Source organism: Hyla sarda, chromosome 1, assembly GCF_029499605.1.
Source record: "Hyla sarda isolate aHylSar1 chromosome 1, aHylSar1.hap1, whole genome shotgun sequence".
Lineage (NCBI taxonomy): Eukaryota > Metazoa > Chordata > Amphibia > Anura > Hylidae > Hyla > Hyla sarda.
The window spans coordinates 602,088,324-602,160,412 of record NC_079189.1 but is presented as its reverse complement, the minus strand read 5'-3'; the positions used below and the strand labels follow the sequence as shown (position 1 = coordinate 602,160,412).

Here is a 72,089-nt window from a genome sequence, read left to right as displayed (position 1 = left end):
GAGCCGGAGCGGTCCTTCTTCAAAAAAACACTAAGGGAAAAAATGTCACTTGCGTTTTTTTTCTCTAAAACTTTTTCTCCTCCTGAAAGGAACTACGCTATTGGAGACCGTGAATTGCTGGCCATTAAGTTGGCACTAGAGGAGTGGAGACATCTCCTGGAAGGATCCCTTCACCCTATCACCATCTACACTGACCACAAAAATCTGTCCTACTGTTACGCCGAGCGCTCCGGGTCCCCGCTCCTCCCCGGAGCGCTCACGGCGTTCTCCTGTTCGCAGCGCCCCGGTCAGACCCGCTGACCGGGTGCGCTGCGATAATGTCCCCAGCCGGGATGCGATTCGCGATGCGGGACGCGCCCGCTCGCGGTGCGCATCCCGAGCCGCGTACCAGACTCGTTCCCCGTCTGTGCTGTCCCGGCGCGCGCGGCCCCGCTCCCTAGGGCGTGCGCGCGCCGGGTCTTTGCGATTCAAAGGGCCGGTGCGCCACTGATTGGCGCATGGGTTTTAATTAGTGTCTTCACCTGTGCACTTCCCTATAATACCTCACTTCCCCTGCACTTCCTTGCCGGATCTTGTTGCCATTTTGCCAGTGAAAGCGTTCCTTGTGTGTTTCTAGCCTGTGTTCCAGACCTCTTGCCGTCGCCCCTAACTACGATCCTTTCTGCCTGCCCTGACCTTCTGCTACGTCCAACCCTGCTCTTGTCTAATCCCTTGTACCGCGCCTATCTCAGCAGTCAGAGAGGTTGAGCCGTTGCCGGTGGATACGACCTGGTTGCCACCGCGGCTGCAAGTCCATCCTGCTTTGCGGCGGGCTCTGGTGAAAACCAGTAGCACCTTAGAACCGGTCCAACGACAAGGTCCACGCCTGACACAGAGGATCCACCTCCAGCCTGCCGAATCCTGACAGTAGATCCGGCCATGGATCCCGCTGAGGTCCCGCTGCCAGTTGTCGCTGACCTTACCACTGTGGTCGCCCAGCAGTCGCAACAGATAGCGCAACAAGGCAACCAGCTGTCTCAACTGACTGGGATGCTACAGCAGCTTCTACCACAGCTTCAGCAACCATCTCCTCCGCCAGCTCCTGCACCTCCTCCGCAGCGAGAGGCCGCATCCAGCCTCTGTTTATCATTGCCGGACAAGTTTGATGGGGACTCTAAACTTTGCCGTGGTTTTCTCTCGCAATGTTCCCTGCATTTGGAGATGATGTTGGACTAATTTCCAACTGAAAGGTCAAAGGTGGCTTTCGTGGTCAGCCTTCTGTCTGGGAAAGCCCTGTCATGGGCCAGACCGCTCTGGGACCGCAATGATCCTGTCACTGCCTCAGTACACTCTTTCTTCGCGGAGATTCGAAGTGTCTTCGAGGAACCAGCCCGAGCCTCTTCTGCCGAGACTGCCCTGCTGAACCTGGTCCAGGGTAATTCTTCTGTGGGCGAGTACGCCATCCAATTCCGTACTCTCGCCTCCGAATTGTCCTGGAATAACGAGGCCCTCTGCGCGACCTTCAAAAAAGGCCTATCCAGTAACATCAAGATGTGCTGGCCGCACGAGAAATCCCTGCTAACCTGCATGAACTTATTCATCTGGCCACCCGCATTGACATGCGTTTTTCCGAAAGGCGTCAGGAGCTCCGCCAGGATATGGACTTTGTTCGCACGAGGCGGTTTCTCTCCCCGGCTCCTCTCTTCTCTGGTCCGCTGCAATCTGTTCCTGTGCCTTCCGCCGTGGAGGCTATGCAAGCAGACCGGTCTCGCCTGACACCTCAAGAGAGGACACGCCGCCGCATTGAGAACCTATGCCTGTACTGTGCCAGTACCGAACACTTCTTGAAGGATTGTCCTATCCGACCTCCACGTCAGGAAAGACGCACTCCGACTCTAGGTGTGAACTCTGCTTCTCCATGTCTTACTGTGCCTGTGCGGATTTCTTCTTCTACCTTCTTCTTCTCAGCTGTGGCCTTCTTGGATTCTGGATCTGCAGGAAATTTTATTTTGGCCTCTTTCGTTAACAGGTTGAACATCCCAGTGACCAGTCTCGCCAGACCCCTCTACATCGCCTCTGTTAATGGTGAAAGATTGGACTGTACTGTGCGTTACCGCACGGAACCCCTCTTAATGTGCATTGGACCCCATCATGAAAAGATTGAATTTCTTGTCCTCTCTAATTGCACTTCTGAAATTCTTCTTGGACTACCTTGGCTTCAACGCCATTCCCCTACCCTCGATTGGACCACCGGGGAAATCAAGAACTGGGGTAATACTTGCCACAAAAAGTGTCTTATGTCTGCTCCCAGTCCTGTCAGTCAAAACCCTATGGCTCCTCCGATACCTGGTCTCCCCAAGGCCTATCTGGACTATGCTGATGTTTTTTGCAAAAAACAAGCAGAGACTTTGCCTCCTCACAGGCCTTATGACTGTCCTATTGATCTCCTCCCTGGTACTACTCCACCCCGGGGCAGAATCTATCCCCTGTCTGCTCCGGAAACAAGCTATGACGGAGTACATCGAAGAAAATTTAAAAAGGGGATTTATCCGCAAGTCTTCCTCCCCTGCTGGAGCTGGATTCTTGTTTGTCTCCAAAAAAGACGGCTCCTTACGACCATGCATTGATTACCGTGTGTCACGATGCCGGCTGGCAGGTAGTGGACCCTCTGTGCCAGAGAGGGATTGGCGTGGACCGTGCTAGTGGACCGGTTCTAAGCCACTACTGGTTTTCACCAGAGCCCGCCGCAAAGCGGGATGGTCTTGCTGCGGCGGTAGTGACCAGGTCGTATCCACTAGCAACGGCTCACCTCTCTGGCTGCTGAAGATAGGCGCGGTACAAGGGAGTAGGCAGAAGCAAGGTCGGACGTAGCAGAAGGTCGGGGCAGGCAGCAAGGATCGTAGTCAGGGGCAACGGCAGAAGGTCTGGAAACACTGGCAAGGGACACACAAGGAACGCTTTCACTGGCACTAAGGCAACAAGATCCGGCAAGGGAGTGCAAGGGAAGTGAGGTAATATAGGGAGTGCACAGGTGATAACCCTAATTGGAACCACTGCGCCAATCAGCGGCGCAGTGGCCCTTTAAATCGCAGAGACCCGGCGCGCGCGCGCCCTAGGGAGCGGGGCCGCGCGCGCCGGGACAGAACAGACGGGGAGCGAGTCAGGTAGGGGAGCCGGGGTGCGCATCGCGAGCGGGCGCTACCCGCATCGCGAATCGCATCCCGGCTAGCAGCAGGATCGCAGCGCCCCGGGTCAGAGGACGTGACCGGAGCGCTGCAGCGGAGGAGGTGAAGCGAGCGCTCCGGGGAGGAGCGGGAACCCGGAGCGCTCGGCGTAACAGTACCCCCCCCCTTGGGTCTCCCCCTCTTCTTGGAGCCTGAGAACCAGAGGAGCAGACTTTTGTCAAGGATGTTGTCCTCAGGTTCCCAGGATCTCTCTTCAGGACCACAACCCTCCCAGTCTACTAAAAAAAAATTTTTCCCTCTGACCTTTTTGGCAGCCAGAATCTCCTTGACCGAGAAGACGTCCGAGGAGCCGGAAACAGGAGTGGGAGGAACAGATTTGGGAGAAAAACGGTTGAGGATGAGTGGTTTGAGAAGAGAGACGTGAAAGGCATTAGGGATACGAAGAGAAGGAGGAAGAAGAAGTTTATAAGAGACAGGATTAATTTGACACAAAATTTTGAAAGGACCAAGATAGCGTGGTCCCAACTTGTAGCTAGGGACACGGAAGCGGACATATTTAGCGGAGAGCCATACCTTGTCTCCAGGGGAAAAAACGGGGGGAGCTCTTCTTTTCTTATCCGCGAACCTCTTCATGCGTGAAGAAGCCTGTAAGAGAGAATTTTGGGTCTCTCTCCATATAATGGAAAGGTCACGAGAAATTTCATCCACAGCGGGCAGACCAGAGGGCAAGGGGGTAGGGAGGGGGGGAAGAGGGTGACGGCCGTACACCACGAAAAATGGGGATTTGGAGGAAGATTCAGAGACCCTGAAGTTATACGAGAATTCGGCCCATGGAAGGAGATCTGCCCAGTCATCCTGGCGGGAGGAAACAAAATGTCGCAAATAATCACCCAGGATCTGGTTAATTCTTTCTACTTGTCCATTGGACTGGGGATGATATGCAGAGGAAAAATTTAATTTAATCTTGAGTTGTTTACAGAGAGCTCTCCAGAATTTAGACACGAATTGGACCCCTCTATCCGAGACAATCTGCGTAGGCAACCCGTGAAGACGAAAAATGTGTACAAAAAATTGTTTAGCCAACTGAGGCGCAGAAGGAAGACCAGGAAGAGGAATGAAATGTGCCATTTTGGAGAATCGATCAACGACCACCCAAATAACAGTGTTGCCACGGGAAGGGGGTAAATCAGTAATAAAATCCATACCAATCAGTGACCAAGGCTGTTCGGGGACAGGCAGAGGATGAAGAAAACCAGCGGGCTTCTGGCGAGGAGTCTTATCCCGGGCACAGATAGTGCAGGCTCGCACAAAGTCCCCAACATCCGTCTCCAGAGTCGGCCACCAATAGAAGCGGGAGATGAGTTGCACAGATTTCTTGATGCCCGCATGACCTGCGAGATGGGAGGAGTGACCCCATTTGAGAATTCCGAGGCGTTGGCGTGGAGAAACAAAGGTCTTTCCTGGAGGAGTCTGCCTGATGGAGGCAGGAGAAGTGGAGATCAGGCAGTCAGGTGGAATGATGTGTTGCGGAGGGAGATCAACTTCTGAGGCATCCGAGGAACGAGAGAGAGCATCGGCTCTAATGTTCTTATCGGCAGGACGAAAGTGAATCTCAAAATTAAATCGGGCAAAGAACAGAGACCACCGGGCCTGGCGAGGATTCAGCCGTTGGGCCGACTGGAGGTAGGAGAGGTTCTTGTGGTCGGTGTAGATAATAACAGGAAATCTTGATCCCTCCAGCAGATGCCTCCATTCCTCAAGTGCTAATTTAATGGCTAGAAGCTCTCGATCCCCGATGGAGTAGTTCCTCTCCGCTGGAGAGAAGGTCCTAGAGAAAAAACCACAAGTGACAGCATGTCCGGAAGGATTTTTTTGTAGAAGAACAGCTCCAGCTCCTACTGAGGAGGCATCAACCTCCAATAGGAAGGGTTTGGAAGGGTCAGGTCTGGAGAGCACGGGAGCCGAAGAAAAGGCAGACTTGAGTTGTTTAAAGGAGTCTTCTGCTTGAGGAGGCCAGGACTTGGGATCAGCATTTTTTTTGGTTAAGGCCACGATAGGAGCCACAATGGTAGAAAAATGTGGAATGAATTGCCTGTAATAATTGGCGAACCCCAAAAAGCGTTGGATAGCACGGAGTCCGGAGGGGCGTGGCCAATTTAAGACGGCAGAGAGTTTGTCTGGATCCATCTGTAGTCCCTGGCCAGAGACCAAATATCCTAGAAAAGGAAGAGATTGGCATTCAAACAGACATTTCTCAATTTTGGCATAGAGTTGGTTGTCACGAAGTCTCTGAAGAACCATACGGACATGCTGGCGGTGTTCTTCTAGATTGGCAGAAAAAATTAGGATATCGTCCAGATATACCACAACACAGGAGTATAATAGATCACGAAAAATTTCATTGACAAAGTCTTGGAAGACGGCAGGGGCATTGCACAGTCCAAAGGGCATGACCAGATACTCAAAGTGTCCATCTCTGGTGTTAAATGCCGTTTTCCACTCGTCCCCCTCTCTGATGCGGATGAGGTTATAGGCGCCTCTTAAGTCCAATTTAGTGAAGATGTGGGCACCTTGGAGGCGATCAAAGAGTTCAGAGATGAGGGGTAAGGGGTAGCGGTTCTTAACCGTGATTTTATTAAGACCGCGGTAGTCAATGCAAGGACGTAGGGAGCCATCTTTTTTGGAGACAAAGAAAAATCCGGCTCCGGCAGGAGAGGAGGATTTACGGATAAAGCCCTTTTTTAGATTCTCCTGGACGTATTCGGACATGGCAAGAGTCTCTGGGGCAGAGAGAGGATAAATTCTGCCCCGGGGTGGAGTAGTACCCGGGAGGAGGTCGATAGGGCAATCATAAGGCCTGTGAGGAGGTAGAGTCTCAGCTTGTTTTTTGCAGAAAACATCCGCGAAGTCCATATAGGCCTTAGGGAGACCGGTTACTGGAGGAACCACAGAGTTACGGCAAGGGTTACTGGGAACCGGTTTTAGACAGTTCTTGGAACAAGAGGACCCCCAACTCTTGATCTCCCCAGTGGACCAATCCAGGGTTGGGGAATGAAGTTGAAGCCAGGGAAGTCCAAGGAGAATCTCCGAGGTGCAATTGGGGAGGACCAAAAGTTCAATCCTCTCATGATGAGATCCGATGCTCATAAGAAGGGGCTCCGTGCGGAAACGTATGGTACAGTCCAATCTTTCATTATTTACACAATTGATGTAGAGGGGTCTGGCGAGACTGGTCACTGGGATGCTGAACCTGTTGACGAGAGAGGCCAAAATAAAATTTCCTGCAGAACCAGAGTCCAAGAAGGCCACTGTAGAGAAGGAGAAGGCAGAGGCAGACATCCGCACAGGCACAGTAAGACGTGGAGAAGCAGAGTAGACATCAAGGACTGTCTCACCTTTGTGCGGAGTCAGCGTACGTCTTTCCAGGCGGGGAGGACGGATAGGACAATCCCTCAGGAAGTGTTCGGTACTAGCACAGTACAGGCAGAGGTTCTCCATACGGCGTCGTGTCCTCTCTTGAGGTGTCAGGCGAGACCGGTCGACCTGCATAGCCTCCACGGCGGGAGGCACAGGAACAGATTGCAGGGGACCAGAGGAGAGAGGAGCCGAGGAGACGAAACGCCTCGTGCGAACAGAGTCCATATCTTGGCGGAGTTCCTGACGCCTTTCAGAAAAACGCATGTCAATGCGAGTGGCTAGGTGAATAAGTTCATGTAGATTAGCAGGAATTTCTCGTGCGGCCAGAACATCTTTAATGTTGCTGGATAGGCCTTTTTTGAAGGTCGCGCAGAGGGCCTCATTATTCCAGGACAATTCTGAAGCAAGTGTACGGAATTGTACGGCATACTCGCCAACGGAAGAATTACCCTGGACCAGGTTCAACAGGGCAGTCTCAGCAGAAGAGGCTCGGGCAGGTTCCTCAAAGACACTTCGGATTTCCGAGAAGAAGGAGTGTACAGAGGCAGTGACGGGGTCATTGCGGTCCCAGAGCGGTGTGGCCCATGACAGGGCTTTTCCGGACAGAAGACTGACTACGAAAGCCACCTTAGACCTTTCAGTGGGAAACAGGTCCGACATCATCTCCAGATGCAGGGAACATTGGGAAAGGAAGCCACGGCAAAACTTAGAGTCCCCATCAAATTTATCCGGCAAGGATAAGCGTATCCCAGGAGCGGCCACTCGCTGCGGAGGAGGTGCAGGAGCTGGCGGAGGAGATGACTGCTGAAGCTGTGGTAGCAACTGTTGTAGCATAACGGTCAGTTGAGACAGCTGTTGGCCTTGTTGCGCAATCTGTTGTGACTGCTGGGCGACCACCGTGGTGAGGTCAGCGACAACTGGCAGAGGAACTTCAGCGGGATCCATGGCCGGATCTACTGTCACGATGCCGGCTGGCAGGTAGTGGACCCTCTGTGCCAGAGAGGGATTGGCGTGGACCGTGCTAGTGGACCGGTTCTAAGCCACTACTGGTTTTCACCAGAGCCCGCCGCAAAGCGGGATGGTCTTGCTGCGGCGGTAGTGACCAGGTCGTATCCACTAGCAACGGCTCACCTCTCTGGCTGCTGAAGATAGGCGCGGTACAAGGGAGTAGGCAGAAGCAAGGTCGGACGTAGCAGAAGGTCGGGGCAGGCAGCAAGGATCGTAGTCAGGGGCAACGGCAGAAGGTCTGGAAACACTGGCAAGGGACACACAAGGAACGCTTTCACTGGCACTAAGGCAACAAGATCCGGCAAGGGAGTGCAAGGGAAGTGAGGTAATATAGGGAGTGCACAGGTGATAACCCTAATTGGAACCACTGCGCCAATCAGCGGCGCAGTGGCCCTTTAAATCGCAGAGACCCGGCGCGCGCGCGCCCTAGGGAGCGGGGCCGCGCGCGCCGGGACAGAACAGACGGGGAGCGAGTCAGGTAGGGGAGCCGGGGTGCGCATCGCGAGCGGGCGCTACCCGCATCGCGAATCGCATCCCGGCTAGCAGCAGGATCGCAGCGCCCCGGGTCAGAGGACGTGACCGGAGCGCTGCAGCGGAGGAGGTGAAGCGAGCGCTCCGGGGAGGAGCGGGAACCCGGAGCGCTCGGCGTAACACCGTGGACTTAATAAAATCACTATAAAAAACCGCTATCCCCTACCTCTTTATCTCGGAACTCTTTGACCGCCTACGTGGCGCCAACATCTTTACCAAATTGGTTTTAAGAGGTGCATATAATCTCATCCGCATCAGGGAGGGGGACGAGTGGAAGACCGCATTTAACACCAGAGATGGACACTTTGAATATTTGGTTATGCCTTTTGGGCTTTGCAACGCCCCTGCCGTCTTCCAGGACTTTGTAAATGAAATTTTTTGTGATCTTTTATATACCTGTGTTGTGGTCTACCTGGACGATATTTTGATTTTTTCTTCCAACCTAGAAGAACACCGCCGGCATGTCCGCATGGTTCTTCAGAGACTTCGGGACAATCAGTTATATGCCAAAATGGAAAAATGTCTCTTTGAATGTCAATCTCTTCCCTTCCTAGGATATTTAGTCTCTGGCCAGGGACTCCAAATGGACCCGGACAAACTATCAGCCATATTGGATTGGCCACGCCCCTCTGGACTCTGAGCTATCCAACGTTTCTTGGGGTTTGCCAATTACTACAGACAGTTTATTCCACATTTTTCCACTATTGTGGCCCCAATTGTGGCCCTAACCAAGAAAAACGCCAACCCTAAGTCCTGGCCTCCTCAAGCGGAAGAGGCGTTCAACCGTCTCAAAACTGCCTTTTCTTCTGCTCCCGTACTCTCCAGACCTCATCCATCTAAACCCTTCTCACTGGAGGTAGACGCCTCCTCGGTGGGAGCTGGAGCTGTACTCCTACAGAAAAATTCTTCCGGACATGCTGTTACTTGTGGTTTATTTTCTAGGACCTTCTCTCCGGCGGAAAAAAACTACTCCATTGGGGATAGAGAACTACTGGCCATAAAACTGGCTCCCGAGGAATGGAGGCACCTGCTGGAGGGGTCCAAATACCCAGTTATTATATACACTGATCACAAGAATCTCTCTCATCTTCAGTCTGCCCAACGGCTGAACCCTCGCCAGGCTAGGTGGTCGTTGTTCTTTGCCCGTTTTAACCTTGAGATTCATTTTCGCCCCGCTGACAAGAACATTAGGGCTGACGCTCTCTCTCGTTCCTCAGATGCCTCTGAAATGGAAGCCTCCCCGCAACACATTATTCCTCCTTACTGTCTGATGTCCGCTTCTCCAGCTTCCATCAGACAAACTCCTCCAGGAAAGACCTTCGTCCCTCCACGCCAGCGCCTCAGGATTCTCAGGTGGGGACACTCCTCACACCTCGCAGGCCATGCTGGCATCAAAAAATCTGTCCAGCTCATCTCTCGTTTTTATTGGTGGCCTTCCCTGGAAGCAGATGTTGCTGATTTTGTTCGGGCTTGTACAGTCTGTGCCCGGGACAAGACCTCTCGCCAGAAGCCTGCCGGTCTCCTCCATCCTCTGCCTGTTCCTGAGCGACCATGGTCTCAGATTGCTATGGACTTTATTACTGACTTACCTTTATCCCATGGCAACACAGTTATTTGGGTGGTTGTTGATCGTTTTTCTAAGATGGCACATTTTATTCCTCTTCCAGGTCTTCCTTCTGCGCCTCAGTTGGCGAAACAATTTTTTGTGCACATTTTTCACCTTCACGGGCTTCCCACGCATATCGTCTCGGATAAAGGCGTTCAATTTGTGGAGGGCCCTCTGTAATCAGCTTAAAATCAAATTAAACTTCTCGTCTTCTTATCATCCCCAATCCAATGGGCAAGTGGAAATAGTTAATCAGGTTCTTGGTGACTATTTGCAACATTTTGTTTCCTCCTGCCAGGATGACTGGGCCGATCTCCTACCATGGGCCGAATTCTCGTACAATTTCAAAGTCTCTGAGTCTTCCGCTAAATCCCCATTCTTTGTGGTGTACGGCCGTCACCCTCTTCCCCCCCCTCCCCACTCCCATGCCTTCTGGTTTGCCCGCTGTTGATGAGGTGACTCGGGACTTCTCCACCATCTGGAAAGAGACTCAAAAATCTCTCATACAGGCCTCATCCCGGATGAAGAAACATGCCGACAAAAAAAAAAAGAACTCCTCCTGTCTTTTCTCCTGGAGACAAAGTGTATCCGCTTTCGTATCCCCAGTTATAAACTGGGACCACGTTATCTTGGTCCTTTTAAAGTCAAATGCCAAATCAACCCTGTCTCCTACAAACTCCTTCTTCCTCCTTCTCTCCGTATTCCTAATGCTTTTCATGTCTCTCTCCTTAAACCACTCATCCTTAACCGCTTCTCTCCTAAAGTTGTTGCTCCTACTCCTGTCTCCGGGTCCTCTGACATCTTCTCGGTTAAAGAAATTCTGGCATCCAAGACGGTCAGAGGTAAAAAAAAAATTCTTGTAGATTGGGAGAATTGCAGCCCGGAGGAGAGGTCATGGGAACCCGAGGACAACATCCTTGACAAGGACCTTATCCACAAGTTCTCGGGTTCTAAAAAGAGGGGGAGACCCAAGGGGGGTACTGTTACGCCGAGCGCTCCGGGTCCCCGCTCCTCCCCGGAGCGCTCACGGCGTTCTCCTGTTCGCAGCGCCCCGGTCAGACCCGCTGACCGGGTGCGCTGCGATAATGTCCCCAGCCGGGATGCGATTCGCTATGCGGGACGTGCCCGCTCGTGGTGCGGATCCCGACCCGCTCACCAGACTCGTTCCCCGTCTGTGCTGTCCCGGCGGGCGCGGCCCCGCTCCCTAGGGCGCGCGCGCGCCGGGTCTTTGCGATTTAAAGGGCCGGTGCGCCACTGATTGGCGCATGGGTTTTAATTAGTGTCTTCACCTGTGCACTTCCCTATAATACCTCACTTCCCCTGCACTTTCTTGCCGGATCTTGTTGCCATTGTGCCAGTGAAAGCGTTCCTTGTGTGTTCCTAGCCTGTGTTCCAGACCTCTTGCCGTTGCCCCTGACTACGATCCTTGCTGCCTGCCCTGACCTTCTGCTACGTCCGACCTTGCTCTTGTCTAATCCCTTGTACCGCGCCTATCTCAGCAGTCAGAGAGGTTGAGCCGTTGCCGGTGGATACGACCTTGTTGCTACCGCCGCTGCAAGTCCATCCCGCTTTGCGGCGGGCTCTGGTGAAAACCAGTAGCACCTTAGAACCGGTCCACCGACACGGTCCACGCCAATCCCTCTCTGACACAGAGGATCCACCTCCAGCCTGCCGAATCCTGACACCTACCTACAGTAGGCATAGCGCTTAGATCCTCGCCAGGCCCGGTGGTCGTTGTTCTTTGCCCGCTTCAATTTCCAGATCCATTTCCGTCCTGCAGACAAGAATGTCAGGGCAGATGCCCTATCTCGTTCCACCGATGCCACGGAAGCTGAAGCCTCTCCCCAACCCATCATTCCCCTGAGTGTCTGATCTCTGCTGCTCTGGTACCAGTTCCTTCAGGAAAAACTTTTGTCCCCCCACGTCTTCGCCTCCGGACTCTTAAATGGGGTCATTCCTCCCACTTGGCGGGTCACGCTGGAATCAAGAAATTCATTCAGTTAATTGACAGACACTACTGGTGGCCTGCCTTTGAAAAAGATGTGACTGACATCGTACGCTCCTGTACTGTTTGTGCACGTGACAAGACTCCTCGCCAGAGGCCTGAGGGTCTTCTCCTTCCTCTGCAGGTGCCTGAACAACCTTGGTCACACATAGCGATGGACTTCGTCACTGACCTTCCTGTATCCCATGGCAACACTGTCATTTGGGTGGTCGTTGATAGATTCTCCAAAATGGCCCATTTTGTTCCGCTTCCTGGTCTCCCTTCTGCGCCACAGTTGGCGAAGCATTTCTTTTTGCAAATTTTTCGTCTCCACGGACTGCCTACGCATATCGTCTCTGATAGAGGCGTTCAATTCATCTCAAAATTCTGGAGAGCACTCTGCACCCAATTGAAGATTAAATTGAATTTTTCCTCGGCCTACCACCCGCAGTCCAATGGTCAAGAGGAGAGAATAAACCAAATCCTTGGTGACTACCTGCGACATTTTGTCTCCTCCCGCCAAGATGATTGGGTCGACCTGTTACCCTGGGCTGAATTCTCGTACAATTTCAAAAACTCTGAGTCTTCCGCCAAGTCCCCATTTTTTATGGTGTACGGCCGTCACCCGCTTCCCCCCCTCCCCATTCCCACTTCATCTGGAGTTCCTGCCGTGGATGAATTGACCCGGGACTTTTCTTCGATTTGGAAAGAGACTCAAAAGTCGCTTTCACTAGCCTCCTCTCGAATGAAGAAACATGCGGATAAGAAGAGAAGAATTCCTCCTGTCTTTACCCCTGGTGACAAATTGTGGCTCTCTGCCAAATATATTCGGTTTCGTGTCCCTAGCTACAAGCTGGGTTCACGTTACCTCGGGCCATTTAAAGTCAAAAGTCAAATCAACTGTCAAATCAACACAAGCTCCATCTTCCTCCTTCTCTTCGTATTCCTAACTCCTTTCATGCTTCCCTGCTCAAACCTCTCATTCTTAACCGCTTTTCCCCCAAGGTCACCATTCCTCCTCCTGTCACTGGGTCCTCTGACGTCTTCTCGGTAAAAGAAATCCTCGCCTCCAAGGTTGTCAGAGGTAAAAAAAAAATTCTTGTTGACTGGGAGAATTGTGGCGCTGAGGAGAGGTCTTGGGAGCCCGAGGACAATATCCTCGACAAAGAGCTCATCCATAGGTTCCTGGGCTCCAAAAAGAGGGGGAGACCTAAGGAGGGGGGGGGGGGGTACTGTAACGCCGAGCGCTCTGGGTCCTGCGGCTTCCCCGGAGCGCTCGCGGCGTGGCGTTCTGTTAACAGCAGCGCTCCGGTCTCTATCTCTGACCGCAAGCGCTGCTGTGTTCGTGCGGGTGGGGACGCGATCCTTGTGGCGGCTCAGATCCGCTCGCGGATCGCGCCCCGTTCTACTCACCTTCCTCCGGTGTCTGTCTCGTCCCGGCGCGCGCGGCTCCGCTTTCTAAGATTTAAAGGGCCAGCGCACCGCTAATTGGTGCCTGGCCCAATCTGTTCAATCACTTCCCCACACTATATTAACCCACTTCCCCTTCCTGTCCCTGCCGGATCTTGTTGCCTTGTGCCCTGAGAAAGCGTTAGTGTGTTCCCTAGCCTGTGTACCCAGACCTTCTGCTGTTGCCCCTGACTACGAACCTCGCTGCCTGCCCTGACCTTCTGCTACGTCTGACACATACAGCTCAGCTACATGTACATTACACATATACAGCTCTACTGTGTACACATACATCTCAGCTACATGCACATTACACATATACAGCTCTACTGTGTACACATACAGCTCAGCTACATGTACAATACACATATACAGCTCTACTGTGTACACATACAGCTCAGCTACATGTACATTACACATATACAGCTCTACTGTGTACACATACAGCTCAGCTACATGCACATTACACATATACAGCTCTACTGTGTACACATACAGCTCAGCTACATGTACATTACACATATACAGCTCAGCTACATGTACATTACACACAGCTCTACTGTGTACACATACAGCTCAGCTACATGCACATTACACATATACAGCTCAGCTACATGCACATTACACATATACAGCACTACTGTGTACACATACAGCTCAGCTACATGCACATTACACATATACAGCACTACTGTGTACACATACAGCTCAGCTACATGCACATTACACATTTACAGCTTTACTGTGTACACATACAGCTCAGCTACATGTACATTACACATATACAGCTCTACTGTGTACACATACAGCTCAGCTACATGTACATTACACATATACAGCTCTACTGTGTACACATACAGCTCAGCTACATGTACATTACACATATACAGCTCTACTGTGTACACATACAGCTCAGCTACATGTACATTACACATATACAGCTCTACTGTGTACACATACAGATCAGCTACATGTACATTACACATATACAGCTCTACTGTGTACACATACAGCTCAGCTACATGTACATTACACATATACAGCTCTACTGTGTACACATACAGCTCAGCTACATGTACATTACACATATACAGCTCTACTGTGTACACATACAGCTCAGCTACATGTACATTACACATATACAGCTCTACTGTGTACACATACAGCTCAGCTACATGCACATTACACATATACAGCTCTACTGTGTACACATACAGCTCAGCTACATGTACATTACACATATACAGCTCTACTGTGTACACATACAGCTCAGCTACATGTACATTACACATATACAGCTCTACTGTGTACATTACACATATACAGCTCTACTGTGTACACATACAGCTCAGCTACATGTACATTACACATATACAGCTCTACTGTGTACACATACAGCTCAGCTACATGTACATTACACATATACAGCACTACTATATACACATACAGCTCAGCTACATGCACATTACACATATACAGCTCTACTGTGTACACATACAGCTCAGCTACATGCACATTACACATATACAGCTCTACTGTGTACACATACAGCTCAGCTACATGAACATTACACATATACAGCTCTACTGTGTACACATACAGCTCAGCTACATGTACATTACACATATACAGCTCTACTGTGTACACATACAGCTCAGCTACATGTACATTACACATATACAGCACTACTATATACACATACAGCTCAGCTACATGCACATTACACATATACAGCTCTACTGTGTACACATACAGCTCAGCTACATGAACATTACACATATACAGCTCTACTGTGTACACATACAGCTCAGCTACATGTACATTACACATATACAGCTCTACTGTGTACATTACACATATACAGCTCTACTGTGTACACATACAGCTCAGCTACATGTACATTACACATATACAGCTCTACTGTGTACACATACAGCTCAGCTACATGAACATTACACATATACAGCTCTACTATATACACATACAGCTCAGCTACATGCACATTACACATATACAGCTCTACTGTGTACACATACAGCTCAGCTACATGCACATTACACATATACAGCTCTACTGTGTACACATACAGCTCAGCTACATGCACATTACACATATACAGCTCACCTACATGCACATTACACATATACAGCTCTACTGTGTACACATACAGCTCAGCTACATGTACATTACACATATACAGCTCAGCTACATGTACATTACACATATACAGCTCTACTGTGTACACATACAGCTCAGCTACATGTACATTACACATATACAGCTCTACTGTGTACACATACAGCTCAGCTACATGTACATTACACATATACAGCTCTACTGTGTACACATACAGCTCAGCTACATGTACATTACACATATACAGCTCTACTGTGTACATTACACATATACAGCTCTACTGTGTACACATACAGCTCAGCTACATGCACATTACACATATACAGCTCTACTGTGTACACATACAGCTCAGCTACATGTACATTACACATATACAGCTCTACTGTGTACACATACAGCTCAGCTACATGTACATTACACATATACAGCTCTACTGTGTACACATACAGCTCAGCTACATGTACACTACACATATACAGCTCTACTGTGTACACATACAGCTCAGCTACATGTACATTACACATATACAGCTCTACTGTGTACACATACAGCTCAGCTACATGTACATTACACATATACAGCTCTACTGTGTACACATGCAGCTCAGCTACATGCACATTACACATATACAGCTCTACTGTGTACACATACAGCTCAGCTACATGTACATTACACATATACAGCTCTACTGTGTACACATACAGCTCAGCTACATGTACATTACACATATACAGCTCTACTGTGTACACATACAGCTCAGCTACATGCACATTACACATATACAGCTCTACTGTGTACACATACAGCTCAGCTACATGCACATTACACATATACAGCTCTACTGTGTACACATACAGCTCAGCTACATGCACATTACACATATACAGCACTACTGTGTACACATAGAGCTCAGCTACATGCACATTACACATATACAGCTCTACTGTGTACACATACAGCTCAGCTACATGCACATTACACATATACAGCACTACTGTGTACACATACAGCTCAGCTACATGCACATTACACATATACAGCTCTACTGTGTACACATACAGCTCAGCTACATGTACATTACACATATACAGCTCAGCTACATGTACATTACACATATACAGCTCTACTGTGTACACATACAGCTCAGCTACATGCACATTACACACAGCTCTGCTGCAGACATATATAACACACACATACACAGCTCTGCACCACGCACATCACACACACACAGCTCTGCTGCATACACATAACTTCAGCTCATCCAGCAGCGATCACAACCAGCACAGCAGAGTCCTGCATACACTGAGCAGATGAGCCTAGAGCAGCAGCCCCTGATCATGTGACTCCTCCTCCTCTTTCTCCATGTGACTGATCACATGACTGTGACATCATGGCAGGTGGTGTAAGCACAGGGTAAGTACACGGCTCTGTACAGTCTGCGGTGGAGGTATGTAGTGTATATATATATATATGAGGATTGTGATGTCATCAGGAGGAGTCGCAGTTCTCGGTGACGTCATTACGGGGGACATAGAAATTATTGAAGAACTTTTATTTACTTTGTATTTGTGGATGTAAACAGCAGCGATTCCTCCATTGTTACCATTAACCCTTTAATGACTCGGTGTATTTGCATTTGGTTTCCTCCTCGCCCTCTAATGACGCTTTTAGTTTCCCTCTTACAGACCCATATGAGGACTTGTTTTTTGCGCTTGTTTTTTGGCAGCAGAAATTAGTATATATTAGTATATTTAGATCAGTATATATTAGTATATTTTAGTATATTTAGATGAGTGTTTTCCAACCGGGGTGCCTCCAGCTGTTGCAAAACTACCAACTCAAAATAAAAACTACAACAAAAAGACAAAGAAAGTAACAGCATAACTCCAAGGCTTCATCTCTTTAGCATCTGCGGGACAAACATGTTAGACTCTGCATTTTTCCAGTGCCCGCCAGTGCCCTCCTCTACACAAGCTCCCCATCTATAGGCCTCCACACTATAAAAATGCCCCCTTGGTGTTCTGCTCAGTAAAATTGGGCATGTACAGTAGGTAGCCAAGTAGTCAGATATGTAGGTAGGCAACTAGCCAGGTAGTTAGGTAGGCAGTTTGTTTTAGGTATGTAGGTAGGAAGTCAGGTATGTAGCTAGGCAGTTAGGTAATTAGGTAGGCATGTATGCAGATAAGTTAGGTAGCCAGGTATGACAGCAGATGAGTGTTTCCCAACCAGGGTGCCTTCAGCTGTTGCAAAACTATAACTCTCAGCATACTCAAACAGCTTTTGGCAGGCTGGGCATGCAGGGAGTTGTAGTTTTGCAACACCTGGAGGCACCCTGGTTGTGGAACACTGCCTTGGAAGTCTTTTAATGCAATGTTTTTTTCAACCAAGGTGCCTCTAGATGTTGCAAAACTACAACTCCCAGCAGACCCAGTCTGGGCATGCTGAGAGTTGTAGTTTTAGTTCATCTACAGAGGGAAATGGTGGTGGTCAGATACCTTGCTGTGTTCTGCCGAGCCTCTCGAATGTCCACGCCGAGCCTCCCGACTGTCTGCGTTGAGCCTTCAGAATGCCACGATCCACTCCTCGGGCCAGCGTCTTTTGGTGGGCTGCACTCACACGCGCCAGAAGACAGCACCCTCCCACTCCCTTCCCCCGCCACACCTCCCAAGAGACATTGTGGTGGCAAAATAAAATAAAATATCCGGTCCGAAATGAGACCCGGGGCTATTGGCGAGCAGGACACCCGGGGCTATAGCCCCATTAGCCCCCCCCCTAACGATGCCCCTGGATGCACTGCATAGTCCTGTGTTTCTAACACATTTTCAGGACATGACTGCCATATTTTCAGTAGTTTTACCTTATCTGCAGGTCATGGATTAATGCATGGTGACCTGGTTCAGTTATTATTTTTCTGCTCCTCACTATGAGGTCTTTTCTCTTGTAGGTCCGTCGTTGCTTTGAGGTTAGGTTAGAAACTCTACAGTCCCGTCATGTAGGTGGACGAGTGGCTTGTAGCAGTGGTTATAATCCAGGATTGGTCACGACAATTCCCTTTGCGGTCTTTGGGCGGAACTGGACCGATCACTGCTGTGGGCTCTAGGATTGAGCGCGGCCTCTCTCGTTCTCAAGCGATTTTTCTTTTCGGTAGGACTGGTTACGTCTACAGGCACAGCGCACTTTTGTAATGTCCTATTCATATGGCTGTGGGGTTCTTATCTTCGTTATGGTCCATACTTTTTCCTATGGCTTGTCGGGTTTGGCCCCTTTTGACATGCAAGCAGTGTATGACGGGCGTTTATTAGTGGGGGTCCACGTGGTCTAGTGGTGGGAGGAACCGGTTTTCATCAGTTTACCTGACAGGTTAATACGGTGAATGTGCACGTGGTGTTTAGGGAGTATTAGTGGCGTCTTGGCGAGTAAGGGTAATGGCAGGGGGGGGGGGGGGGGGTCCTTAGTTCCACTGATACTTCACTAAGGACTGTTTGTGTAGGCCATGGTCCGTGTGCTAGGTCGGCAGTGAACCCTTGTCTTACCTCAAGTTTATATACTATGCTACTTCCCTATGTATGCTGGGCTTTGCCCTCTTAAGGTGTACCCCGGACGGCAGCCTGGGCACACCTCTAGCTGCAGATTAGGTGAGGTAGGTATATGTTACTCGCACCTTTAGAGGCAGATTAGGTGAGTTAGGGGTATGTTCTGCTCACACTTTCAGTTGTAGCTTAGTTTAGGTAGGTATATGTTCAGCACGCAAAAGGCCTTGGCCATAAATGATATATTTTGCTTGGAGGTTTCCTTTAGAGATGAGCGAATTTACAGTAAATTCGATTCGTCACGAACTTCTCGGCTCGGCAGTTGATGACTTATCCTGCGTAAATTAGTTCAGCTTTCAGGTGCTCCGGTGGGCTGGAAAAGGTGGATACAGTCCTAGGAAAGAGTCTCCTAGGACTGTATCCACCTTTTCCAGCCCACCGGAGCACCGGAAAGCTGAACTAATTTATGCAGGAAAAGCCATCAACTGCCGAGCCGAGAAGTTCGTGACGAATCGAATTTACTGTAAATTCGCTCATCTCTAGTTTTCTTGTTTTCCTTGTATATGTTTCTCAGTTATTTAGTTGAGTATCAACATTATAATATTTGAGTCATTGTCAGTCTATAACAGTAAATGTAGAGAGGCTCTTGTCTAGCTATTCACCAATGAAGACCCGAGCTGCCCAACTGACACCTATACCCACGGGGTCTGAAAAATAGGGAATTAATAAAAAAAACTATGGGGCTCAGGGTCACGGATATTTAACCAATAAACAGATTATTAAAAGTGAATTATACACCATTATATAATATGACCTGCGACCCACAGGGACCTTGTGAGTTGTCTGGGTCACCTCTTAATCAATAAAATACTATTCAGATCATTGGAAATGTAAAAATATATAAAAGATAATAGACTGATATAACATGTGACCGTACACCTAATAGAACTAGTCCAAATATTCCAAATAGAAAGTTCTGTTACTGTCTCTTAGTGCAAAAAGTACTCGTCTGGTATGGTTAACAAGCAGACTTGAGGATAGTACTCCATTAGTATCCTCAGAGGTTATATGCAATGCATGCAGTACGTTCAATTGCAATGTTACTCACCAATCCTAGGATGTTGGATATAGGTAACAAAGTCAATAAGTGCCAAATAGGGCACAATGTGGTACTGGTCACAGATATCAGTATATCATTGGCTGGACACGTTTCAGGACCCCATAGGTCCTTTCCTCAGCAGCTTGATAAAAATGCATGTAGGGGTCTACAGGGTGGGCCATTTATATGGATACACCTTAATAAATTGGGAATGGTTGGTGATATTAACTTCCTGTTTGTGGCACATTAGTATAAGTGAGGGGGGGAAACTTTTCAAGATGGGTGGTGACCATGGCGGCCATTTTGAAGTCGGCCATTTTGAATCCAACTTTTGTTTATTTTCAACAGGAAGAGGGTCATGTGACACATCAAACTTATTGGGAATTTCACAAGAAAAGCAATCATGTGCTTGGTTTTAACGTAACTTTATTCTTTCATGAGTTGTTTACAAGTTTCTGACCACTTATAAAATGTGTTCAATGTGCTGCCCATTGTGTTGGATTGTCAATGCAACCCTCTTCTCTATATACTGCTATATACTACTATATACACCGCAGGAGAAATGCTAGCACAGACTTCCAGTATCCGTATACACTGCTATATCCTACTATATACACCGCAGGAGAAATGCTAGCACAGGCTTCCAGTATCCGTATACACTGCTATATACTACTATATACACCGCAGGAGAAATGCTAGCACAAGCTTCCAGTATCCGTATACACTGCTATATACCACTATATACACCGCAGGAGAAATGCTAGCACAGGCTTTCAGTATCCGTATACACTGCTATATACCACTATATACACCGCAGGAGAAATGCTAGCACAGGCTTCCAGTATCCGTATACACTGCTATATACTACTATATACACCGCAGGAGAAATGCTAGCATAGGCTTCCAGTATCCTTAGTTTCAGATGCTGCACATCTCGTATCTTCACAGCATAGACAATTGCCTTCAGATGACCCCAAAGATAAAAGTCTAAGGGGGTCAGATCGGGAGACCTTGGGGGCCATTCAACTGGCCCATGACGACCAATCCACTTTCCAGGAAACGGTTCATCTAGGAATGCTCGGACCTGACACCCATAATGTGGTGGTCACCATCTTGCTGGAAAAACTCAGGGAACCTGCCAGGTCCGAGCATTCTTAGATGAACAGTTTCCTGGAAAGTGGATTGGTCTTCGTGGGCCAGTTGAATGGCCCCCAAGGTCTCCCGATTTGACCCCCTTAGACTTATCTTTGGGGTCATCTGAAGGCAATTGTCTATGCTGTGAAGATACGAGATGTGCAGCATCTGAACCTACGGATACTGGAAGCCTGTGCTAGCATTTCTCCTGCGGTGTATATAGTAGTATATAGCAGTATATAGAGAAGAGGGTTGCATTGACAATCCAACACAATGGGCAGCTCATTGAACACATTTTATAAGTGGTCAGAAACTTGTAAATAACTCATGAAAGAATAAAGTTACGTTAAAACCAAGCACATCATTGTTTTTCTTGTGAAATTCCCAATAAGTCTGATATGTCACATGACCCTCTTCCTATTGAAAAAACTAAAGTTGGATTCAAAATGGCCAACTTCAAAATGGTCGCCATAATCACCACCCATCTTGAAAAGTTTCCCCCCCTCACATATACTAATGTGCCACAAACAGGAAGTTAATATCACCAACCATTCCCATTTTATTAAGGTGTATCTATATAAATGGCCCACCCTGTAGACCCCTACATGAATTTTTATTAAGCTGCTGAGGAAAGAAACTATGGGGTCCTGAAACGCGTCCAGCCTATGATATACTGATATCTGTGACCACCACCAGTACCCCATTGTGCCCTATTTGGCACTTATTGACTTTGTCAGGCTGGGTTCACACTACGATGTGAACTACGGTTCCCGCATACGGCTGGGAGGAGGGGTGGGCGGGGCTTAATCGCGGAGCCTGCACTCAGCAGTATTCGGGAACCGTAGTTAATGTATGTCTATGAGCCGACCGGAGTGAACCACAGCCGCAGTCAACCACGTTTTTGCCTGCGGTTGGGAAACCGCATACGGCCGAAAACACAGCCGACCGGAGGCTGCGGTTCACTCCGGTCGGCTCATAGACATACATTAACTACGGTTCCCGAATACGACTGAGTGCGGGCGCCGCGATTAAGCCCCGCCCACCCCTCCTCCCAGCCGTATACGGGAACTGTAGTTCACATCGTAGTGTGAACCCAGCCTTACCTATATCCAACATCCTAGGATTGGTGAGCAACATTGCAATTGAACGTACTGCATGCATTGCATATAACCTCTGAGGATACTAATGGAGTACTAACGGATGCTAATGTCCGTGACCCTGAGCCCCATATTTTTTGTATTAATTCTCAGTCTAATTTATATTATTATTCATTTTGACACCTTTCTGCTTATTGATAGTGACGTATACACCATTATTATTATTATTCATATTGTATAGTTAGTACAGTTGAAAAGCCTTAGGTCCATATGTCTGCAGATCTGCCATGCACAAGGCTCAAAACGTTGGTTATTCTGTATTTTTGTGGTATTTTCTGTACTTTCCTAATCTCACTAACCTGCCTGTCTGTGTCCCAATGGATGTAACTAATATAAAGTAACATTCCTTATATAGAGAACAGTGCTGAGGTCTCTCCAGGTTCCTATAAGGTGTCAGGACGTGGCGGTGTATTTCTCCATGGAGGAGTGGGAGTATGTAGAAGGACACAAGGATCAGTACAAGGATCAGGTGATGATGGAGGATCAGCAGCCCCTCACATCAGCAGGTAATAGACATGACTATATACACACGTCCTCTCATTATTTGTATGTAAAGAATGAATTCAGTCTCTGTATGTGTTCCCTACAGTCAGATCCAGTAAGAGAACAGCAGCAGAGAGGTGTCCCCGTCCTCTTCTTCCACAGGATCAGGATCAGGTAGATGGAGATATTCCCTATGATCTGTAGAAGGGCTGTGAAGCTCTTGTGTTCAGTCTTGTTTTATCCTACAGTATTATATGCTTTATACTTGTGGAATGAGAAAGGTGCACAGCTATGGGGCTCAGATAACTCCTCCTGTCATGTCAGTTTTGGCATCATGATAATGAAATGGTTACCATTATGGGGGGATGAATTTAGAGAGCAGAGACACACAGAGACGGTAACGTTCCTGGTCTGCCCCCTAGAAACAGGGGCCCCAAAATTAATTAAATTCTCCTCCATGTCTGCAGCCTGCGTGCTCCTGCCGTTCCCAACACTCACTGCCGCTGGGTTCCCAATGACAAGTCCCGGCTTCTGCCTTCATCCCTCCTTCTGTTTCTTCCTCTGGCCCCTTACCCCTACAGGACGTATGGATATGTCCCAGCACCCGGCATGTTCACGCGCTGAGACATATACATACGTGCTGCTGATCTCCTGCTCTGCAGCGCGCAGCTTAGGAGATCGGCAGCAGGACCCAGCTGTCAATCACAGCCTGGCAGCATTAACCCCATAGAAGCCATAATCAATCCTGATCACGGCATCTGTGGTGTTGACAGGGGGAGGGTGCTCCCCCTGTTCACAAACGGCAGCTCCGCCATACGATCGCGGGTCACCCATTGGTTGCTGTGGCAGCAGGAGGCCAGCTGATGGCCTCCTGTCTGCCAGCTACGGAAGCCTGTGAGGTCCAGCCATAGTCTAGATCGCAGAGACTGTAGTGTGTGCAGCAGATCAGGTTATATTGTGCTGCAGTACAAATGTATTGCAGCATAGTATAACCTGTAAAAAAGTGAAAAATGAAATAATAAAAGGTTCTTCAATAAAAGTATATAAAAAAATTATTAAATAAATGCCCCTTTCCCAATAAAAGCCCTTTATTATCATAAAACAAAACACACAAATCATATACATACTAGGTATTGCCACGTAATGACGTGTTCAATAAAGCTATGATGTGTACTATAAAGCTATAATGTAAATTATTCCGCACGAAAAAGAAAAACAACAAAAAAGCGCAAAATTCACCAATTATGGTACAAAGAAGGATATAAAATGGATCAAAAGGTAGCATGTATCGCCAAAAATGATACAAATAAAAAGTACAGCTTGTCCTGCAAAAAATAAGCCCTCACTCAATGGCGTTGAACCGAAAATAAAAAAGTTACAGCTGTTGGAACATGATAGCACAAAAAAAAAGGGAAAAGAAGAATTTTGGTCAGAAAAGGAAAACGAACATAAAAAGCCATATAAAATTGGTATCACCATAATCGTACTGACCCACAGAATAAATATAACATGATTTTTACCGCACAGTGAACACCAGAAATTTTCCAGTTTTTCACAATATTTTGGAATTACTCACAAATAATGCTGGATGTGTCAACAAAAATGTACCACTTATATAAAGTACAATATGTCACGAAAAAACTAGGGATGTCCCGATACCATTTTTTTAAGACTGAGTACGAGTATCGATACTTTAATTCTAGTACTCGCCGATACCAAGTACGAGTACTTTTATTTTGAAGGGAATCTGACCCCAGGGTGACCCGATCTCTGGCGTTGTGTACCGTATGATATGTGGGTCCTTGTTGTGTACAATGGAGGCGGCTGCTGTAATATGAGCCAAGATTTCTCTCTTCTCCATTGGACAGAACAAGGAATTTACATTGGCGGTGAGAACGATGACCACATGGTGAACAGCGGTAGAAACCGGGTCACCTGACTTATCTACCTTTAAATCCAAGTTAGTGCAGGTGACTCTGCTGTAAGATTGTCTTTAATAGTAGGTAGTATCCCCTTGCAGACATTAGCAGCAGCCCCCCTTGTAGACTGCAGGCCCCCCCTTGTAGACTGCAGGCCCCCCCCCTTGTAGACTGCAGGCCCCCCCTTGTAGACTGCAGACCTCCCCTTGTAGACTGCGGTCCCCCCTTTAGACAGTGGGCCCCACCTTTAGACAGCAGCAGGGCCCCCCTTTAGACAGCAGCAGCCCCCCATAGACAGCAGGTCCCCCTCTTTAGACACCAGCAGGCCCCCTGTAGACATTAGTAGCAGCCCCCCTCCTTGCAGACAGCTCACCTGCGGCTGTCCTCTGTCGGGTGCTGTCATTCCACACGCTGGGCACAGGAGAGGAGGTGGAGTGACGTGTGTGTCACATGTTCCTCCGGCGGAGGATTTGAGAACGGGGCAGCGGAGCGGCAGCAAGTATCAGACATGGTATCGGATACATTAAACGAGTCCCCGATACCATGCAAATGGATAGTATCGTCCCCGATACTGATACTAGTATCGGTATTGGGACATCCATAGAAAAAAAATCTCCTAATCGCTCCGCTCAGAAAAAACTTTCTAAAGTTATTACCATTTAAACACGTCAAATAAAATAAAAAGAGCCTGGTCATTAAGGTAAAAAATGGGTCCATCCTTTAACCCCTTAACGACGAAGGATGTAAATGTACGTCCTGGTGAGGTGGTACTTAACGCACCAGGACGTACATTTACCTCCTAAGCATAACCGCGAGCATCGGAGCGATGCCCGGATCATGCGCGGCAGGTCCCGGCTGTTGATCGCAGCCAGGGACCCGCTGGTTATGGCGGACACCCGCGATCCCGCGGATGTCCGCCATTAACCCCTCAGATGCCGTGATCAATACAGATCACAGCATCTGCAGCATCGCGGTCACTTAAATGGATGATCGGATCGCTCGCAGCGCTGCCGCGGTGATCCGATCATCCAGCACGGCAGACGGAGGTCCCCTCACCTGGCTCCGCTGCCTTCCCGGCGTCTTCTGCTCTGATCTGCCTTCCCGCAGACCAGAGCAGAAGATGACAGATAACCCTGATCAGTGCTGTGTCCTATACATAGCACTGAACAGGATTATCAATCGAATGATTGCTATAAATAGTCCTCTATGGGGACTATTAAAGTGTAAAAAAAAAAAATCCAAAATAGCTGCTTTTTCATAACATTTTATTCCAAAAAAATTTATAAAAAATGTATTAAAAGTTTTATATAAGTAAATATGGTATCAATACGAAGTACAGATCATGGCGCAAAAAATGAGCCCTCATACCGCCGCTTATACGTAAAAATGAAAAAGTTATGGGTCTTCAAAATAGGGGGATTTTAAATGTACTAATTTGGTTAAAAAGTTTGTGATTTTTTTTTTAAGCGCAACAGTAATAGAAAAGTATATTATCATGGGTATCATTTTAATCGTATTGACCCAAAGAATAAAGAACACGTTATTTTTACCTTAAATTGTACAGCGGGAAAACGAAACCTTCCAAAATTAGCAAAATTGCGGTTTTCTTTTTAATTTCCCCACACAAATAGTATTTTTTTGGTTGCGCCATACATTTTATGGTAAAGTGAGTGATGGCATTTAAGCGGACAACTGGTCACGCAAAGAACAAGCCCTCATACTAGTCTGTGGATGAAAATATAAAAGAGTTATGATTTCTTGAAGGCGAGGAGGAAAAATCGAAAACGTAAAAATAAAATTGTCTGTGTCCTTAAGGGGTTAAGGGTTAATGGGCCAGTGCATGTGTTTCTAATATTTCCTTCACTTATCCTAGTTGTCTACCACCACTTTTCTACCTAAACTTGACTCCACTACCTCATTTCCAGCCTACTACTAACACCTCCATGCAGTCCCACCTCTGCCTGATTCCCGGTGTCTGCCACTTGGACCATCTGCCCCACTTGGCAAATGGCTACAGACACCAGGACCACTCACGGAAAATGTCCTGGTGTCTCCTACCAGCAGAGTTCCATCTTGCACATCCTGGAATGGGATAAAGGGTAGGAACCTTAGAGGGTACTTAGACTCGACAAGGTCACTCCCTGAGAGTAGTCCTGGTGCGGGTAGCTGCTTGCCAGGTAGGCCAAATGGTTCCTATAGTGGAGTTCTACCCTACTCTGGTTGGGTAGAACAGCAGGTCCAGATCCATTGAATTTACCTCAAGGCTTGATTTACAATGTAGACTACTGACTACTGATCTGTAATGTCCTCCATGCTACAGCTGCTTTTTAGAGTGTACTATAAAGAGAAGAATAGGATCCTCTTTTCTGTGTGTGCAATGTATGGGAGACATCATAGAGGCTAGGCTGCACTCACCAGCTTAGGGACAACTAAAAATGAAAAATGAAGCCTCTAGAGCAGAAATCTGATGAAAAATGCCATATATGTTATTGTGTATAACGGCCAGAATCAGTGCTACTTGTTATGTACACACACAAGGCAGCTTATCCTGATAAGATACCTAAAATGACAGCTGTGCTTTAATAATCTTTTTTTTTTTTTTTTACCCTAAAACATTCTAAGTGACTTCTTCTGTCTGATGACTTTTACAATATTTCTTCTACAGCTTATAGATCAGGGTAAAGATCAGAACTATTTTAATGCTACGGACATAAAGGAAGAAGAAGAGACATATGTGAGCGGGGATGATCAGTATAAGGAGGACATTCCTACAGGGAAAGATCTGAACTATATTAATGTTACAGACATAAAGGAAGAAGAGGAGGAGACAACTGTGAGGGGTGATGAGCAGTATAGGGAGGACATTCCTACAGGAAAAGATCTGATCTATATTAAAGCTACAGACATAAAGGAAGAAGAAGAAGAGACAGATGTGAGCGGTGATGAGCAGTATAGGGAGGACATTCCTACAGGAAAAGATATGAACTATATCAATACTACAGACATAAAGGAAGAAGAGACAGATGTGAGCGGTGATGAGCAGTATAAGGAGGACATTCCTACAGGAAAAGATCTGATCTATATTAATGCTACAGACATAAAGGAAGAAGAAGAGACAGATGTGAGCGGTGATGAGCAGTATAAGGAGGACATTCCTACAGGGAAAGATATGAACTATATTTATACTACAGACATAAAGGAAGAAGAGACAGATGTGAGCGGTAATGAGCAGTATAAGGAGGGCATTCCTACAGGAAAAGATCTGATCTATATTAATGCTACAGACATAAAGGAAGAAGAAGAGACAGATGTGAGCGGTGATGAGCAGTATAAGGAGGACATTCCTACAGGGAAAGATATGAACTATATTTATACTACAGACATAAAGGAAGAAGAGACAGATGTGAGCGGTAATGAGCAGTATAAGGAGGGCATTCCTACAGGAAAAGATCTGATCTATATTAATGCTACAGACATAAAGGAAGAAGAAGAAGAGACAGATGTGAGCGGTGATGAGCAGTATAAGGAGGACATTCCTACAGGGAGAGATATGAACTATATCAATACTACAGACATAAAGGAAGAAGAGACAGATGTGAGTGGTGATGAGCAGTATAAGGAGGACATTCCTACAGGTAACCCCCAAGGTGAGTAGTAACCACTAAATGTAGGGAAGCAATTTCACAGGGAATTAACAAAAATATCTAAAAATTAGTGTACAGCTGTTCTGTCACTTTTTGTGCTGTATATATTCCCCATTTAGGGTGCGTTCCCACTTGGCATATACGCAGCGTATTTCACGGTGCGCTAAATTTACAGCAGCAGCGGGAAATACGCTCCGTATTCCTCACTCACTATACACACAGAGCTTTACCGGCGGCAGCCCTAGGTGTGCAGTGAGTTTTGGAGGCGGAACCTCGCGTCACAGTCACGCCGGCACACGGCCCCACCTCCTAAACTCACTACACGCATAGGGCTGCGGCCGGAAAGCTCTGTGTGTATAGTGAGCAAGGAATACGCAGCATATTTCCCGCTGCTGCAGTAAATTTTGCGCAGCGTGAAATACGCTGCGTTTACGCCAGGTGGGAATGAACCTAAATATGAATAAAATCTGGATAAAATTGTGACACTGTTATAGGCTATGACACATGCTGTGAGCTTATAATATGGATGTAGAATCATCTTCTGCTGTCAGTCATGATGAGGGAAATGTTTTGTTTTTTTTACAATTTTGGGAATAAGACATATTATCTTCTTTTATATGTTGGTGGATGTATTTGGAAGTCAGCAGGTGGCGCTGTGTTAAATGTGAATGTTTATCCATGTTCCTGGTTCCTCTGGTATTCTTATCCACTTTCCATCAGTCTTCTCTGTATCCTCCATCTTATATCTCATGTACTTGTTGTCTGTTTCTAGTAAACAGGTATTTCTCGCACATTTTTTGAATGCAGAGGCTTATTTCCTCATCATCCTCTGTCACTACTTAGAAGTGAAAAGTATTTTCCCAATTTTTTGAGTAAGGAACTATAAGCTCCTTTTATATGTAGATGAAAAGATAACAGATTTGTTGAAATATAAGCAACAGCCGCAGATTTGTTAAATGTTGTCTGAAGTATATTGAAGTCAATAGGTGGCGCTGTGTTAAGTGTTTGTTGATGTGTACACTGATTTCTTTTGTATAAAGAACCACTTTCTACAGTTATAAGGTTCATCTGCTCTGTGTCCTCCATCTTGAATCTGATGTACATGATGTTCTCTGCATGTCCTAAAGAAGCACTCCGGAAAATTATTTGCTTATACAGTGGTCCCTCAACATAAGATGGCAATCCATTCCAAATGAACCATCTTCTGTTGAAACCATCGTATGTTGAGGGATCCGTGCAATGTAAAGTATAGGATGTAATACTCGCCTGTCCCCACTGGACTGTCACCGCTCCTCACCGTTGCCCTGGATGTCGCCCTCCATCGCTTTCGGCGCGTCCCCGCTGCTCCGGACGTCTCTGCTTCCCGAGGACCCTCGCTCTCTGTTGCTGCCATCACGTCACTACGCACGCCGCTCCTATTGGATGATGGGACGGCATGCGCGGCGACGTGATGACGGCGAAGGAGAGCGCCTGCGATGTAGGGGATCCCGAAGAGGATGCTCCGGAGCCCCGAGGACAGGTAGGAGACCATCACCGGAGCACACGGGGCACCGTAAATGGCTATCCGGTGGCAGCTGAAGCAGTCTGCGCTGCCGGATAGCCGTTTATGCGATGGCCCTGACATAGAAAAGCATTGTATGTTAATGCTGCCTTCAACATGTGATGGCCTCTGAGAGGCCATCGCATGTTGAAATTATCGTGTGTCGGGACCATCGTAGGTCTGGGCGTCACTGTATAGTGCAGTATAGGCTATGGGCCTGTGGAAGGGGAGGGGGGGGGGGCGAAAACGCAAAAATTTAAATTGACCCGGTCGTTACGAAATTTAAGTGGTACTCTGGTGGAAAACTATATATATATATATATATATATATATATATATATATATATATATAGACACATATATACTTCAAGAAAAAAGCTTGAGAAGAAAAAAGCTTGACAAGCTTGAGAAAGGCCTCATGGTGAGGCCGGAAAGTCGCATTATACCTGATGAGTGAATAAAAGACACAATTTTTTTGCATTTTTGGAGTGCTGCTTTTTCTTGAAGTTTATGAAGGAAGGTTTTTGAAGTTTGAACCTGTTGAGGCTGAGCACCCATCTGTGACTATAAGACACTTTTACAGTGCCGGCTTTCCTCACACTCTTCTCTTTTTTATGTATGTAGTTTTCCACCAGAGTACCCCTTTAATTTCATAATGTCCGGGTCAATTCTCATTTTTGCATTTTTGTTCCCCCCCGCCCCCCCCCCTCCCTTCCACAGGCCCATACCATGGCATGTTTTTTGAAAGACCAATTATACTTTGTAATGACACCTATCGTATTACCATAAAATGTACTGCGAAACTGGAAAAAAATTGCGGTAAAAAAAAAAAGGAGAAATAATAATTTCCGATGCTTCCATTTTTACAGGGCAATTTACTTTAATCTTATTGACCCACAAAATAAAAAAAACAGGTCAGCTCGATATATATATATATATATATATATATATATATATATATATATATATATAAATATATATATATATATAAAAAATTCAATTAATTTTTTTATTTATAACTTTTGCAATTTTAAACATCAAGGAAATACACACGGGGCCAAGCACAAGGCCTCCAGCTCACCCCCCTGTTTACAACATCGAAGGATCACGTCAGGACCAATTACACACGAAAAAGAGTCCACACCCGGCCAACACTAAAACAGTAGACACTGGGGTAGACAACAGATAAACACACACTCACACACTCCCGGAGCACTCCTCCATTTCCAATGCCCAGTCACAGACAGCCACTCTATCCCAGAGAACCGATCCTCTCTGGGGGAACCATTGACTCACCTATTAACAGCCAGGGCACCCAAACCCTATGAAATTTCTTGGGGCATTTATGACTAGTATACAGCATCCTATAAAGCAGCACATATTTATTGACCAGATTAACCTCTTAAGGATGTAGGGCGTACCTGTACGCCCTACACCCGGCGTTTAAAACGGGTCGGTCCCAGCTGCTATTCATAGCCAGGACCCTGGGCTAACAGCGCGTGGCACCGATCGTTGTGCCGCGCGCTATTAACCCTTCAGACGTGGCGATCAAAGTTGACCGCCGTGTCTGAAAGTGAAAGTAAGCGCTTCCCGGCAGCTCAGTCGGGCTGATCCAAACAGCTAGGACACAAGCGGAGGTCTCCTTACCTGTCTCCGCGGCATCCGATCGGGGTTTGATTGCTCCAAGCCTGAGCTACAGGCTTGAGCAATCGAGCCCCTATCTCGCTGATCCATGCAAAGCTATATCATGAAAAAATGAATAAAATCAAAAAGTCTGATCAATACAAATGGTACTGATAAAAACTTCAGAACACGGCGCAAAAAATTAGTCCTCATACCGACCCAGACGCGGAAAAATAAAGTTATAGGGGTTAGAAGATGAGAATTTTTTACATATAAATTTTCCTGCATGAAATTATGATTTTTTTCCCAAAGTACGACAATATCCAACCTATATATGTTGGGTATCATTTTAACCGTATAGACCTACAGAATAAAGATAAGGTGTTATTTTTACCGAAAAATGCACTGCGTAGAAACGGAAGCCCCCAAAATTTACAAAATGACATTTTTTCTTCAATTTTGTCGCACAATGAATTTGTTTTCTGTTTCGCCGTGGATTTTTGGGTAAAATGACTGTCACTGCAAAGTAGAATTGGTGGCGCAAAAAATAAGCCATCATATGGAATTTTATGTGCAAAATTGAAAGCGTTATGATTTTTAGAAGATGATGAGGAAAAATTTTAAATGCAAAAACTCTGCATCCTTAAGGGGTTAAACCATCTAGTTATGGGGGAGGGGGGTATCTTTCCAGGCCATTATCAATATTTTTCGAGCACGAAACAATAAAAACCTAATAAGAAGGCGCCTATGGGAGCCTGTGGTCCGATCATGAATAACACCCAATAGACAAGCAACAGGGGAGGACACATAGAAGTCCAGATAATCAGCCATAAATTGCAGCACCTCTCCAGAATGGTTCCACACAAGGGAAACTCCACATTGCATGTAGAAGGGAACCCACATCCACATTGCATCGGAAACAAGCATCCGAAGAGGAGACCCCAATACGAAGCAACTTAACCGGAGTGTAGTATAAACGGAGGATGAGTTGTACCTGAATAAGTTAATCCCTTGCACATACCACCGTAGGGTAAAATGTCTTAGTAACTTCACGCCAATTATCTTCGGTCAAGTCAGGGATATCTGCCACCCATTTCACAAATGCCAACTCAAACAAATCAGGATTCACTGACTGCAACAAAGCATATGCCTGAGTCAAAGGCTTAGTAAGGTCAGTGGTACCCAGAAGCAGCTCCACATTAGAAAAGGCCGGGATAACATCAAGAGAGCCAAATTGCGCCACCACCGCATGTCTCAGCTGGAAGTACCGAAATGGGCACTCTGAGGGAGATGAAAGCAGTCACACATCTCCTAGAAGGAGGGGGAAGGAGGAAAACTCCCCAAACAAATGCATGGCGAACTTGACTCCATGATCACTCCAGAAACCGGCAGCCGCCAACCCCTGTAGGTGCTCATAATGTGGATTCCCCCACAGAGGTGCCCTAGGGGACATTACCGGTATTGGGAAGTGCCCGGAAACCACCGACCACACCTCAGCCACCGTTCTAATAGGAGTCAACAGTCTGGAAGAAGAAGTGTATCTATACAGGACATTTGTTTCATACGAACCCATGAGAGCTTCAGCCAGAGCTGTGGAGATGTTCCCCAGATCCAGGTCGATCCACCAGGAAGCATACACCAATTGAGATGCTAGGAAGTAATTGTGCATATTAGGGGCAGCCAGACCACCCCACTGTTTGGACACTTGGAGCAGTGCCTGACCCAATCGTGGAGGTTTGTCTTGCCAACAGAAGGACCTCAAAATGCCACTCAGCCTCTTAAAGAACTTTTTAGAGGGAATCACCAGAGAAAGATCAGATACAGAACCTTAGGTAAATAAACCATCTTAAAAATGTTAATCCTGCCAGCCAGAGAGAAGGGCCAGGAAGACCAAGCCTGCAATTTATCAGTCACCAATGACAACACCGGGGCCAAATTCATCCGTATATACTCCGTCACACAAGTAGAATCCTCCACTCCCAAATATCGGAACTGAGTAACGCTTGTAGCCCATGGGGAAGAGGCAGTACAGGATCCACCCTCGTAGACAGGGGCATCAAGGAAGACTTTCCCCGGCCTGAAAAAGAACCAAAATCAGCTAAAAGGGAAAACAGGGCCCCCAGGGAATGTTAGCCAAATAAACTAGCGTATCATCCGCATACATGGACACCCTTTCCTCTAAGGAACACCAGCGTACCCCATGAATAAGAGTGGATGCTCGGATGGCCACGGCTAGGGGCTGTACTGCTAGGGCAAACAGAAAGGGAGACAGGATAACCCTGCCTCGTTCCCCTACCCAACCGAAAGCACTGAGTCAGATACAGCCACTGCACAGAATCGAAGGCCTTATAAATGTCTAATCTAACCATGTACCCCCCAGAGGCCTCCCTGTCCACTACAGCTATATTGAGATGTAATTGCTGTACATTAAAGGGGTATTCCAGGAAAAAAAATGTATTTGACTATACTACAGGGGCTGTAAAGTTAGTGTAGTTCATAATATAGTGTCTGTAACTGTGTGTGACGGTTTTCTCACAATTCTTCTGTGGTTTTCACCCCAATATTTATTTTTACCAGCATATAAAATGACTGTTGTCTCAGATTTTTCGCAGGTTGCAATGCGGCTGAGACCTGACTCACTAGTCAGCTGATGACAGGGAACCTGTTTGCTTCAATCGGTGGAGGGATCGCTTGGTGGGAGAGGGATCAATCTGCAACTAATACAACAGCTGTAGGCAACCTGATTGAAAACCACAGGTCTTTTGGATGGATGCAGCTCATTTATGTTTCAATGGGTTGGGTGGCTGGTGTGTGGGAGGGAGGAAAATGGAATTATGGGATTTATAGTCAAAAAAGAAAAATCAAACAGGAAATACCAGTTCACTAAAAGCTAGCCACAGTATTATGGTAATCTCACAACATAGCCATTTAGACCCAAGACAAGCACAGATCCTTCCTAAGAATGTCCATTACTGTCTGCCAGGTACGTACTAAAATCACCTTATGGTGGAGAACCCCATTAATATCGGTAGCTCTCCCCGGCATGCTCAGGCTGTATGACAGCGGCCATAACCTTACGCAGCAGATTAGCCAACACTTTAGCCAGTAATTTAATATCCACATTAAGGAGGGAAATAGGTCTATAGGAATCCGGTAAAGTCGGATCTTTGCCCGGCTTGGGAAGGACCACAATCGGAGCTTCCCTCATGGAGTCAGGGAGTGTCCCAGTCTCCAAAACCGCATTAAAGAGGTTTTGTAAAATAGGAATCAGCCTCTCCTCATTCCCCTGGTTCCATCCCCAATCATACCATCTAACCCCGGGGTCTTTCCCGGGTGAAGGGAAGCAATAGCTACAGAGAACTCTTCATCCGAAAAAGGGGCATCTAAAGCGTCCGCCTGGGCTGAAGTCAAGGGTGTAAGGGGCACACTCCTCAAAAAGGATACTAAGCCTTCAGGAACAGCTGGTAAATGGGAAGTATAAAGGTCACTATAAAAGTCCCGAAACACATTATTAATGGCAACCGGGTCAGTTTCCAGTATCCCATTAGCCCCTCTAATACAGGGAATAGCGGCCACAGGCCTACTCTCTATAGTCAGATACGCCAGCAACCTACCATTCTTATCCCCAAATTCAAATATGGCCGCTTCCCTATCCTCCAATCTCTTCTGTACCTTCTCCTTCTGAAGGATTACTAGAGCTCTCTGGGACTTTAACCATTCCCGTTCAACAGGGGACGGGTCTCTTACCACCTCTGCCTCCAAAATCTCAATCTTAACCTGCAATGCTCTCTCCCTAAGTGTATACTAACAAAAAAATTTTCAAAATCATCTGGTGCCAGAAAGTTTATACAAAGAACGATAGCATGCACTCACCGCTCGAACTGTGTCTATGCGTCAGGAAGTCATGGGGAAGCATGAGAAGGATTACCGAAGCGCTCAGAGGCTACGCCTGTCGTTTCACGCGACAGTGCGCACTTCTTCCGGCCTCTCCAAATACGTCATTGCGCTGCATCTTTTATGTCATGTGACTGAAAGAGTAACCATGGCAGCAAGTAAACAATGACGCTCGGCATATGCACAGCGAAAACTAGATAGTGAAAACTATACAAACTGGGAAAAACACAGGTGAGATTAAAAACAAAGAATAAGTAAGCTAACTATGGAGATAGGTAGGTATGATAAGGAGCTAAGTAATCATACTACTTTAAAGCAACACTGAAAACATGGTCTCAAATGGCTGGAGGTGCTCAACCCCAAATGCAGTTGTACAATTGTGCATTTATAATGGGGGAGCAGATCCTGCCCTTGTAGTCCGTTGCTATGGGCGGTCCCCAGCATACAATGGGGGATGCCTGCAGCAGACTACAAGTGCCACAATAGAATCCTACACCAGATAGACTGCATCAGCCAGCTTAGGTGGGGCTTATAGTCTGCCTCCTTCCTCCCATTGTATGTGTGCTTTGCCACGCTGGAGGGTATCTGGGGGGAGGCTATGAGTCGGCCTAATGCTGCCGTAATTGCCCACTGGCCCCTGTTTTGCTTATCACGCACAGGTAGGTTTAGTGTTAGGTCCCGTGCCACTTGAGAAACCTTGGCGTTGGTGTGCGGGCTCTGGTGTGTCCTTCATATAAGGATATACTGGCTAATGTCTCAATTTTAACATCAGTGTTGAGGGATTAGCCAACGTCATTGTTTACATCTACCACATAGTGCAGCTAAATTTCTGTATTAATCGTACTACTTGTAAGAAGGGGGACATATTGGTGCAGTCATTAAAACCAAGGGGACCCTGGGCGTTACATTTTAATATCCATCGGGTCTATCTTTGTAATAACAGAGAGTGTCTATCACCACCTTGATATATCTGTGTCACGCGTTCAAGACCTCCAAACTTGAGGACATTCAAATCATTGGCATGACAAGTGATAAGGTGTTCGGATAATCTAGGAATACCTTTCCCTGTCTTTAGGGCATAGAGGTGCTCACAGAAGCGAGTGCATAGCTGGCTAGTTTTCCCTATGCAGAACATATTAAATGGGCACACTATGTAATAAATTACAAAGATGCTCCGACATGTAATTAACTGAGTAATCTTATGGGAAACGCCACCAAAAAATGCAGAAATCGGCACAATTATTAAAGTGGCAGTACGTACAACTGCCGCATTTGCGGTTGCCTGTCAGGCTGTGAGCCGATTACCAGATTCGGTATTAGATCTTTTTCTTAGACTTGATGTAGTCTGAGAATGTTTTGTTTTTTCTGTATGTCACTACTGCCTGTTTTTCAGCCACTTTTTTAAATCTTGGTCATTTTCGAGGATGTACCATTGACGTCTCACTGCGCTGTTAAAAAGGGGTACTCCGGCGCTAAGACATTTTATCCCCTATCCAAAGGATAGGGGATAAGATGCCTGATTGCGGGGGTCCCGCCGCTTGGGACCCCCGTGATCTTGCACGCAGCACCCCGTTACCATCAGTCCCCGGAGCATGTTCGCTCCGGGTCTGATGACTGGCGATCACGGGGCCAGAGCATTGTGACATCACGGCCCCCCTAGTGTGATGTCACACTCCGCCCCCTCAATGCAAGCGTATGGGAGGGGACGTGACATGCCCCCTCCCATAGGCTTGCATTGAGGGGGCAGAGCATGACGTCACAATGCTCCGGCCCCTTGATCGCAAGTCATGAGACCCGGAGCGAACATGCTCTGGGGACTGATGGTAACGAGGTGCGGGACCCCCACGATCAGGCATCTTATCCCCTATCCTTTGGATAGGGATAAGATGCCTTAGCGCCGGAGTACCCCTTTAATTTGATGGTTCATTTGAGTGTTGGGTTTTCTTTTGAGTATTGTATAACATGTTTTTTCGTTCCATCATTCTGACTTTATTATAGGCTGACTCTATCATGGGGAGGGGGATACCCTCTTTCTGTTAATCTAACCTTTAAATCGCCAGCTTGCGGTTCAAATCTCTCAGGGTCGCTGTTGATTCTTTTGAGCCTGATGAACTGGCTAAAGGGGATACCTTTTTTAGAACGGATGGGGTGAGAGTATAGGAGAGAATTTCTTGCAATGTCTTTCCTATAACCTTCGGTAAGGATTCCATCAGATGTGGCTATCAATCTCATGTCCAGGAATTCGATCTGGGAGCCTCCGTAAACACTGGTGAACCACATGTTCATGTTGTTCCCTTTCAAATAGGAAAAAAATCTCAGCAAATAAATTTTCTGAGCCTTCCCATTCCATAATAATGTCGTCTACAAACCTCTTTTAGGCTTTAATGTACAGTAACCCCCCGACATGCGATGGCCCCAACATATGATAAAATCGACATACGATGGCCTCTCAGAGGCCATCGCATGTCGATGTCAGCATCAACATACGATGCTTTTATATGTCGGGGCCATCGCATTAACTGCTATCCGACAGCGCAAAATGCTTAAGCTACTGTCAGATAGCAGTTTAAGCATCCCGGGCAGGTTCGCTTACCTATTCACGCTGCTCCGGGTCCACTTCGCGATCCTCCGGTGTCTTCCGCATCTTCTCCAGGGTCCGGGCCTCGCTTTCTGGCGTCGTTATTACGTCACTACGCACGCCGCGCCGGCGCAGCAGCGTAATAACATCACCAGAAAGCAAGGCCCGGACCCTGCAGAAGATGCGGAAGAAGCCGGAGGATCACGAAGAAGACACCGGAGCAGCGGGACAGCATCGGGAGCCTCTGGGACAGCATCGGGAGTGGTGAGGACCTGGTCCGGAGCGGCGGGGACAGGTGAGTACAGCTTCCTATACTTTACATTGCACGGATCCCTCAACATACGATGGATTCGACAAACGATGGGTCGTTTGGAACGAATTACCATCGTATGTTGAGGGACCACTGTACTTTGCAAATAGGTTATGAATAGAAAAGATGTATTTACTTTCGAATACGGCCAAGAATACATTTGCATAAGTGCAAGAAATGGGCCTACCCATAGCCTTGCCTGTTCTTTCCCTAAACCATTGTTGCTTGTATTGAAATGTGTTGCTAGAGAGGATGAAGTGGATGGCTTCAGTGATAAAGTTGATGTATTCTGCAGATTTATCTAAAAAAATCTAAGAATCGCTGTATTGCCTGTACACCAGCATCATGGGGGATGCGGATGTACATGCTCTCGACATCTATAGAGACTAGTTGGTATGTATCCTGCCAACAAAAATTATCAAAAAAGCTGAGTACATCACTGGAGTACTTCAAATATGTAGGAACTGTTCAGAGCAAGGGCCCAGTCCAAATATCTGGACACGTACTCAGTCGCGGAACCGATCCCGGCCACTATAGGGCGACCGGGAGGATCGGTCCGCAACTTATGGACCATGGAAAGAAGGTACCATGTGGGTTTTTTAGCATTAGTAGGTAGCAATTTCTCTGCAGTCCGGCGAACCAAAACTCCCTTTTCAGTGTATGGTCTCAGCAAAGTTCGCAGAGCATTGGGGGTTTTTATAGTCGGACCTGAGGCCAGGCGCTCATATACATTATCATCAGAGAGTTGATTGGCAGCTTCTTTCTCGTTTTGGTCAATAAGGTTATCTTGTGCTGCAAGCCAATTTAACGCCTGGTTAGGTTTTTGTTTTTTTGTGGGTAGACAAGCAATTTTACATCCCTCAGAACTGCTTGAGTAAATAGGTCGAGGGGCATCCTGGGACTATTCGGGGGGTTAAACGTAGAGGGTTTACCCCCTGTAAACCTATTAGAGGTGGGTTCAGAATCATAAAACAGTGTGGCTTCGTCTGCCAGTTCGGCAAGATCTCTCACATACTAAAGCCAAATGGGCCAATATTACAAGGGGATTCGCTCTCAATGGTATCAACATGCAACGTAGTTTTTTTTTTTTTTTTAAACATTTTATACAAATTAATTTTTCTAACGGCTTTGAATAAATCGACTTCAAATTGGAGTCGAAGTCTTCGTGAAGCCCGAAGTTTAAACCTTTAGATAATACAGTAATCACCTCTGGGGAGATCTCAATCCCTGAAATGTTAATTACATTGTCTGGGGGTGTTACTGATGCCATGACACCAATTTCCTTATTTTGGTTTCCTCCTCTTGCGCTTCCCCCATCTCGATCCTAACACCCACTGGATCCTAACACAGCTCCTCAAACATACCCTTTATTTAAGTCGTGCTTATACAGGAGTGCTCTCCCCTTCACTCTTTTCTTATTCGTGTCGATTTGTAAATGACTTCTATATAAAAATCTTAATCCTTCCAGTATTTATCAGCTGCTGTATGCTCCAGAGAAAGTTGTGTAGTTCTTTCCAGTCTGTCCACAGTGCTCTCTGCTGATTCCTCTGTCCATGTCAGGAACTGTCCAGAGCAGGATAGGTTTGCTATGGGGGATTTTCTCCTACTCTGGACAGTTCTTGACATGGACAGAGGTGGCAGCAGAGAGCACTGTGGTCAGACTGAAAAGGGCTACAAGGATAGATGTAAGGAGAATAGAAACAAGGTGACTCCATACACCAGTGTTTCCCAACCAGGGTGCCTTTGGCTGTACGGGCATGCTGGGAGTTGTAGTTTTGCAACAGCTGGAGGCACCATGGTTGGGAAGCACAGCCATACACAGTAGAGGAAAATATAATAGATTATTTCCTGCAGTGTAATATGCTGGGCTTTGTAGTGCCATCAGTGTTGTTGGGACATATCTGGGGTTCAGAAAATGATTAGATCAGATGGGGAGAATGTTCTATGATGTCAATTTCTATTGTCAAATTCTATGATGTCGTGGAATAATTCAGCACTAACTATATATGTGACTGACTGTACATGTGACTGACTGTACATGTGACTGACTGTACATGGGACTGACTGTACATGTGACTGACTGGACATGGGACTGACTGTGCATGGGACTGAATGGACATGGGACTGACTGTACATGGGACTGTACATGTGACTGACTGTACATGGGGCTGACTGTACATGTGACTGACTGTACATGTGACTGACTGTACATGGGACTGACTGGACATGTGACTGACTGGACATGTGACTGACTGGACATGTGACTGACTGGACATGGGACTGACTGTACATGGGACTGACTGGACATGGGACTGACTGTACATGGGACTGACTGGACATGGGACTGACTGGACATGGGACTGACTGGACATGGGACTGACTGGACATGGGACTGACTGTACATATGTGCAAAATGTTTAAGGTTCCATTACTGATAAATAACAATCTGTTTTATCCTTGGCAGATGACTGTACCAGGAGATCAGAGGAGAATCTTATATCTTCAGATTATAAAGCAGATGATGATATCACACAAGATACATATGAAGAACATTCCATTATCCCAGATACACCCTCAGCCCTTCACAGACAAGATCTGTCATCTGTGAATGTTAAGTCACATCTTGTTGAGCATCAGAGAATTCACACAGGGAAGAAACCTTTTTCATGCCAAGAATGTGGGAAATGTTTTATTTTCAAATCACAGCTTGATAGCCATGTGGGAACTCACACAGGGGTGAAGCCATTTCCATGCCAAGAATGTGGAAAATGTTTTATTTTCAAATCACAGCTTGCTATCCATGTCCGAACTCACACAGGGGTGAAGCCATTTTCATGTCAGGAATGTGGGAAATGTTTTGCTATGAAATCAAATCTTGTTGACCATCAGCGGATTCACACAGGGGAGAAACCATTTTCCTGCTCAGAATGTGGGAAATGTTTTACTATGAAATCACATCTTGTTCGACATCAGAGAACTCACACCAGGGTGAAGCCATTTTCATGCCAAGAATGTGGGAAATGTTTTATTCTCAAATCAGAACTTGATAAACATGTGAAAAATCACACAGGGAAGAAGCCATTTTCATGCCAAGAATGTGGAAAATGTTTTATTTTCAAATCGAAGCTTGATAGACATGTGAGAACTCACACAGGGGAGAAGCCATTTTCATGCAAAGAATGTGGGAAATGTTTTACTAAGAAATCATATCTTGTTGACCATCAGAGGATTCATGCGGGGGAGAAGCCATTTCCATGCTCAGAATGTGGAAAATGTTTTATTTTCAAATCACAGCTTCATAGCCATATGAGAACTCACACAGGGGAGACGCCATTTCCATGCCAAGAATGTGGAAAATGTTTTATTTTCAAATCACAGCTTGATAAACATGTGCGAACTCACACAGGGGAGAAGCCATTTTCATGCCAAGAATGTGAGAAATGTTTTGCTATAAAGTCAAATCTTGTTAACCATCAGCGGATTCACACAGGGGAGAAGCCATTTTCCTGCTCAGAATGTGGGAAATGTTTTACTATGAAATCACATCTTGTTCGACATCAGAGAATTCACACAGGGGAGAAGCCCTTTTCATGCTCAGAATGTGGAAAATGTTTTATCCTCAAATCACAGCTTGATAGCCATGTGAGAACTCACACAGGGGAAAAGCCATGTTTTTGCCAAGAATGTGGTAAATGTTTTACTATGAAGTCATATCTTGCTGACCATCAAAGGATTCATGCAGGGGAGAAGCCATTTTCATGCTCAGAATGTGGAAAATGTTTTATTTTTAAATCACAGCTTGATAGCCATATGAGAACTCACACAGGGGAGAAGCCATTTCCATGCCAAGAATGTGGAAAATGTTTTATTTTCAAATCACAGCTTGATAAACATGTACGAACTCATACAGGGGAGAAGCCATTTTCATGCCAAGAATGTGGGAAATGTTTTGCTATGAAATCAAGTCTTGTTGACCATCAGCGGATTCACACAGGGGAGAAGCCATTTTCCTGCTCAGAATGTGGGAAATGTTTTACTATGAAATCACATCTTGTTCGACATCAGAGAACTCACGAAGGGGAGAAGCCCTTTTCTTGCTCAGAATGTGGAAAATGTTTTATTCTGAAATCACAGCTTGATAGCCATGTGAGAACTCACATGGGGGAGAAACCATTTTCATGCTTAGAATGTGGGAAATGTTTTGTGGAGAAAGCAAGGCTTGTTGAACATCACAAAACTCACACAGGCGAGAAGACATTGTAATGTTCAGAATATGGGAAATGTTTTACTCAGAAATCGCCTCTTGTTACACATCAGAGAATTAACACAGGAGAGAAGCCATTTTCGTGGGGAATGTTTTTCTGTAAAATCAAGTCTTGTTCTCCATCATAGAATTCACATGGGGGGGAGAAGAGAAGCCTTTTCATGTTTAGAATGTGGGAAATGTTTTACTCAGAAATCACATCTTGTTGAGCATCAGATAATTCACGCACAAAAGAAGCAGATTTCATGCCCAGAATGTGGGAAAAGTTTGTGTTGTTAAAAAAAAATTTTTTTTGGAACAGTGAACGTGTTTGCGTTTTTTGTGACTTTTTATCTACCACACACTCAATTTGGGTTCCCTGGAGAGTAATATATGTGAAGTGCGACTTTCATGAAAAGTTCTAAAAAAAAACAATTGTATCCCACATGTTTGTTGTGTATTTCACACACACACTTGGTTATCTACACTATAATCGTGTGGAAATTAATTGTTTATTTTATGGAGATATATTATGTAATTAAAGGGGTACTCTGCTCTAAACATCTTATCCGCTATCCAATGCATAGGGGATAAGATTTTAGATTGCGAGGGTCCTGCCACTGGGGACCCCTGCGATCACCGTTAATGTACCCCATTATAGAAACTGCACCCCTCAAAGTATTCAAAATGATGTTCAGAAAGATTTTTAAAGGGGTTATCCAGGAAAAAAACTTATATATATATATATATATCAACTGGCTCCAGAAAGTTACAGATTTGTAAATTACTTCTGCTAAAAAATCTTTTTTTTCCTTTCGGTACTTATGAGCTGCTGAAGTTAAGTTGTGCTCTCTGATGACACCACTGTCTCTCGGGAACTGTCCAGAGTAGAAGCAAATCCCCATAGCCAAGGTCTCCTACTCTGTGCAGTTCCTGAGACAGACAGAGGTGTCAGGAGAAAGCATTGTTGTCAGACAGAAAAGAACAACTCAACTTTTTTTTTTCCTGGAATACCCCTTTAAACCCTTTAGGTGTTTTACAGGAATAGCAGCAAAGTGGAGAAGAAAAATCAAAATCTCAGTTTTTTCCACTAATATGGTCATGTAGCCCCATTTTTTTCATTTCTACAAGGGGTATAGGGAGAAAAAGACCCCCAAAATTTGTAGCCCAATTTCTCTCGAGTATGGAAATACCTCATATATTGACATAACGTGCTCTGCGGGCGCACAACATGGCTCAAGAGGGAAAGGGCAACTGTGGGATTTTGGAGAGCAAATTTTGCTGTCATGGTTTTTGGGGGGGCATGTTGCATTTAGGAAGCCCCCAAGGTGCCAGAACAGCCAAAAAAAAAAAACCTCCACATGGTGCATTATTTGGGAAACTACACCCCTCAAGGAATGCAACAGTGAGCCTTAACACCCCACAGGATTTGACAGGTTTGCCCTGAACTTGGACGAGAAAATGAAAAATTAGATTTTTAAAACTAAAATGCTGGTGCAAATTTTTCATTTTCACATGGTGTAATATGAGAAAATGGACCCCAAAATTTGAAGCCCAATTTCTCCCAATTAGGAAAACGCCCCATATGAGGACATAAAGTGCTCTGTGGGCACTGAGGGTAGTACTGCAGATCTTCATTGTCACCTGTAATAAATTTACGGATAACCAATACACATATACATAAAGCTGTTGAAACTGCCTAAAACCGCGACCGAGGATCAGCCTTTAGTGGACAGAAAGGACACCATGTAGGGTATGAAAGAAGAGTCATTTATTGAAATTAAAGTTCCAGATATTTTAACACATCAGCCATTTCCATACGGGGTCAGGGATGTACGTGGCAAAACAGCCTGATCTCCATCTCCCTAATTTCCTTATGATGTGGGGTGGCACCTTAGGTGCTGAAGCTGCCGAAGCGGCCCCGATACGAAAAGAGTGCCCCGAATATCTCCTGGAGTCAAGATCCAGGCTCTTGATTAACCCCTTAAGGACGCAGGGTTTTTCCTTTTTTTTGTATTTTCATTTTTTCCTCATCACCTTCTAAAAATCATAACGCTTTAAATTTTGCACATAAAATTCCATATTATGGCTTATTTTTTGCGCCACCAATTCTACTTTGCAGTGATATTAGTCATTTTACCCAAAAATCCACGGCGAAACGGAAAAAAAATTCATTGTGCGACAAAATTGAAGAAGAAATGTCATTTTGTAAGTTTTGGGGGCTTCCGTTTCTACGCAGTGCATTTTTCGGTAAAAATAACACCTTATATTTATTCTGTAGGTCCATACGGTTAAAATGATCCCCTACTTATATAGGTTGGATATTGTCGCACTTCTGGAGAAAAATCATAACTACATGCAGGAAAATTTATATGTTAAAAATTCTCATCTTCTAACCCCTATAACTATATTTTTATTTTTCAGCGTACAGGGCTCATTTTTTGCACCGTGTTCTGAAGTTTTTATCGGTACTATTTTTGTATTGATTGGACTTTTTGATCACTTTTTATAAATGTTTTCATGATATAAAAAGTGACCAAAATACGCAATTTTGGACTTTGGAATTTTTTTGCGCGTACGCCATTGACCGTGCGATTTAATTAATGATATATTTTTATAGTTCGGACATCTCCGCATGCGGCGATACCACATATGTATATTTTTATTTACACAGTTTTTTTTATGGGAAAAGGGGGGTGATTCAAAGGAAGGGGTTAATGACCTTTAACTTTTTTTTTTCCACTTTTTTTTTTTGCAGTGTTCTAGCTCCCATAGGGAGCTATAGCACTGTACACACTGATCTTTTACCCTGATCCCTGTAAAGCCATAGCTTTGCAAGGATCAGCGAGATAGGGGCTCGATTGCTCAAGCCTGTAGCTCAGGCTTGGAGCAATCAAACGCCGATTGGACGTGACGGAGCAAGGTAAGGGGGTCTCCGCTCGCATCCTAGCTGATCGCGATGTCCCGATCTGCCGTCTGAGCTGCCGGGAAGCGTTTACTTTCAACGTTGATCGCCGCATCTAAAAATGAAAGGGTTAATAGCGCGCGGCACAACAATCGGTGCCGCACGCTATTAGCCCAGGGTCCCGGCTATAACTAGCAGCTGGGACCAACACGGTGTGATGCGGGGTCACGGCGTGACCCCGTTTTAAACAACGGGACTGGGCGAGGGGCATACAGGTATGCCCTTCATCCTGAAGGAGTTAATGTGAGTAATGAATTGTGATGTAGTGAGAACGACTGAATTGAAAGGCAACAAGGGAGAATCTTCTGGTTTGTCAATCAAAGCTTTCATTAATTTCGACAAAACAGCCACGGGGCACCATTGATTCTCTGACAGAAAATACTTGATGACCGCCCCACCTCTGCATGTCTTTGTGACCTTGAGACTCAATTCAAAACAGCCACTGTACCATTTTTATTGTGACTAATGGCTATACCAGACCTGGGCATTGTACGGCCCGCGGGCCACATATGGCCCTTTGATTGGCTCTGACCAGCCCGCGCTGACTGTTGGCCGTACAATGCCCAGGTCTGCACCAGCCTGTGCACTGAGCTCCCGTGCGATGACAGGAAGTGCTGACAGGAAGAGGGAGGGGGCGTGCACTCTCTCCCCTCCCCTGCCTTCTCTCTGCCGTGCAGTCTTAGAACCTCTGAAGGCAGAGGAGAGGCCATGTATCCTGTCTCCCCCCCTCCCCTCAGCTCTAAACTCCGGCCGGGTGAGTGTTTCTGTGTTGCCTGTGTATATATGAGTCTGTGTGCATATGTGTCCGTGTGTATATGTGTGTTGTCTGTGTGTATATATGTGTAGTCAGTCAGTCAGTGTGTGAGTGTGTGTGTGGCGGCGGTTGAGCTGCCTAATCTGGGGGGCCAACTATGCTGCCTAATCTGGGGGGACAACTATGCTGCCTAATCTGGGGGGACAACTATGCTGCCTAATCTGGGGGGACAACTACCCGGCCCTTCACAATTTTTTAGTTTCTAATGTGGCCCCATGGCAAAAATAATTGCCCGCCCCTGGGCTATACCATGCTTAGCTACACACGTGAATTCCCCTGGCCGGAGAAACCCGTAGAAGGCTAAATAAATGGCAGCCTTTAAAGGGTTGTTACCTAGTCTAGTGTTAAAGGGGTACTCCGGTGAAAACCTTTTTTCTTTTAAATCAACTGGTGCTAGAAAGTTAAACATATTTGTAAATGACTTCTATTAAAAAATCTTAATCCTTCCAGTACTTATTAGCTGCTGAATGCTACAGAGGAAATTCCTTTCTTTTTGGAACACTGATGACATCACGAGCACAGTGCTCTCTGCTGACATCTCCATCCATTTTAGCAACCATGCAGAGCAGATTTATGCTAAGGGCAGCATGGTGGCTCAGTGGTTAGCACTGCTGCCTTGCAGTGCTGGGGTCTTGGGTTCAAATCGCACTAAGGACAACAATAAATAAAGAGTTATTATTATTATAATCATGTCAGCAAAGAGCACTGTGCTCGTGATGTCATCAGAGAGAATTCCAAAAAGAAAAGAATTTCCTCTGTAGTATTCAGCAGCTAATAAGTACAGGAAGGAGTAAGATTTTTTTATAGAAGTAATTTACAAATCTGTTTAAATTTCTGGCACCAGTTGATTTAAAATAAAAAAAGGTTTTCACCGGAGTACCCCTTTAACACTAGACTAGGTAAGAACCCGAAAGGGTTCCTATCCAGCTGATCCGACATGGACCTGAACAATTCTGCAGAAATGGGTAGACGGCCCGGAGCCAAGGGTGCTCTGCTCAACTGTGCCCCCTTGAGAGCCACTTTGACTGCATGTGTGGATAGTATGGATGGTTTGTCTGGGGAAGAAAGGGAAATGAAATGTTGGATACCAGCTAGGTACTGTTTGATGGTGGAGTGAGAGAGATTGAGTGCTGATTGGCAAAAACCTATGTAAGACAGTATTGTGTGTGTATTGAATGAAAAGGGGATGTTGTATAAAGAGAGAGGATTTCCTGATGAGATTTACTGCTATGCCAGAAAAATTTGATAATCCATCATCAACGTGTGGTATGGCGGTGCCGGAAAATCCACAGGATCCGACTCGGCATGAAAGAAAATGTCTAATTTAGCTCTAGACAAAGCATCTGCTGCAAGATTTTGTTGAGAGATGAAATTGAATTTGTTGGAGCGAGAGCCACACCAGTCTCCTGACAAATGTCATAACTGCATTGGATTTAGATCAACCTTTGTTTACAATATCCATGGTTGCCGCATTGTCACATAAAAATAGTACCGTCTGTTTTGCCCAATTGTGCCCCCAGGTTTGGGCAGCTGCTACCACTGGGTAGCTCTTAAATAATACTGACGTTTTGCTGAAACTACATATTTCAAGTACCTCAATTGGCCATCGACCTGCCAGTCAGTGGTTACCAAATATGGCGGCGAAATCTACTGATGCTGATGCATCTGTGATGACTGGGAGAGGTGGCTGAGACAGCTGGGATAAACATGGAGATGCCGTTCCATTCTGCTATGTATCTGTCCCACATTATCAAGTCAGCTATTGCCTGTGTGTCAAGGCAGATGTAGCTATCCTGGTCAGTACCTAGCGGGAGTAGTGCTAGTAGACGGGAAGTGAGTGTTTTACCCTGTGGTATTATGTGCATAACAAAGGCTAACATGCCCAGTAAGCTGCCCTTTGGCCGACCACATTGTGAGCCCTTTAGCACAGGAAGCATACGTGTAGAAGCCTGCAATTGCTGTAGTTACAAGTTGACAAGTTATAATTGTTACAGGTCTGGCTACGGCCCAGGTACCTGACCGGGCGCCCCAACTTGTCAACTGTAAGAGCAGCCTTCAGGGCGGGGCCTGATCCAGAAGTGACACCTTTACTTGTGCCGGCCTTGGGTTGTTAATTATTACCGCACCAAGCTGTTGAGTGGAAGATTGATTGGCAGATTGGGTAGGCTGGGGATTTCAGACCTGCAAAGTGTTTGGAGCATTGTGGACACAGTACTGTTCTGCAATCGGTAACATAACCAAATTGGCTGTGGGCTGCAGCCCCTTAGCGGAAAACGACTTGTGGTAGTCGTAAAAGTGACTACCACCATACATGTACGAGAATTCTGTGACTTGATAGAGGTAGAGGTCTAATTTCTCCCTATATTCAGGTTTAACAGAGCATATCACATTCCTATACATGCTGAAAGCTAACACGAACTCTTGAAAAGTTATGTATACAACAGCAAAGAATAAAATGCTCAGCTCACCATCCACCACGTAGCAATTTGTAGAGACTTGGGCTGGGTAGGAGCACCTGGAGCTCGGATGAATCCGGGCCGCTTCCCGTAGATGAGAACCATAACAGAGATCCAGCTCTCAGGAATGAGGAAGATGATTAAAACGTAGCTTTTACTGGCTCATATTAAAAACATCATGAACAACCTGGAGAGCTCTTATGTCAGAGCACTGTTTTAGGGGTGCGTCCCCCTCCCCTTCTCCCTTTTTTTCTTTGTGGTTGTTCATGATGTTTTTAATATGAGCCAGTAAAAGCTACGTTTTAATCATCTTCCTTATTCCTGAGAGCTGGATCCCTGTAGTTCTTATGGTTCTTGAAAAGTTAGCTTGTGACTGAGCCTGATGTCCTTGCTCTTCAACACCATCGACAGTTTGCCACAAGCAACTGTCTTCGCCTCTGTGAGGTCTTGTAAAGAAATGAGCAAGGACGCCAGGTTGATATCTTTCCTATCCAGTCTGTCCTTGCGAACGGATGCTGGTACGAAATGCGTCGGAGCTATTAATGGAGCCCCTATATGCGTACCTGACCCAGTGGCCTGGAAGGTTGAGGGTGCCGCTACTTTATCGGAGACTACCAGGTCCCGAGTATTGCCCCTTTCCAGCATTTCCAATCTTGAGTTAAATGATGACAAAGATGCCACCACGGAGGACACCACGGCATGCAATTGATCAAGAGTGGTCAATGAAGACTGTCCAGGGACTGTCTCCTCGCCACTCCCTGCACCCAGATTGGCCATCAAAAGTTTATAAAGTTCAGCTTTGCGGGCCGATGCTGGGAATGGAATATTTCTCCTACGAAGTTCTTCCATTAACTTCAGGATGGTCCACATACGATAGGCTGAGGACTTTGCTTCACGTTCGGTGCTTCTGACTGGGGGTTCTGGCACTGATAAGGGATCCTCAATATCTGATCTGTGAGACATGGTTGCCGTACTCTGACCTGTCTGGTCCAAACACGGGTGCCGCGGAAAGAGAAGCGGAAACCATAAAGAAGCTGCTAAATTTTCCTACAAGCCTTGTTACACTAATAATGACCTGCAGAACCCATAGCCGAAACACAGGCGTCCACAAATCCGAAACCTAGGACAACAAATACATAAACACTCAGAAATTCAAGCTAACATGGGAGGTGTGACCCGAACGTGATTGATGACTGTCTGCCAATGATTGAGCACATTTGTCGTGTGCTACTAGTGAAGTAGGCTCAAGTGACACGTGGAGCTATGGTGTAGTTGCCATGAGATAAATTATCATGACAAAGCTGGAACTGAAAAAAGATGCTGTTTCTCCGAAGACATGTCGGTAACAACAGAACCGTGGCCTCCCCTGAATGCGTGTCAGGTTTAGCGGTAAAACCACATTCCTACGTGTAAGCATGACCTGCCCTGAGACCAAACGACGGCCCTGTTGTAGTGGCCCCTGACCCTGAAAACGTGTCAGAGTAGTGTAAAGCCTGTGCCATGTGTAACAAAGTATGTATGAGGAAACCTGGTAAGGCAAGTCATAACGTCTAGCACCCCGCCCGCACAGCCAGGCAATACAGCAATGAACTCCATAGCGAGTAACAAATCCCCCCCCCCCCCCCCGCATGTACCACCGTTCAGCGAGCTTACCGACCCGATGAACAACTCAGCAGGAAACAGGCAAACTGCAGAGCTTCTTACTACCCAGGGGACGTGAGAGCTCGCAGCAGTGCACAGGTACAACTGCCAAATGCAACACACGCACCTGGATGTGGGGCGTTATATATCCCACGCCACTCCCACAAATACAGCCTAATTAGGCTTTCAACTAATTAAAAAAATTCAAAATAAAGTAGACATTTGAAAGTATAAGTTTCATAAACTATTTGGTCAGTAAGTATAAATATATGCAACCTATTAGTGTTAAAATAGCAAATAAAATCATACTTTTTTTTTAATTTCAAGATTTTTTGCATTGTAACAAAAAAAATAACAAAAACTACCCTGTACATAAAGGACAACTTGTGACAAAAAAAATAAATGGTCAGAATTATCGTGATTGGCAAAACATTACCAGATTTATTCTCTGATAAAGTCAGACATTCCCAATTTGAAAAAACTGGCCTGATCTTTAAGGGGGTACAGACCTAATTGTCTTGGTCCTTAAGTCCCATGCAAATCTATGGGAAATGTATGTTTTAGCATAACTTTGTATGGCTGGAGATGTTTCGATAATACTTGGTCACATATTACTTATATGTCAAATAAAAATATATAATAGTTAAATTAACCCTAACCTATCCTCTTATGTGAAGAATGGGGTTTTGTTTCAAGTCCATGCAAGTATATGGGACTTCTGGGACCTTACTCCAAGCTCCGCTCTGCATCTCCTTATGAGTGTCAGTCCAGCCACACCCCTCCCACATGCCACACCCCATCTCACGCCTACTGCTTAAGCCACACCTTTTTATTTTCCACCCTTTTTGTGTATTGGTCTGGTTTCCATATCACGCCCCCTCCCACAGAGCCACGCCCCTTTTATTTTCAGCTTACAATATCTTCATCAGAACTCAGCCCCACCTGAGGACGGGATATGAGGATTATATATGTGGATAGGATATGAGGTCAGGATATGGGGTTTATATATGTGGATTAGATACGAGGATAGGATATGAGGTCAGGATATGGGGTTTATATATGTGGATTAGATACGAGGATAGGATATGAGGTCAGGATATGGGGTTTATATATGTGGATTAGATACGAGGATAGGATATGAGGTCGGGATATGGGGTTTATATATGTGGATTAGATACGAGGATAGGATATGGGGTTTATATATGTGGATTAGATACGAGGATAGGATATAAGGTCGGGATATGGGGTTTATATATGTGGATAGGATATGAGGTCAGGATATGGGGTTTATATATGTGGATTAGCTACGAGGATAGGATATGAGGTCGGGCCTCTTCTATGAATTATGATCTTTAGTTCTTTTCATAGATTTTCAATGGAATATAAGTCATGTGATCGGCCGGGCCATTTTAGCAGCTTTCTTTCTTTCTTTCTGTGAAACCATTGTAGAGTTTCCTTGGCTGTGTGTTTGGGATCATTGTCCTCCTGAAATGTCCGCCCTCGTCTCATCATCATCCTGGTAGATGGCCGCAGAACAATTTGCTGAAAAGCCACCCCACACCATGATGTTCTCATCTCCAAACTTCACTGTTGATGTTTTTTAGGGTGATGTGCGGGGACATTTCTCCTCCAAACATGATGTGTATTATGGCACCAGACAGTTCCATTTTTTTTTTTACTGTAATTTTTATTGAGGAATTTTTCATGGATACAAATCCAAATAAGTGAGAAAAAAACAATAACATACAAATGACAGCACAGAGGGCCGAAACCCAATAACAGTCGGTATGGTAAGAATAAGAAAACGCAAATGGGAGGCCAATAAAACCACAGAAATTCCGGCAAAGGCTCCCAGTACCAAAATGTTAACACAATAACTATCCTATAGAGGCAATTAGGCCCAAAGGGCCACAAACATGGGGAGTGGAAGAGTAGGGGGGGGGGGACACAAACACACAACAAAACACAAGAACCGAGGGGAAGAGGAGGGAAAAGAGAAGAGAAAGGAAAAGAAAGAGAAGGTGAGGCTGAGAAGTCAGAAAAGTGGTCCCAAGGTTCCCAGAAGGAGAGAAATGAGGGGATAGAATTATTTAATGAGGCCGTGAGAAATTCCAAAGAGCGGATCTCACGTATACGGGTTAACAGATCAGACTCAGAGGGAGGGAAGGTCCTCTTCCAATACTTAGCAATGAGGGTTTTAGCAGTTAAGGCAATATGCATGAAGAGCTTAAATGGCTTCTTAGATAGTGTGGGATGAGAGAGATGAAGAAGGTAAATATTTAGGGGGGAATTTATCAATGTTGGTGGTGGTAGGAGTTTTTTGTAGATCATTTTGGTTGGTCATTCTTGTACCCTGTGACAATTTTTTCACTCCCTTCAGGTACCACTCTGGGTCAGATACAGAGCGCCCGGCCCACAGAGTGTAAGGATGTAATGAGTGATACATAGTATATACTAGGGGTGTGAATCGCCAATAATTTGGCGATTCGATTCGAATTGCTATACCAGGGTGGCGATTCGATATATCGCAATATATTGCGATACTGTCATGTTGGCGATATATCGCGATATTCCCTATTAAAAGCTTGGGAAAACTTATTCTAGCTGAGAAAGAACAAGATCCCGCGAGAGTTGTCCTGTGAGTGCGTACGTTCTCCTTCCTGTTTGTTCTGAGTCTGTAGTCTCGCGGTAGCAGCCTGCGAGTGGGACAGAGCTGATAACAGGTACACTGCCAACTAGTGGTCAGGAGTTTAAGTGTTATAAAAAAAATAAGACAGAAAAATAGGACTGTGACTCAGTGAGTGAAATACAGTAAATGTTAATTATAATCATTTATAAAAAAATCGATTCTCAGAATTTTAAAATCGATTCAGTATCGCGGAACAAAAAATCGCGATAATCGATTTTTTCTTACATCCCTACTATATACATATACAGGGTGCAGAGCATCACTACTTACCTCTACTGGCTGCATAGTATAGTATACAGGGGGTGCATAGTGTACCCATGTATACTATACAGGAGCCCAGCAAGAAAAGAGTTAACCCATGCTGCTGCTGTGCGCTATCTTGTATATACAGCTGTCTATAGATGACTGTATATACAGGATACAGTAGGCACATGTCAATAATTGGAGGCTCCCTGTTTAGGAACACCCCAGGGGAGAGCGCCAAAAATGTACTAACCTTTTTTTCTGTCTCATTTCAGATTCTGTGGCTTGCATTTTTTTTATGTCAATAAAAGGGTTAACGAGGGCTGCGGGGGGAGTTTTTTTTTTCCAATGTGCCATGTTTTTCATAATTGAATTTTCAGGCTTAGTAGTGGAAGCCATCTGGTAGACAGAATCCTTTACTAAGCCAGTGCTTAGAGCTAACCCCCAGTACCCACCGCCACAGGAGTGCTGGGAAGAACCAGTACCAACAGGCCCGGATCGTCAAAAGTGACGCTTCTGGGCCTAGGCAGTAACAGGCTGGTGTTATTTAGGCTGGGCAGGGCTGTAACAATGGTCCTCACCCACCCTGGTAACTTCAGGCTGTTGCTGCTTGGTTGGTATCTGGCTGATACTGAAAATAGGGGAACCTTATTTATTTAAAAAAAAATGCATAGGGTTCCCCATATTTTCAGTATCAGCCAGATACCAACCGAGCAGCAACAGCCTGACGTTACCAGGGTGGGCGAGGACCATTGTTAATGGCCCTTCCCAGCCTAAATAACGCCAGCCTGTTACCGCCTAGGCCCAGGAGCGCCATTTTTTGATGCTCTGGGCCTGTTGGTACCGGTTCTTCCTGGCGTCCCTGTGTCGGTGGGTACCAGTGTAATAATTGGAGGTTAGCACCAGCTGATTTTGGGGCTAACGCTAAGCCCTGGCATAGTAATGGATTCAGTCTACAAGACTGCTTCCACTATTAAGCCTGAAAGTTAGGTTATAAAAAACACAACACATTGTAAGAAATTTTTTATAAATAAAAAAAAACACTCCCCACAGCCCTCGTTAACCATTTTATTGAAATAAAAAAACCGCTGGTCATCGTCACAGTCCTCGTATTCACGTATCTGAAATGAAAAGAAAATCAAGAACTATAGGTTACTAAATTTTTTGCGCTCTCCCCTGGGAAGAGCGCACATGATGCATGATGCAGTGTGTTCCTAAACAAGGAGCCTCCAATTGTTGCTAAACTACAACTCCCATCATGGAGGGGCTGTAGTTAAGTAACAGCTGGAGTCTCCCTGTTTGGGAACACACTACCAGATAGGCTCTATTCCCATTATGCAAAACGCATAATGTGAAGAGAGTCAGGCCTGGACTGTGTAGCTCTGCCCCCTAATGACGTCATCACTAGGGGGCAGAGCAGTAAAGGCCACATGGGGTCTCAGGAGTGAGACCCCCCTTTCGATCTGTCACTCTGGCCTTGGACTACTACTCCCATCATGGACAGACTCCGTCCATTATGGAAGTTATAGTCCAGGTGCCGAGGGGCAGATCGCAGCAGGTCATTCTATAGAGACCTGCTGCAATCCGCATTTTTTAACTATACAAGCCGGCGGAACATGCGGCTCCACGCCGTCTCCTGTATAAGTTGTCATAATTCATAATCCCCACCGCTGGGATACAGGAGCTCTGATTGGTGAATAGCTATCCACCAATCAGAGTTCCTGTCTCCTGGCGGGGAGCGCAGTGGATCCGCACGTGCCGCCGGCTTGTACAGTTAATAAATGCGGATCGCAGCGGGTCTCTGGAGAATGACCTGCTGCGATCTGCCCCTCGGCCCCTGGACTATAACTTCCAACATGGACGGAGTCTGTCCATGACCCATCAGTAGTAGTCCTAAGTGTCCAAAAAGAGTCCCACACCTGGGGGATGTGTAAGTGCCGTCCCTCAGCGGCAAAAAGCATTCCACAATACACACACAAAAAAATCGAGTACTTGCTTTTTTTTGCTCTATCAAAAAGGACGCAAAATAACTCACTGCGCAAAAATTTGCGCTACATATAGAAAAGAAAAAGCTTCCACTACCACTAATGATAAATTCCCCCCTTAGAGTGGTTTACTGGTGAGGAGAAGGGCAAAAGCCCTTTAGTAGCGGGTGAGGTTTTCTCTTGGTTGGTGTATGGCTAAGGCTCCGTTCACACTGCCGTTTGTGGCCGGTAGGTGACGTCCATTCGGAAGATAGCAGGATGCATGTGACATCTTTATCTTCTGGTGGAATAACGGGAGTTACAACGGATGTTAGAGGAATCCTATTCAAGTGAACGGCATCCTCTTTGCCCATTATGAGGACTCCCGTTAGGCTCCGTTACAATAACGGATGTTAAGGGCAGCCAAAGTGGAGGGGGAAAGAGCCCTTAACCCCTTAAGGACCCTTGACGTACGTGTACGTTATGGCACCCCGTGACTTAAGGACCCATGACCCATACGTGTACCCATACGCTTACGTCATGGAGAATTCCGGGGATCGGACCAGGATGCCTGCTGAAATCATTCAGCCCCCCCCCCCCATGTCGGCGACCCCCCCCAAATCACAGGTGAATTCACACTTGCGATTTGCGCAATTCCGGGTCATACGGGTCTATGGTGACCCGGAATGTAAGGGGGATCGCGGTTGTCCAAGACACCCATGATCCCTCTGAAGGGATAGGAGGAAGGTGGCAGGGGTGCCACCCTCCTATCCCTGCTATTGATCGGATAGACGCGACGACCAATAGCAGATCGGGGGGCGGGCGCACAACAAGGCTCATGAGTGAGAGCGCACTATGTACATTTGAGGCCCAAATTGGTGATTTACACAGGGGTGGCTGATTTTACAGCGGTTCTGACATAAACGCAAAAACAAATACCCACATGTGACCCCATTTTGGAAACTACACCCCTCACGGAATGTAACAAGTGGTATACGGAGCCTTAACACCCCACAGGTGTTTGACGAATTTTCATTAAAGTTGGATGGGAAAATGAAAAAAATAAATGTTTTCACTAAAATGCTGGTGTTACCCTAAATTTTTCATTTTCACAAGGGAAAATAGGAAAAAAGCGTAACTCCATTTCTTCTGAGTAAGAAAATACCCCATATGTGGATGTAAAGTGCTCTGCGGGCGAACTACAATGCTCAGAAGAGGAGCACCATTGGGATTTTGATGAGAAAATTTGTCCGGAATTGAAGGCCACGTGTGTTTACAAAGCCCCCTATAGTGCCAGAACAGTGGACCCCCCCCACACATGACCCCATTTTGGAAACTACACCCCTCATGTAATGTAATAAGGGGTACAGTGAGCTTTTACGCCCCACAGGTGTCTGACAGATTTTTGAAACAGTGGTCCGTGAAAATGAAAAATTTTATTTTTCATTTGCACAGCCCACTGTTCCAAAGATCTGTCAAACGCCAGTGGGGTGTAAATACTCACTGCACCCCTTATTACATTCTGTGGGCGTGTAGTTTCCAAAATGGGATCACATGTGGGGGGTCCACTGTTCTGGTACCACGGGGGGGGGGGGGACATTTTTTAAACGCAAATGGCCCCCTACTTCTATTCCAACCAAATTCTCTCACCAAACGCTCAATGGTGCTCCTTCTCTTCTGAGCATTGTAGTTCGCCAGCAGAGCACTTTACGTCCACACATTGGGTATTTCCAAAATGTGGTTACAATTTTTGGGGGTCATTTTCTCCTATTAACCCTTGTAACAATTTAATATTTCTGGAAAAAAACGCATTTTATTTAAAAAAAAATGTTTTTCCATTTATACATCCAACTTTAACAAAAAGTCGTCAAACACCTATGAGGTGTTAAGGCTCACTGTACCCCCTGTTATGTTCTTTAAAGGGGTACTCCAGTGAAAAACTTTTTTTTTTTTTTTTTAAATCAACTGGTGCCAGAAAGATAAACAGATTTGTAAATTTGTATTAGCTGCTGAATACTACAGTGGAAATTATTTTCCGTTTGAAACACAGAGCTCTCTGCTGACATCAGGAGCACGGTGCTCTCTGCGGACATCTCTGTCCATTTTAGGAACTGTTCAGAGTAGAAGAAAATCCCCATAGCAAACATATGCTGCTCTGGACAGTTCCTAAAATGGACAGAGATGTCAGCAGAGAGCACTGTGGTCATGATGTCAGCAGACAGCTCTGTGTTTCAAAAATAAAAGAATTTCCTCTGTAGTATTCAGCAGCTAGTAAGTACTGGAAGGATTAAGATTTTTTAATAGAAGTAATTTACAAATTTGATTAACTTTCTGGCACCAGTTGATTTAAAAAAAAAAAAGAAAGTTTTCCCCCGGAGTACCCCTTTAACCCCTTAACGGCCCTTGACGTACGCGTACGTCATGACACCCTGGTACTTAAGGACCCTTAACGTAAGCGTACGTCATGGAGAATTCCGGCCCCTGCGGCGTGCCGGGCGGGGATTGGACCGGATGCCTGCTGAAATCATTCAGCAGGCATCCCATGCAAACGCCCAGGGGGGTCATCAGACCCCCTCCCCCATGTCGGCGATCGCAGCAAATCGCAAGTGAATTCACACTTGCGATTTGAGCGATTCCGGGTCATTCCGGGTCTATGGTGACCCGGAATATATGGGGGATCGCGGTTGTCTAAGACAACTACGATCCCCCTGAAGGGATAGGAGTAAGGTGGCAGGGATGCCACCCCTCCTATCCCTGCTATTGGTTGCCAGAAGCGATGACCAATAGCAGATCGGGGGCAGTTAACTTTCGTTTTCCCCGTCCTGCCCACCCACAATAGGCGGGGCAGGAGGGGAAACCCGACAGGGACCGGCGCAGAAGATCCACTTACCGATCCGGAGGTTGCGGGCGACGGAGATTGGCGGGCGTCGTCGTCGCGCAGCTGGATCCTACGGAAGCCGGTGAGTTGCTTGGCAACACCTGGAGGGTACAGTTTGAGACCACTATACAGTTGTAGTTTTGAAACAGCTGGAGGTTTGCCTGCCCCCCCCCCCCCCCATGTGAATGTACAGGGTACATTCACACAGGCAGGTTTACAGTAAGTTTCCTGCTTCAAGTTTGGGCTGCGTCAAATTTTTCGCCGCAGCGCAAACTCCTAGCGGGAAACTCACCGTAACACGCCAGTGCGAATGTACCCTAAAAAACACTACACTACACTAACACATAATAAAGGGTAAAACACTACATATACACCCTCTTACACTGCCCCTCCAATAAAAATGAAAAACTTATTGTATGGCAGTGTTTCCAAAACGGAGCCTCCAGCTGTTGCAAAACAACAACTCCCAGCATTTCCGGACAGCCACTGACTGTCCGGGCATGCTGGGAATTTAGCAACAGCTGGAGGCACCCTGTTTGGGAATCACTGGCGTAGAATACCCCTATGCAATCCCTAATTTAGTCCTCAAATGCACATGGCGCTCTCTCACTTCGGAGCCCTGTCGTATTTCAAGGAAACAGTTTAGGGCCACATATGGGGTATTTCCGTACTCGGGAGAAATTGCGTTACAAATTTTGGGGGGATTTTTCTCCTTTTACCCCTTATGAAAAGGAAAAGTTGGGGGCTACATCAGCTTGTTAGTGTAAAAAAAATTAAACATTTTACAGTAACATGCTGGTGTTGCCCCATACTATTTATTTTCACAAGCGGTAAAAGGAAGAAAAGACCCCCAAAATTTGTAACACAATTTCTCCTGAGTACATGAAATACCCCATATGTGGGCGTAAAATGCTCTGTGGGCGCACAACAAGGCTCAGGAGTGAGAGTGCACTATCTACATTTGAGGCCTAAATTGGTGATTTGCACAGGGGTGGCTGATTTTACAGCGGTTCTGACATAAACGCAAAAAAAGAAATACCCACATGTGACCCCATTTTGGAAACTACACACCTCACGGAACGTAACAATGGGTATACTGTGCCTTAACACCCCACAGGTGTTTAATGAAAATTCTTCAAAGTTGGATGGAAAAATGAAAAAAAAAAAAATAATAATTTTCACTAAAATGCTGGTGTTACCCTAAATTTTTCGTTTTCACAAGGGAAAATAGCCCCCCAAAATTTGTAACCCCATTTCTTCTGAGTATGAACATACCCCATGTTTGGATGTAAAGTGCTCTGCGGGCGAACTACAATGCTCAGAAGAGAAGGAGCACCATTGGGCTTTTGAAGAGAAAATTTGTCCAGAATTGAAGGCCACTTGTATTTACAAAGCCCCCATAGTGCCAGAACAATGGACCCCCCCACATGTGACCCCATTTTGGAAACTACAGGTAATAAGGGGTACAGTGAGCATTTACGCCCCACAGGTGTCTGAGAGATTTTTGGAACAGTGGTCCGTGAAAATGCAAAATTTAATTTTTCATTTGCACAGCCCACTGTTCCAAAGATCTGTCAAACGCCAGTGGGGTGTAAATACTCACTGCATCCCTTATTAAATTCTGTGAGGGGTGTAGTTTCAAAATAGGGTCACATGTGGGGGGGTCCACTGTTCTGGCAGCACTGGGGACTTTGTAAACGCACATGGCCCCTGACTTCCATTCCAAATAAAAAAAAAATCTGAAAAGCTCAATGACGATCCTTCTCTTCTGAGCATTGTAGTGTGCCCGCAAAGCATTTGAAGTCCACACATGGGGTATTTCCAAACTCAGAAGAAATGGGGTTACACATTTTGCAGGGCACTTTGTCCTATTATCCCTTGTAAAAATTTTACATTTGAGGGAAAACAAGCATTTTAATGAAACAAAAAAAGAATAATTTACACATCCAACACCTGTGGGGTGTTAAGGCTCACTGGACCCCTTGTTACGTTCCTTGAGGGGTGTAGTTTCCAAAATAGTATGCCATGTGTTTGTTTTTTTTTTGCTGTCCTGGCACCATAGGGGCTTCCTAAATGGGACATGCCCCCCAAAAACCATTTCAGCAAAATTTGCTTTGCAAAAGCCAAATGTGACTCCTTCTCTTCTGAGCATTGTAGTTCGCCAGCAGAGCAATTGACCCCCACATATCTCAGAAGAGATGGGGTTACAAATTTTGGAAGGCATTTTCTCCTATTACCCCTTGTAAAAATTTAAAATTTGGGGGAAAACTAGCATTTTAGTGGGAAAAAAATAATAATTTACACATCCAACTTTAACAAAAAGTCGTGAAACACCTGTGGGGTGTAAAGGCTCACTGTACCCCTTGTTACGTGCCTTGAGGGGTGTAGTTTCCAAAATAGTATGCCATGTGTTTTTTTTTTTTTTTGCTGTTCTGGCACCATAGGGGCTTCCTAAATGCGACATGCCCCCCAAAAACCATTTCAGAAAAACTCACTCTCCAAAATCCCACTGTCGCTCCTTAGCCCTCTACTGCACCCTTAGAACACTTGACATACACACATGAGGTATTTCCTTACTCGAGAGAAATTGGGTTACATATTTTAGATCAATTTCTCTCCTTTTACCCCTTGTGAAAATTCTAAAACTGGCTCTACAAGAACATGCGAGTGTAAAAAAAATAAAGATTTTGAATTTTCTGCTTCAATTTGCTGCTATTCCTGTGAAACACCTAAGGGGTTAACATACCTTTTGGATGTCATTTTGTATACTTTGAGGGGTGCAGTTTTTATAATGGGGTAATTTGTGGGGTATTTCTAATATGAAGACCCTCCAAATCCACTTCAAAACAGAACTGGCCCCTGAAAATTTTCAATTTTGAAAATTTTGTCAAAAATTGGAAAATTGCTGCTGAACTTTGAAGCCCTCTGATGTCTTCCAAAAGTAAAAACTTGTCAACATTATGATGCAAATATAAAGTAGACATATTGTATATGTGAATCAATATATCATTTATTTGGAATATTCATTTTCCTTACAAGCAGAGAGCTTCAAAGTAAAAAAAAAAAAAATGCAACATTTTCAATTTTTTTTTAATTTTGGAATTTTTCACCAAGAAATGATGCAAGTATCGACAACATTTTACCACTAACATAAAGTAGAATAAGTCACGAAAAAACAGTCTCGGAATCAGAATGAAAGGTAAAAGCATCACAGAGTTATTAATGCTTAAAGTGACAGTGGTCAGATGTGCAAAAATTGGCCGTGTCCCACAGTGAAAATTGTATGGGTCCTTAAAGGAGAACTCTGGTGCAGACTACTCCTGCTCCGTCCTGCAAATAAATGAAAATAAACCATCCCTCACCTTCCTGGGTTCCCGCGGAGCGCCACTACAGCTGATCGGTCCTCCGGTCCATCTTCTTCATACTTCCGTGTGAACGAAGGGTCACATGGCGCTCAGCCTATTACGGGCCGAGGCAGAACATCGCGGCCGGCGGCGATAGCTTAATTCACACGGAAGTATGAAGAGGATGGACCGGAGGACTGATCAGCTGTAGTGGCGCTCCGCGGGAACCCAGGGAGGTGAGGGATGGTTTATTTTCATTTTTTTTGCAGCCCGGAGCAGGAATACTCTGCACCAGAGTACTCCTTTAATGGGTTAATGTCCGTTTGTAACAGAGCCACATAGTGTGAATGTAGCCTAAGTAATACTCTGCAGGGGCCTATAGAGCCGGTCCGGAGTCTGCAAGAAGCACAGTTCATATCCACAGAGGCTTATGAGTGGCTTGCTGTAATGCTCTGCAGGAGGGGGGGGGGGGGGGTTTGCTGTAATGCTCTGCAGGAGGGGGGTTGCTGTAATGCTCTGCAGGAGGGGAGGTTGCTGTAATGCTCTGCAGGAGGGGGGGTTGCTGTAATGCTCTGCAGGAGGGGGGGGGTGCTGTAATGCTCTGCAGGGGGGGGGGGTGCTGTAATGCTCTGCAGGAGGGGGGGTGCTGTAATGCTCTGCAGGAGGGGGTTGCTGTAATGCTCTGCAGGAGGGGGGGTTGCTGTAATGCTCTGCAGGAGGGGGGGGGTGCTGTAATGCTCTGCAGGGGGGGAGTGCTGTAATGCTCTGCAGGAGGGGGTTGCTGTAATGCTCTGCAGGAGGGGGTTGCTGTAATGCTCTGCAGGAGGGGGTTGCTGTAATGCTCTGCAGGAGGGGAGGTTGCTGTAATGCTCTGCAGGAGGGGAGGTTGCTGTAATGCTCTGCAGGAGGGGGGGCTGCTGTAATGCTCTGCAGGAGGGGGGGGGCGGCTGTAATGCTCTGCAGGAGGGGGGCGGCTGTAATGCTCTGCAGGAGGGGGGTGGTTGTAATGCTCTGCAGGAGGGGGGGTTGCTGTAATGTTCTGCAGGAGGGGGGTTGCTGTAATGCTCTGCAGGAGGGGGGGCTGCTGTAATGCTCTGCAGGGAGGGGGGGCGGCTGTAATGCTCTGCAGGAGGGGGGCGGCTGTAATGCTCTGCAGGAGGGGGGTGGTTGTAATGCTCTGCAGGAGGGGGGGTTGCTGTAATGCTCTGCAGGAGGGGGGTTGCTGTAATGCTCTGCAGGAGGGGGGGTTGCTGAAATGCTCTGCAGGAGGGGGGGGGGCATTACAGCAAGAGCATTACAGCAGCCCCTGTCTCTATAGACCCCTGCAGAGTATTACACCCACCAAGAGAAGCCTCACCCGCTACTAAAGGTCCTTTCCTTCTCCTCACCAGCAAATCACTCATTAGCCCGACAAGTCAACTGATCTTCTCGCAAACTCCAGACTGGCTCCGCCTACTCGAGTTTGGTCACATGGCTGGTCACATGGTCATGACATCATCACAGGTCCTTTAGCTGGCTAGGAAATAGCATCTACTGTAAGTACCCGGCTCTGTACAGTCTGCGGTGGAGGTATGTAGTGTGTATATATATATATATATATATATATATATATATATATATGAGGATTGTGATGTCATCAGGAGGAGTCGCAGTTCTCGGTGACGTCATTACGGGGGACATAGAAATTATTGAAGAACTTTTATTTACTTACGGGCGGCATCCTTGAGGAGCAGCGGCCGGAAAGTGCGGCGTGTAGATGGCTGCAGCGAAGATCGCGGTAAGTGATCTTCTCTGTGGCCTTCTAACAGCTGCAAAACTACAACTCCCAGCATGCCCACACAGCCAAAGGCTGTCTGGGCATGCTGGGAGTTGTAGTTTTGCAACATCTGGAGGGTCACAGTTTGGAGACCACTGTGTAGTGGTCTCTAAACTGTGGTCCTCCAGATGTTGCAAAACTACAACTTTCAGTCTGGGCACGCTGGGAGTTGTAGTCTTGCAACATGTGAAGTGGTACAGTATGGAGCCCACTATATGGTGGTCTTCAAACTGTAGCCCTCCAGATGTTGCAAAACTACAACTCCCAGCATGGCCAGACAGTCAGGGATGCTGGGCGTGTAGTTCTGCAATATCTGGCCCTTCATATGTTGCAGAACTACAACTCCCAGCATGCCTGGACAGTCTGGGCATGCTTGGAGTTGTAGTTTTGCAACATCTGTAGGGCTACAGTTTGGAGACCACTACTTAGCGGTCTCCAAACTGTTTTCCCCCGGTTGTTGCATAACTACAACTCCTAGCATGCCCAGACTGTCCAGGCATGCTGGGAGTTGTAGTTCTGCAACATATAAAGGGCCAGATATTGCAGAACTACATCGCCCAGCATCCCTGACTGTCTGGCCATGCTGGGAGTTGTAGTTTTGCAACAGCTGTAGGCACACTGGTTGGCAAACACTGAGCTAGAGTCTGTTTCCTAACTTGGTGATTCCAACCCGTGTGCCTCCAGCTGTTGCAAAACTACAACTCCCAGAATGCACTGACAGACCTACATGCTGGGAGTTGTAGTTTTGCAACAGCTGGAGGCACACGGGTCAGAATTACTGAGCTAGAGTCTGTTTTCTAACTCAGTGGTTCCCCACCAGTGTGCCTGCAGCTGTTGCAAAACTACAACTTCCAGCATGTACGGTCTGTCAGTGCATTCTGGGAGTTGTAGTTTTGCAACAGCTGGAGGTTTGCACCCCCCCCCCCCCCCCCCCCCCATGTTAATCTACAGGGTACATTCATACGGGCGGGGGTTTACAGTGGGCTTCCTTTAGGGCTGCAGCTAACAATTATTTTAATAATCGATTAGTTGTCGATTATTTTATCAATTATTCGGAAAAACGTCAAAATGCCAAAATAAGGGGTCCAGCTGACTCTACTTGAAGAATTACCGTATTTTTCGTCCTATAGGACGCACCGGCGTATAAGACGCACCCAATTTTTAGGGGGAAAAATAAAGATTTTGAACCCAATAGTGGTCTTCAATCTGCGGACCTCCAGATGTTGCAAAACTACAACTCCCAGCATGCCCGGACAGCCGTTGGCTGTCCGGGCATGCTGTGAGTTGTAGTTTTGCAACATCTGGAGGTCCGCAGATTGAAGACCACTGCAGGAGGAGGTAATACTCACGTGTCTCCGCCGCTCCGGACCCGTCACCGCTGCCCTGGATGTCGCTCCATCGCTGTCGCCGTGTCCACGTCGCTCCGGAACGTCTCTGCTGCCGGCCGGGTATTCGCGCTCTCCGTCGCCGCCATTACATCGTTACGCACGCCGACGCACGTACGCGACGACGTGATGACGAGGAAGGAGAGCGCCGGCCATACAGGGGATCCCTGAACGGAGAAGACACCGAGGAGGCAGGTAAGGTCCCTCCCGGTGTCCTGTAAGCACTAACCCGGCTATTCAGTCGGGCTGTTCGGGACCGCCGCTGTGAAATCGCGGCGTTCCCGAACAGCCCGACTGAACAGCCGGGTTAGTGTCACTTTCCCTTCAGACGCGGCGGTCAGCTTTGATCGCCGCATCTGAAGGGTTAATACAGGGCATCACCGCGATCAGTGATGTCCTGTATTAGCCGCGGGTCCCGGCCATTGATTGCCGCAGGGACCGCCGCGATAGGGGTGTATTCGCCGTATAAGACGCACCGACTTTTTCCCCCCCAGTTTTGGGGAAGAAAAAGTGCGTCTTATACGGCGAAAAATACGGTATGTACAATGGCCATATTAAACGTATTCTAGCATGTCATGTGACCAAACAGCCATTTTTTATTATTATTTTTTTATTTATTTATTTTTTTAACCTTTACGCCGGTTGCTGTCATTATTAATGATCCTGTACAGAAACCAGTGTAAATTTGATACTGCTGCATAGGTTACTGTCTGAACTATTAAAAGAAAATGTTAATAATTTACTAATATACTAACATTTAATTTTAATAGTTCAGACAATTAGCCATTTTTGTTTGTTTTTTACGATTTTTGTATAGCAATAGGAAAAGGTGGAGCTCATTTTTATTGGGGGGCGGCTTATTTACATTTAATTTGTTTTTACTTTACACTTTTTCTATAGCACTCTTATACACATGGGGGTATTTGCAGACTGCAGAGCATTGCACCCGACCCATGTCTGTAGTACAGACACTAGGATGCAATGCTCTGCACATACAACCATATGTATAACAGTGTGCATGTAGTACACACTTACACTACTATACACATGGGGGTATGTGCAGAGCATTGCATCCTAGTGTCTGTAGATGACACTAGGGTGCAATGCTCTGCAGATACCCAAAGGCCCCCCCCCCCCCCCCTGTGTAGCAGCCCCTCCAGTACATGGCAGCCCCCACCCTTGTAGACAGCACTCACCTGCGGCTGTCCTCTGCCCCGTTCTCCTGTCCGCATCATGTCGTCCTATGGAGGAGCATGTGACATACACGTCACTCCTCTTCCTCCGTAGCGTTACGCTGGGTGCGGGGGAGGAGGAGGAGTGACATGTGTGTCACATGCTCCTCCATGGGACAAAAGAACGGGAGAAGCAGGTATCTGTTTTGGTATCGGGGACACTGAACGAGTCCCCGATACCATGCAAACTGCTAGTATTGGCCCGATACTTCCATTCACCGCCGCCGCCCGACATGTCCCCGCTGCCGCTCTACTCCTAGCGCAATTAGCGCAGTGCCGGGACATGTCTATTCTCTGCTGCTCGTCTCCATCGGGTACAGAGATGAGCAGAAAAGAATAGACATGTCCCGGGATTGCGCTGATTGCGCTAGGAGTAGAGCAGCAGCAGGGACATGTCGGGCGGCGGCAGTGAATGAATGAAGCCTACATGCGGGACATGTCATTAATTCACTGCCGCCGCGGACAACGAATCGGGCGATTATTCCATAACAGAATTAGTCAACAACGAATCCTGTTATCGAATTTAATCGATTTTATTGATTAATCGTTGCAGCTCTAGTTTCCTTCTACAAGTTTAAGCTGCGGCAAATTTTCCGCCGTAGCTCAAACTTCCAGCGGAAAGCTTATTGTGAACCCCCGCCTGTGTGACTGTATCCTAAAAACCCTACACTACACTAACAAATAATAAAAAGTAAAACACTACATATACACCCCCTTACACGTCGCCCCCCCCCAATAAAAATGAAAAACGTCTCGTACGGCAGTGTTTCCTAAACGGAGCCTCCAGCTGTTGCAGAATCACAACTCCCAGTATTGCCGGAAAGCCATAGACTGTCCTGGCAGGCTGGGAGTCTTACAACAGCTGGAGGCACCCTGTGGGAAACACTGCTGTAGGGTTTTGGTGGAGACAAGCCCCATCCTTGTAACCGGGTCCACCCTTATTGCAAATTCCTTATTTAGACCTCAAATGTACATGACGCTCTCTCACTTTGGAGCCCTATCGTATTTCAAGGCAACAGTTTAGGGCCACATATGGGGTATCTCTGTACTCGGGAGAAATTGCACTACAAATTTTGGGGGGGATTTTTCTCCTTTTACCCCTTATGAAAAGGTAAAGTTGGGGGCTACACCAGCCTGTTAGTGTAAAAAAATTAACATTTTTACACTAACATGCTGGTGTTGCCAAATTCTTTTCATGTTCACAAGAGGTAAAAGGAGAAAAAGACCCCAAAATTTCTAACGCAATTTCTCCTGAGTACGGAAATGTGGACGTAAAAATGCTCTGCGGGCGCACAACAAGGCTCAGGAGTGAGAGCGCACTATGTATATTTGAGGCCTAAATTGGTGATTTGCAAAGGGGTGGCTGATCGTTACAGCGGTTCTGACATGAACACAGGAAAAAAAAAACACCCACATGTGACCCCATTTTGGAAACTACACCCCTCACGGAATGTAACAAGGGGTATAGTGAGCCTTAACACCCCACAGGTGTTTGACAAATTTTCGTTAAAGTTGGACATGAAAATTTAAAATGTTTTTTCCCCTGAAATGCAGGTGTTACCCCAAATTTTTCATTTTCACAAGGGGTAATAGGAGAAAAAGCCAAAATTTGTAACCCCATTTCTTCTGAGTATATAACTACCCCATATGTGGGGTGAACTACAATGCTCAGAAGAGAAGGGGCGCCATTGGGATTTTTGAGAGAGAATTAGGCTGGAATTGAAGGCTATGTGTGTTTACAAAGCCCCCATGGTGCCAGAACAGTGGACCTCCTCCACATGTGACCCCATTTTGGAAACCGCACCCTTCATACAATGTAAAAAGGGGTACAGTGAGCATTTACACCCCACAGGTGTCTGACAGATTTTTTGAACAGTCATCCATAAAAATGAAAAATGTAACAGCCCACTATTCCAAAGATCTGTCAAATGCCAGTGGGGTGTAAATGCTCACTGCAACCCTTATTAAATGAGGTGGGGGGTGTAGTTTCCAAAATGGTATGCCATGATTTTTTTATTTTTTTTTGCTGTTCTGGCATCATGGGGGCTTCCTAAATGCGACATGCCCTCAAAAACCATTTCAGCAAAATCCGCTCTCCGAAAGCCAAATCTGACTCCTTCTCTTCTGAGCATTGTAGTTCGCCCACAGAGCACTTTACATCCACATATGAGGTATTTACTTACTCAAGAGAAATGGGGGTACAAATTTTATGGGGCATTTTCTCCTATTACTTAAAAGTTTTGGGTAACATCAGCATTGTAGTGTTAAAAATAAAAATTTTCATTTTCACGTCCCACTTTAACGAAAGTTTGTCATTTACCTGTGGGGTGTTAAGGCTCACTAGACCCCTTGTTAGGTTCCTTGAGGGGTGTAGTTTCCAAAATAGTATGCCATGTGGTGTTTTTTTTTTGCTCTGGCACCATAGGGGCTTCCTAAATGCGATATGCCCCCCAAAAACCATTTCAGCAAAATTTGCTTTCAAAAAGCCAAATGTGCTCCCATTACCCTTTGTAAAAATGGTAAATTGGGGGGGGAAATGCAATTTTTTTTTTTTCACTTACACATCTGACTTTAAAGAAAAGTTGCCAAACACTTGTGGGGTTTTAAGGCTCACTGGACCCCTTGTTACTTGCCTTGAGGGGTGTAGTTTCCAAAATGGTATGCCATGTGGGGTTTTCTGCTGTTCTGGCACCATAGGGGCTTCCTAAATGCGGCATGCCCCCCAAAAACCATTTCAGAAAAATTCACTCTCCAAAATCCCATTGTTGCTCCTTCCCTTCTGAGCCCTCTATAGCACCCGCCAAACACTTGACATCCACATATGAGGTATTTCCTTACTCGAGAGAAATTGGGTTACAAATTTATAGGGGCTTTTTCTCCTATTACCCCTTGTAAAAATTCAAAAACTGGGTCTATAAGAACATCCGAGTGTAAAAAATGAAGATTTTGAATGCTTTCCTTCACTTTGCTGCTATTCCTGTAAACACCAAAAGGGTTAACACACTTACTGTATGTCATTTTGAATACTTTGGGGGTTGCAGTTTTTATAATGGGGTCATTTATGGGGTATTTCTAATATGAAGGCCCTTCAAATCCACTTCAAAACTGAACTGGTCCCTGAAAAATTCAGATTTAGAAAATTTTGAGAAAAATTGCTGCTGAATTTTGAAGCCCTCTGATGTCGTCCAAAAGTTAAAATGTCAACTTTATGATGGAAACATAAAGTAGACATATATTATATGTGAATCAATGTATAATTTATTTGGAATATCCATTTTCCTTACAAGCAGAGAGCTTCAAAGTTAGAAAAATGCAACATTTTCAAATTTTTCATCAAATTTTGGAATTTTTCACCAAGTAATTAATGCAAATATCACCAAAAAAAATACCATTAACATAAAGTAGAATAAGTCACGAAAAAACAATCTCTGAATCAGAATGAAAGGTAAAAGCATTCCAGAGTTATTAATGCTTAAAGTGACAGTGGTCAGATGTGCAAAAAATGCTCCCGTCCTTAGGGTTATAATGGGCTCCGTCCCCAAGGGGTTAAAATATTAAAGAGTTGTGTCAAACATTTTGATTAGTCAGAGTCTCATTGCTGGGACCCCCACTGACCACATTACAGCGAGCTGGAAGGATCGAACAGTAATGCCCTTCACTCTCCAGCTCGCAGCAATTTCCTTCCAGCTTCCCTAGACGCCCCATAGACTTATAATGTGACTCGCTCCAAGAGCAGCGCCGCTTGTGCTGGAGGTCATATTATTTCTATTTAAAAAATGTTATCCTTCCAGTACTTATCAGCTGCTGTATGCTCTAAAGGAAGTTCTTTTCTTTTTGAATTTCCATTCTGTCTGACCACAGTGCTCTCTGCTGACACCTCTGTCCATATCCGGAACTGTCCAGAGTAGGAGTAAATCCCCATAGCAAACCTCTCCTGCTCTGGACAGTTCCTGACATGGACAGAGGTGTCAGCAGAGAGCACTGTGGTCACCCTGAAAAGGAAATTCAAAAAGAAAATAACTTCCTGTGGAGCATACAGCAGCTGATAAGTACTGGAAGGATTAAGATTTTTAAATAAAAGTGATTTACAAATCTGTTTAACTTTCTGGCACCAGTTGATGATAAAAAAAAAAAAGTTTTCCAGTGGAGTACCCCTTTAAGATAACCTTTGTATTTAGACATTGTGAGTATGGGTTGCGGTGATATTTCTGCTACGGTATACGTTGCTATTAACATTGCTCCTATTCGCTCGCTGTTAGAGTTGTCCCTTTAGCGTTGTTGGCCTTCGTTTGCTGTGCGTCCAGTTGTTACCCTTACGTAGAGCTGGGCCGTATGAGCAAAAACGTGTATCACGGTATTTTTGTAAGTGATGGCGGTTACACGGTATTTAACGGCATTCCCCTCCCCCATGTGACCTGGGCGCGGCTTCTCTCCCGAATTATCAGCTGCGCTGTCCCCACATCATGTCACCTAGCGCCAGAAATCTGTACTGTACTACAAATAACGTTTCCCGGGCTGCAAAAATAAACAAAATAAACTTTAACTAACCTGCCTACGTTCCCCCGTTGCTCTGCTACCGTCTTCACTGTCCTGCGCTGCGATCCTCTTGCTGTTTTCTTGGGACGGAAAGTCACAGAGCTGCCAGCCTATCATTGGCCGTGGCAGGACATCGCTGCGGCCGGTGGTGGGCTGAGTGCACTGTCACGTATGGAGCCGGCCTCCTTACATGACAGTGCGCTCAGCCTATCAGGGTCTCAGGCGGGAGATCGCTGCGGCCGGTGAGAGGCTGGCGGCTTTGTGACGTTCTCATCCCCTGGAAGCAGGTGAGGCTGGTGATGGGTGGAATTTGGACCAACGGGGGAACATAGGGAAGGTGAGTTAAAGTTTATTTTATCTATTTATGCAGTCCGGGCAATGTTATTTGTAGTACAGTACAGACTTCTAGCGTCGGCGGCCCGCAACTCATAGGAGGATGAGCAGAGGAGCACTTGTGGGTGACATGATGTGGAGACAGCACAGCTGATAATTCATTGGGGGGGTGGAAGAAAAGCAGAACAGCGCTTGTGGGTCACATATGATTAGTTTCCCGATGTGGGGACAGCGTGCTGCGGCGGATAATTCACTCGTTCGAGGGGCCCAACTGGTATTGCGATATGGGCAAAATTAATATCGTGCAGGAAAAAAATTTCGGTATTCGGTATGAACTACCCTTGAGTTAATGACAGTTTTGTTGTTCTTTGCTTCATTCCTAAACATACGTTGTTTCTAGCATTGTTGTTGCGTATATGTACTAGGGATGTCCCAATACCGATATTGGACATTATGTCACCGATACCTAATCCGATACCAGCGGGACCCCCACTGGCAGGTATAACGGAGGTGCCGAACTATGCAGCGAGCCCAGCAGCTGAGCGTGCGTCATAGCCGAGACCTGTGGCTAATGCTGAACATCACTGATCGCGGTCACGTCCGGCATTAACCTTTTAGACGTCACCATCAAAGTTGATCGTGGCGTCTAAAAGTCCTGAAATTAACTGTCGGTTACCTCAGGGATACTGTTCGGGATCACTGTAGTGAAATCGCGGTGTCCCGATCAGCTGTGAGGACGACCGGAGGTCCCTTACCCTGCTCTGTGCCGTCCAATTGTGGCTCCTTTACTGCTGCTAGCCATGGCAGGCACTACTAAAGGAGCGCCGAATTAACACTGATCAATGCTATGCTATGGTATATCATTGATCAGTGTATACAATCTACAGCAGATTGCATGTAATAAAGCCCTATGGGGACAAAAAAAGTGAAAAAAAATGTGTAAAATAAAGATATATAATGTGAATTAACCCCTTCCCTAATAAAAGTTTGAATCACCCCTCCCCCCTTTTAAATAAAATAGAATCTTTAAAAAAAATAAAAACTAAAAAAACACACCCCTTTTTCCCGTAAAAAAAAAAATTAAAATAGAAGCTCAGTCACATGACATAGAAAAAAGTATCGGTAACTGTAATCGGCGAGTCCTTTTAACCCCTTGGGGACGGAGCCCATTACGACCCTAAGGACTGGAGCATTTTTTGCAAATCTGACCACTGTCACGTTAAGCATTAAGAACACTGAGATGCTTTTACATATAAATTTGATTCCGAGATTTTTTTTTTCGTGACATATTCTACTTTATGGTAGTGGTAACTTTTCGTCGATACTTGCATAATTTCTTGC

General features: G+C 46.0%; 1 protein-coding gene across 1 annotated transcript; it reads left to right on the top strand.

Moving 5' to 3' along the window:
• The first annotated feature begins 16,686 nt into the window (after window positions 1-16,686).
• On the top strand, window positions 16,687-42,797 carry LOC130296419 (zinc finger protein 420-like). Its single transcript, XM_056547918.1, has 5 exons — window positions 16,687-16,711; window positions 22,609-22,724; window positions 22,808-22,875; window positions 27,286-28,267; window positions 40,674-42,797. The coding sequence occupies exons 1-5, from the start codon at window positions 16,689-16,691 to the stop codon at window positions 42,470-42,472; spliced, it is 2,988 nt and encodes a 995-aa protein (XP_056403893.1). The 5' UTR covers window positions 16,687-16,688; the 3' UTR covers window positions 42,473-42,797.
• The last annotated feature ends 29,292 nt before the right edge of the window (window positions 42,798-72,089 follow it).

What these genes read in the sequence shown, in the direction of transcription:
- LOC130296419 (XM_056547918.1), top strand. Translation starts at nt 16,689, where the DNA reads ATGGCAGGTGGTGTAAGCACAGG. An exon ending in GCAGGTGGTGTAAGCACAGG is followed by an intron (nt 16,712 to 22,608) that starts GTAAGTACACGG and finishes GGTTCCTATAAG; the next exon opens with GTGTCAGGACGTGGCGGTGT. An exon ending in GCAGCCCCTCACATCAGCAG is followed by an intron (nt 22,725 to 22,807) that starts GTAATAGACATG and finishes TGTTCCCTACAG; the next exon opens with TCAGATCCAGTAAGAGAACA.